Here is a 72,089-nt window from a genome sequence, read left to right on the forward strand (position 1 = left end):
CATTTTGTATATATATAAAATAAAACTTTACGAGCTGTTTTAGATAGATAGACTTTATGTACACTACTTTTATTTACGTTTAACAGCTCTTTTTATAAGTAACTGTATTGACACACAATAATCGTTATTTACAGACGCACAGCAGTTTTTTATAGATACACAGCAGCTTTTATATCTTTTTATATAAGATATGTAATAATTTACATAGATGCATAATGATTCTTTTTAAACTCGCATTTTTTAATAGAAACGTATAAAAATATATATATTATTATATATTATACATATGTTATGTATATTTTATATATATAAATTATTATATATTTAATTTTATAACAATAAAATATATTATAAAATTCAATAATAACGAATTCATTTTCTATTTGGACATCTAATAAATCCAAATACAATATTTCTAATTGAGTGCCTAAGGCAAGCCAATATTCAGCGCTAATGCAGCTAATATATTTTCAGCGCTTTCGGCAGCTTTTATGCAGCGCCAGAGCAGCCAATTAATTTTTATAATCTTTTGGATCTGTAAAAAATGAAAAGATTATAAATAATGACATAAAAATACTATTTAAATTTTATTTAATTTAATCAGTTCTTTACCTTTATGATTGTTGTTATATTATTCAACAGTATATTTAAGAAACGCCGTCAATATTTTTTAAATTTCTTGTTTTATAGTAAAATAAACTAATCTAACTATTCAAGCAATAAAAATTATGCCAAACGAAGTAATAAATCTCGTAATAGCATGGTTTGTAAACCTTATGATTCATTTATTTATAAAAGTTGAGGTCGAATACAAGAAGAAATCATAGTTGATAACATGGCGGAAAACGGTCAACATGATGAACGCGATGTAAGTATTTTAATAAGGATAATTATAAAATTAAACAACAATTTTTAAAATTTTATTTTTTTTCTAGATGTCGATGGAAGATGTCATGTTGGAGCTTGACTCGGTGGTGGGAACACCGGTTGATGTGTTGGCGTGTAGCGCGCAAATTTTTATGCAAGTTGACGCGCAGACTTGCACGCAAGTTGACGCGCAAGCTGGAGCACGGGTCGGCGCCTCAGCCGACACATCAAATAACACACCAGTCGTCGCATCAGCCGGCGCGCAAGTTCCCGCTTTTAGATGGCGCGGACCAAAGGCTGGATCTAACACAGCGTCCCCAGCTGTGCAAGAGCAGGACCTGCCCAGCAGAGGCCTGGGCCTAGACATGTCCAAGCAGAAGGAACTGCTGTTGTATAACAGGAGCATAATTTAAGTAAGTAATTGTCCTTCTTTTTATTATTGTATTACATGCAGAGCACAATATAATCAAGTACAGTGCATGTGAAAAAAGTATTTATAGAATGAAGCGAAGAAACATAAAACACTTCTCATTGCATTTGATTATATCTGATAATTATGACATTATGACATTTTATTGTAATTCAACATTGCGATCATAGATACAATCATCATGGTCAATGAGAAGACTATTTATGTTTCTTCACTTTATTCTATAAATGTTTTTCTCACATGTGTGCAGCACTCTCACTCTGCATGCTTATGATCGCAATGTTGAATTACAATAGAATGTCATAATGTCATAATTATCCGATATAATCAAATGCAACGAGAAAAGTATTTATGTTTCTTTGTTTCATTATATAAATAAGTACTTTTGTCACATGCGTTACACTTGATGATTATAATCTGGCTCTGCATATAGCATAGTAATATTGTAAATATATAATTTTAATTCAACGTTGTGATCACAGATATAACCAAGCATCGTGTATGAGAAAAGTATTTATTTATATAATGCAGAGTATAAGTGCTGCACACATGTGAGAAAAACATTTATAGAATAAAGAAACATAAATAGTCTTCTCATTAGGTCTGATGATTGTATCTATGATCGCAATGTTGAATTATAATAGAATGTCATAATTATCAGATATAATCAAATGCAACGAGAAAAGTATTTATGTTTCTTTGCTTTATTATATAAATAAATACTTTTCTCTCACATGCGCTGCGCTTGATTATATTTGGTTCTATTTATTATGTAATTATGACATTATGCGATGCACTTGATTATATTTATGATCACAACGTTGAATTAAAATTATATATTCACAATATTACTGTTCTATATGCAGATACAATTAAGTACAACATAAGGAAAATGTTTATAGAATAAAATGGATTGCATCTGTGATCGCAACATTAAATTAAAGTTATGTATTCAAAATATTACTGTACTATACGTAGAGCCAGATATAATCAAGTGCAGCGCATGTGAGAAAAGTATTTATAGAATGGAGCGAAGATTCATAAATATTTTTCTCTATGAGATATTTATATTCTATATGAGATCACAATATTAAAATTACAATAAAATAAATCTACTACAATGCTATTGTGCTATATATAGAAAGTAAACTAAAATAAAATTTTTTATTATTACAGACTGGAGACCAAGAGGAAGGCAATCGGGCCGCTGCCAAAGGGAGCAGCAGTTTCTAAATTTTTTGTATAAACTGTCTGCTCTTAGTTTTTATTGGGGAGAGAGGAGAAGAGGAAGAGGAAGGGGAAGAGGAAGAGGAAGAGGACAATAAAAAGTACGTTGTCAGAAATTATATATTTTATATATTTTTTGCTTGTTCATTTAATTCAATATTATATGAATAGCGAGTGATAAATGTTTTTATTAATTTAATTAAATTTTATTTATATAATTCTTTTAATTTTAGAAGAAGAATAGAAAAAACACAAAAGTGAAGAGAAAAGATGAAAAAGTGAGAGAAAAAATATGAAGAAAAAAAAAATAAAAATAAAATTATATTTCTAATGAAAAAATATTTTAACCAAATATATATATTATCAAAATTTTATTGCTCGCTTTCCCTTCTCCTTTTCCTTCTTATCTTTTAAAATCTCTAATAAATTATTTATCTCTAATATATTATAAAAAATTTAAATTAATAATAAAAATATAATTTATTTAACATTATTTAATTATAAAATAGATAGATAGATAGATAGAGATAGATAGATAGATAGATAGATAGATAGAGATAGATAGATAGATACAGATAGATAGATAGACAGATAGAGAGAGAGAGAGAGAGAAAGAGAGACAGCAAACAGACAATTGTCACCAATCAGGTTTGCAAATTATAAGACGATTTATTTCATATAGAATAAAAATTGTCTGTACCAAAGCAGAATAACCAAATCAATATACTCAATAGAAAAACAATGGCCATTCTATAATTAAATATTAAAAAATTAAAAAGTTTTAATTTTTATTATATAGTTTATATTTTTTATAATATCGTATATTATTATCTTAGAATATTATATTAAATATAGTTATATTATTATTATTTGAGTTAACTTTTTTTTATTCTTTAATTTAAGAATTTATAAAAAAATACAAGTTGTTCGTAATTTTCTTATTTAAATAAATATATAAATTTATAAAAGTACAAGCTGTTCGTAATTTTTTTATTTAAATAAATATAAATTGTATGTAATTTTCTTATTTCATTTCTTTTTAAATTATTGTTTTCCCTGACAATTTCTATTGGTTCTGCCATGTTTTTCTAAACTTTGTTTCCAATAAAAAGGAACATCCACTATGGTCAGATTCAATTCAGCCTTGTACACAAATGTAAGCCTTTAATTTAGATATGGTTACCATATTAATTTTTCAATCAATCTAATTGCTAATTGCAGAGCGTTGCTAATATAACTCAGAATAACGCACAATCTTTCGTCGAAAGCAACAAATGGACATTTTATATTATACTATATATATACATATTTGTCGATGACGACGTGGACGTTTCTTAAAATTTTCACATATGGAACTTTGCATCATAATATCTCTGATTTTAGATCAAGTACAGCAAAAATAAAAACATTTTCCGTATATAATTAAGACCCAAGCTATCCATTAAGTCTATTAAAAATTCGATCGGTCCAGCCATTACTGAGAACCGTTATTATGAGGTACTTGCAACTAACCGACTCGCCGTATAAATATACGGTGTGCCTCGCTATACTTGGCGCGAAATACTACCGTGTCTCTTGATTTATGCCGTTAAAGTTATCCAGTTCGATTTTACTACCGCTCGCACTGTATTTCTCTCTCTCTCTCTCGCGCTCACGTCGGGCTTCTCATTCTACGATCCTCTGTTTTCGCACCTCATTTAGATTATTTTTTTTTATTATGAAATTTATTGTTTTAAGTTTTATTATTATTATTGATTTAGTTTTAGAACTTTATATAAAGAACTGCTTATAAAGAATCAAAGATTTGAATTATTGATTTAGTTGATCGATTAAAACATGTTGCAATTCTTTCAATATGTTATTATGTATAAAGAATCAAAGGGAATTATTGATTTATTTGATCGATTATGATATCTTAAAATAAGTTATATCTTAAAAAAAGTATACACGATATATTTATGTACATATAATACTAGTATAATACTAGTAATAAATATTTTTACACTTTAAAATTATATACATATATATTGTTACGTATAAAGAATTAAAGCGAATTATTGATTTAGTTGATTGATTAAAACATTTTACAATTTTCTCAATATATTAATACTTACAAAGAATCAAAGAAAGTTATTAATTTAGTTGATCGATTAAGACATTTTACAATTTTCTCAATATATTATTACATATAAAGAAACAAAGAGAGTTATTGATTTAATTGATCGATTAAGATTTGATATATTTATATACATATAATATTTTTACACTTTGAAATTATATACGCATATATACTTTTACGTATAAATAATTAAAAAGAATTATTGGTTAATCAAGTAAAACATGTTATATTAATTTTATAACTTTGTTTTAAATATAAAGAATCAAAGAGAATTATTAATTTAGTTGATCGATTAAGACATGTTGCTATTCATTCAATATATTATTATATATAAAGAATAAAAAGAGAATTATTTATTTATTTGATCGATTATATGTTATATCTTAAAAAAAGTTTACATGACATATTTATGTACATATAATACTAATTATAAATATTAATAGAAAGAATTAGGCAAGGGAAACCAGCATTGTATGGGATGCAAAATATGTTTATTAGATCATAAGGCTTTGCGAACGTTTTAGTCTCTTCTTTGGACCATCCTCAGCGCAGACAAAAAAAATAAATAAGCAAATAAACCGGCCCTACACGGAACAAAAATCTCTAATGGATGTCTAGTAGACATCTATCATGGAGAATTCTTCGAAACCTCTATTAGACGCCTACGTAATCTATAGATATCTATTAGACATCCACAGTTTCGTATTTTTTACTTCCATTCAACATCCATTAGATGTATTTATAGATATCATACGGATGTGACATGGATGTCGCATGGTATAATCATAGATATTTTAAGAAGTTTTAATAGATAAATCTCCTAATATTATTTTTATTGAGAAATCTTTACAAAAAAATATTATATTGACGAAAATTGATTAAACGCTATTGGTTTTCAATAGCTTTCAATAATTTTTTCACTAATAATTAAATAATTCAAATTTTTTTTTCTTTATATATATATATATATATATATATATATATATATATATATATATATATATATATATATATATATATACAGGGTGTCCGATAATTCGCGGATTTCCTTTTAAGGGAAAGTAGAGGGTGTTTTTCTGAATAAAAAAGTCCTGTACCATTTTGTGATTTTCTCAATATTTAATGAAATATTAATTTTAAAAGATCAGCCAACGAAGTGCCGCGAAAAGCTCGCGGCGCGAAGATGCCTCCCACTGTCAATTGATACTCGGTCCGCGGCGAAGCAATGGGAGGAGCGGTTTGCGAGCGTGCTTCGCTATGGCAACCGAAATAATTATACACATAATATGCGCTCCGTTTTATGTATGTGATCTTTTCAGTTGTCAGTATGTACGAGCGTAGAGAAATTTTAAAAATAAATAATAAATATTAAATAAAAATAAAATAATGAATATGACATGGAGAGAATTTTCTCTTAGAATTTATCGTGAAAAATATGATAATCATGAGACAATATGATATAAAACATGAGATAAAAAAATTTTTCTGATTGGTATTTATCTCAATAAAAATAATATCTATTACAATTAAAATATAAAATATGTTTGATTAATATATTACTATGCCGAAAGAATCGTGATATACAAATTTTAATTCGATTATAAGGGGCTCTTAATAAAAGTACAAGAGTTTAAGATCCCTTTATATTTAAATTTGTATATCAGGATCCTTTCGATTTTATTGTTATAAAATAATTAATTTTATTCCTAGCACTCAATATTTATTTCCAGTTTTTTCTATCGTTCTCTAAATCTAAGAGTAAGAATCTTGTGCATTAATTATTACTCTCTCTCTCTCTTTCTCTCTTTCTCATACACACACACACACATACACACACACACACACACACAACAGAAAATGTGCTATCGTTTCCGCACCACCTTGCAGTAGATAGCATGGCGCATTTTTTTTAAAGTGGTATCCCCAATAGGTCTAATTCACTCTCATATTTTAATGCAAAAATTGTTCGAAGTGTCTTCCTCGTTCTTGTAGACAGAGTTCGGCCTTTCGAATAATATTGCGCGTCGCGCGATACGCCATTTCCGGCGTGATAGTATTGAAAACTGCGAGAATTGCTTCTCGCATTTCTGCTTCTGTACCATCACGCCTTTGTTCTATTAAATTTTTTATGTGCCCCCATACAAAATAATCCAAAACATTAAGGTCCGGTGATCGCGCCGGCCAGATGATTGGACCACCTCGACCCATCCACTTATCCGGATAATGCGCGCTTGAAATGTTGCGAAAATCCGCAAAATAGTGTGCGCCATTTAGCTGAGACACTTGGTTTCTCGCGATATTTAGTGCATCGTACTTTGCGCCAAAATGGATTGCATCCATATCATTTCCAACGTGTCCAGCAACTTTTGCCGAGAGACCAGGAACCACGCATCAATTTTTGCGTAGCTATTTTTATTCATTTATTTAATATATTTTTGTGTTATTTTTAACAAATGTTAATAATTGGTGAAACATGCACAGGATTTCTTGCACAATGTCGGCGGGATGATTCTTTTCCCGAACGCATATTATGGACCGACGAAGCAACGTTTACGCCCAACGGTATTTTTAATAGCCATAATTATTTACTATGGGCCGAAGAAAATCCGCGCGCTATTCGGCAACACGCTTTCCAATATCGTTGGACGATAAATGTATGGGCAGGAATAACTGCGAACAGAATTGTCAGTAATAAATTTACTAATTGTAAATAATTTAAATAATTTTATTTTGCAGTTTCGATAATCTCTTATTTCGGCAATTTTCAGATCGATCCTTATTTCCTACCGCCCCGCTTAACTGGTAAAGTTCATACAAATTTTTTGGAACATCAGTTACCAGAATTGTTAGAAGATATTCCCATCCGCGAAAGACAACAATTGATTTTTCAACATGAGAGGGCGCCTGCACATTTTTCGCGACAAGCTCAACATTTTAAGTATATATATATATATATATATATATAAAATTTTACATCTTTAATAAAAAATAAAAGATGATTTTAACTTTTTCATTTATCTGCCCAATTTCTAAGAAAAAATCAGTCCAATATCTGAATTCTCTATTATTGGGATTATACCAGAAATTAGACTGATAGTTCCATTTTTAATAGTTTCCATTAAAAATCATATTAAAGTTACATTTTTAATCTTATTCCAGTTCTTTGCAAGCTTTATATAATTCTCATGACTGAATTTCAAATGCGAGATAGATGCATCGCGCGTCGCATAGCGATAAACAAACGAACTAGCGGTTGAATACTATACAGCAGAAAGCCGTCTCGTTACTCCGAACCCCGATGTCCCTCCTTTGTTTTCCGTTGTAGACAGGCGCTGATTGATTAACTTTAATATCATATAACAACAAAAAGAAAGCTCAGATAAAAAAATGGTAAAGGATTTTTCTGTTCAGTTTACTGTGCTCTATCCACTCACGACCGTTGGCACAATCTTTGCAGGACACCCTGTATATTGTAAGTTTTTGGAATATTGCGCACAATAACATTTCTTGTAAAAAATTAAATAAATAATAATTTTAAATATATGAAAACATCAAATTCAATTATATATAATTAATGTTAAACAATTTTTTATAGTTTTGTAATATTTTTAGCATACGCGAAAAGTGAAATAATTGCGTGTAATATTACTAAATATTAAAATAAAGTTTCATTAATCTTCCGACAATATTATAAAGTAAAATTTTATTATAAAGTAGTATATAACAGTATATTATATATGATCAGTTATATATGATCATTAAAATGTGTAAGTTTGTAATTTCCGTATAATCTCTTACTACAATGTTCGATTCTGTGAAGGAGACATTCCTCAAATAAATGTTCGAAAAAGTTTAATCATCCGTTAATAAATCATCCGTTATTAAAAATGAATATATATATATATATATATATATATATATATATATTATATTTTCAAAAATACACTATTAAAAAACTCGTTTTATTTGATCTTAAGGATTTTTTATGAGATTCCATATATATTAAGAAAAAAAGTTTGAATTATTCAATTATTGAATATAATAAAAAAACGATTGAAAGTTATTGAACCAATAGTGTTTAATCGATTTTTGTTAATATAATATTATTTTGTAAAGGTTCCTTAACAAAAATAATATAAATATTTAAAGGTTCCAAATGATTAACAAAATTAAAAAAAAGAATTAGGCGAGGCAACCAGCACGATATTCTGTGCAAAATATGTTTATTAGAACTTAGACTATTCGCGAACATTTCGATCCTTTCATTGGATCATCTTCAGCGCAGACAAAAATAAATAAACAAATAATAAACTAACATAATCTATGTAAAACGGTTAGAATAAAATGACGGTCTACAAACGCACGGAAACGCTTTAAAAAATATAAAAAATAAACGGTAATAAACATAATATAAACTTAGGACATGTCAATTATATTAAAAAATTAATAAATTAAATGAATGGTCCAATGAAAGGACCAAAACGTTCGCAAATATTCTAAGATCTAATAAACACATTTTGCACAGAATACCGTCCTGGTTTCCTCGTCTAATTCTTTTTATTAATTTTATTAATAAAAATAATATTAGTTCCTTAAAATAATATTAGATCCTTAATAAAAATAATATTATTTGTTGCATTATAGAAATATTAATACAATGCTACGCGTAAGGTTTTTAGAATGTTAATGTAATGAGTTTGGACGACGTTTGTACGTTTTCGCTGAGAGGTTAATGGTTTCATCAATTTTATAATTAAATTTGCACTTGGCGTGCCCGTAAAATAAAAATTTGCAAGATTATTATTATCAGTTTATTATATCAATATATGTGTATTACTATATCATTATCAGTATATTAATATGACATATAATTCGATGAGCACGCCAAGTATTTGTATGTCGCTTTAATCTTCATGCTTTTCGTTTCGGACTTATGGTAAAGCTTATGATTAATGTATTTGGCTAGTTAACTAATGATTTCATATTTAGTTTTGATTTTTTATTTTTTAAGAGAAAATTATTTTTCAAGAAAAAATTTTTTTTAAAGTTATTTTTTAGAGAAAAATATTGAAATTTTTGTTAGTAATTTTTTGCGTACAAGTTAAAATTTTTTTTATGTACTTGGCGTGTTTATTTTACTTTTGTAAGGTTCTTTTTAGAGGTATCTCATTTCTTTTTGTAATAACTGTTTATTATAAAAATTTATATTTTTTGCAAATAACTGTTTTTTATAAAAATTTATATTTTTTCTGCAAAATTTAAAAATTATTTTTTAGGGATAAATATTAAAATTTTTGTTAGTAATTTTTTGCGTACAAATTAGAATTTTTTTATGTACTTGGCGTATCTTTTTTATCTTTATGTGTATATATATATATATATATATATATATATATATATATGTGTGTGTGTGTATATGTAATATTTATGTTTCTCAAAGTAGATCTAATTACAACAAAATTTTAATTTATTAATATTATAGTAACATGTTATGTAATAAGTGACATATATTTATAGTTTTTTTTATAAAATAACGTAATTAGTTATACATATTCAAAGAAAGCCAAAGTATATATTATCTATATTGACAAATTGATAAATTGAAACGATTAAAATTTTGTTGCAATAAGATCTTTGGGAATGATAAATATGTATATATATTTTGACTTTCTTTGCATATGTATAACTAATATTGTAATAGCATGTTGGGCATGTGAGATATATATTTATATTTTTTTTGCATAATAACATATTATTATACGTAAGTAAGGAAAGCATACGTATGCATAATTAATATTGAAATAGCATGTTGTGCGATGCGAGATATATCTATTCATAAGTTTTTTGTTGTTTTATATAATAACGTATTATCAGTACATATGCAAACAAAGTATATATACTACGTATAGTGACAAATAGATTAATAAATTAAAGCGATTAAAATTTTGTTGTAATAAGATTCATTTTGGAATTAATAAAATAAATACTACGTATGTATACTTTGGCTTTCTTTGCATACGTGTAATTAATATTATCTTGTACAATGCGAGATGTATGTCCACCACTTTTTTTTTCTATAATAATATATTTTGTTGCAATAAGATTCATTTTGAGAATAATAAAATAAATACTATGTATGTATACTTTGACTTTTTTGCATACGTACAATTAATATTATGTTGTGCAATGCGAAATATATGTCCACCACTTTTTTTTTCTATAATAATATATTTTGTAGCAATAAGATCCATTTTGAGAATAATAAAATAAATACTACGTATGTATACTTTAACTTTTTTTGCATATGTATAACTAATATTGTAATAACATGTTGTGTATGTGAGATATACATTTATTGATAATTTTTTTTTTGCATAATGACATATTACTATACGTAAGTAAGGAAAGCATACATAATTAATATTGAAATAGCATGATGCGAGATATATAACATGTTATTATTAAATAAAAATTTGATATATGTATAATATAATTGTCCTTTATTTTAATATTATTACAATAATAAATACAAATCACACTTATAATCTTTTTTTATTTTTTAAATATATAAATTTTTAAATATATATATTGTAAGACGTCGTACGCTGAAGGAGACTATGGTGTGAAGAATACTGAAGAGTACACCATTTATTGTTGAAGACTGCCTCACCCGCGGTTTTTGAGCCATGGTTTTCCCGACGGATCTTAGAGCGAATGCCGAGGCAGGGGCTTGGGGAGTCCTCTTTGAGGATGTCGGGTCCACAGTGGATATCCCCCCCTTGTCCGAAGATTTCCATGAAGCGACATGATGAACCTACCACAAGCAAAGCGAGGCGCAGAGGACACGGAAAAAGAAGAAGGTCCGACGGTTTTCTTCACGTTCCTGAAAGACGTATGATTGGAACCGGTGATGGTGCTCCTAACCTGTTGCAGTAGCACAGAGTAGAGCAAGGAGCCATTGAGGTATCCTGGAATCTACGTTTGGAAGAAGAGAAGAATGATCAACCCTTGAGCCTATTTTATAGATTGTCGGGACGACAATCTTATAGAAGAGGAGGGGGCAGTGATACGTCCGCCTTCTGTTTATCCGTCCCTGTCGCCTATGCTGGTGTGCTGTACTGTTTTCGGAAGATGATTCCTTGACGCGTCGCTAAGGGAGATGTTTATAACAAAGGCTGACATTTGGATGTTTTAAGCCATCTTAGTCTCGCGGCGGATTTGATTTGGTGCGGACGTTTCCGCGATTGATCCCGTTCTCTTTTTGTAACGGGTTTATCTGTTCTTTTTTATGTATTCTGTGTTCTGTTCTAATATTAAAGTTTCTTTACTTATTTAATAATAAGTGTTATTATTTGCGACGCGGAGTGAGTGTGCGGATTGTGATGTGCGTTTAGATAAAACTCGAAGTTGACGCGTGGACGTAACAATATTTTAAAAATTGCAGTAAATAGATATAGGCAACGGATAACATTTGTAAAGCCGTTATTAGAATATGAACTTTTTTATAAAAAAAAGTCCTTTCTTTATCCTGCTAATAAACATTACATATACAAAATAATAGCACTATAATAATAATAGCACTATAATAATAGAACACAGTAAACTGAACAGAAAAGTCCTTTACCATTTTATTCTGTGACTTTTAATAAAAAAGTTATTATTAAGTAAAGTCTGACCAATTTTAGCGCCGACTTTTAGCCGCACGCACATCAGTGAGCCGCGCGCCGCTGTAATGGTGGAGCGCCCACGCAGTCAATCTCTCTCTTTCTTTTTCTCTGCTTGTTCTTTATTGTATTCATTGCTATTATTACATTCTTCTATTTGTTTTATTTTTATACCTTGTATTTTTGTTTTCCTACATGATAATAAAATAATTTATTTATATATTATATATTATATTTATCTATATATTATATTTATAATTTTATCTTCATTTTATAGAGCATAAATGAAACATTGTGTATTTTATAAATAAAAAGAGTATTATAAATGTGTGTGTTTTTGTGTATACATTTGTTGTATATAACTATAATAAAATAAAAAATGAAAATAACTTGTATTGTATATATCATTTATGTTGTATAAAATAAAAATACATTGTTCGAGATCACATTAAAACATCTTCAATAAATTATTCATTTTAATTATAAGAAAGATTTGCGACATGGTCTTAAAATAATTATATTTTATTCGGCTAACATCTCGTATTATTTATTTCTTATATCATTTCAAAGTCGAAAAATAGTCAAACTCTCAACTTTTTCTGCCGCTAACAAAGCCCATATCGCAAACAAGTTTAATAACAAATCGCGCAAACAACTTCCATGATTAGGCGCACGATAAAGTAAGCGGTTCGCGCGATACCGTGACGTATGCGATGACGTAAGAGCCACCGGCCAATCGTGCTCGCTAATTTTTGCCTTGCGCCAGCACTTCACGTGGCAGCCAATAAAATTCGGCGCCTTTTCGGATTTTAAACCGATTGAAATTACTGGCAGCGGCAAAAGATACATTATAAAAGGGCTCTCGAGGAGCGGGCGCACTCGCTTCTTACGCGCAGTTACACCGCATAGTTAAACCGCACTCCGATACAATGCATTATATGATCCCTTTTCTTTATTTTAAAACCGTTTACGACGACCGCTTTTCTTTTTGTACATTCGATTATATCACGACCGCTTATCTTTCTTTTCGGACTACGCTTTTCTTAACTATTTGAACTGTGTAAATTAATTGTGATAATTATTTATTATAATTAAAGGTATTTTTGTAACTATACGTGCGTGACTTTTTTTCCGTGTTCTGTCTTTCTTGTATTTGTTACGTGTATCGTCGCGTTCAACATCTCGTGTCATTCCGTACAATATCTATATACACAACTCGTTTTTTCTCTGATTAATAATAAAAGAATCTTTTACATAGTATATACTACATAGTATATAATATATATAATATGGAAATATTCTATATCTTTCAAATAATGATTTACAATATATTTATAAAACATTATAGTTAGGAAGAATACCAGCAGACTATCTTTTAGTAGGTGGACACAAAGGACTTATGTTAGATATTGCATGGTGTCCTCATAACGATAATATCATAACTTTTGATTCTGAAGATTGTGTTGTCAAAGTATGGCACCTGATGGAGGTATTTCTAGGATACTAATTGAATCAATAATAGACCTGCAACTGTACCAACGCAGAGTCAGTTTAGTGCTAAAGCATCTATTCGCATTAAATGTGTTGACAGCTGGTTTGGACAATCTTGTTATTATCTGGAATATTAGTACAGAAGAAGCCTTAATATGCATTGATTATCATCCAGATGTGGTTTATTCCGCATGTTGGAACTGGAATGGATCTTGATTAGTTATTATATGTAATGATAAAAAAATGTAATGATAAATAAATTAGAATTTTGAACCCAATGTCAGGTAAAATATTAGAAGAATATTAGAAGAAGTCATAGCTTATTTAGCAGTTTAGAAGGAAGTAAAGCAACTTGTGCCATCTTTTTAAGGTATATGCTCCATACAAATGCTAAATTTCAAGGTCGAATATCTCGAACTAAATGAAATCGAGATCCGTTTTTTTTTAGATTGTATTGCTTCGAGGTGGACAAATTTTGATAAAAGTATTTGATTTTGGATGGACTTTGGATTTATCATATCAATTTCCAATCATTTCGAAAGACTGACTTAAGAAACATTTTTATATGAAAAGTGTTGCTGTACAACCCAAACTATTAGTTTATTTATTCCAATTTGACAATGAGGAACATTTTATTTGCTGATGGATGAAACTAAGGTATATTGTTTAAAATTATTGCTTTAAAATTTTTAATCATTTTTTGTCTTATAATTTGAAATTATTTTATGTGCAGGTACGTAACTAATTAAACATTACTGCGCCATTTCTACACTATGTATACGCAAAGTGAAATGTTGGTTTGGAATAGAAGCAATTTTACATCAAGGTCATTGATTAGTAAAGTTATTGAAGTTTTTTGATGTCTATATCAACTGCGATGATGATTTTTGCCACTTCAAGATCTTTAAAAATTAAGTAAGTTTTTTAATATTGTAGAAAATTTATCATTTTGGCACGGTTGACGATTCAGATTAAATTAATAAATCAATAGGTTATTCTGATAATTAAGATATAGTGCTTTTATTTTGCTTCCATCCGTGATATTTTGAAATTATAGTAATGAGTATAAAAAAGAAATGAAAGGATGATCACTGCAAATTTCATATTACATTGCAATACGTTTTTTATAATTTTGTTTATAATAATGGGTGCTGCAATATCTAATTCTGAAATTATAAAAACTTTAAAATATTTTGAAATTTGTGACAATCAAACCGGCAAATCTAAATTTCATTCAGTGTGGAGAGACATATGCGTAACATGGGACAATCAAATGAAATCTTTTAATTTATACTTTAATGTTCATCAAAAGCAGCATAACGTTTTCGAAACATATAAAAAAATGAAAAATGTGATTAATTTTAATAACGTTACGGAAAAAAAATAAACTTTAAGTGAAATGACATTGATGTTTCTGATTTGTGTAATGATAATAATAGCAGTAGCTTTGATAGTTTGAATGGAATATTCAACATACATGTAATGATAAAGAAATTCAACTCAAAATTGCTTTATCAAAAAAACAATAGTTAAATATCAAGCCAGAAGAGAAAAGCAATAATAGGGGAGAAATTATTATTCTTTGAAGAATGAGTGGACACATTTTTTCTGAATTAATTTTTGTACAAGAAAAATTACCATGTGCGTATTCTCTCAAGAACCAAAAAATAATACACGGAAACTGTTATGCTACAGATTATATTGTAAAAATAATGGATTCTGCAGTGATCACAATTGTAAGGCTCAAATTTATGGGCAAGGATTATTTCAGTTTAGCAATGATGATGATGTATCGCTTGAATTCATTACCTTAAATACTGAAAGTTTATCACATTCCAAAAAAAGATGTGTCCGGAATTCGAAAAACGTCATTTAAGAAGCATAAAAATTTTTGAAATATAAAAAAGCCGATGTATTTAGAAGTGAATTAATCAGAAAATATAAATACAGTGATCAAATTGGTCCTTTGGTATCAAAATTTAATAACAATGTTATTAATGCAGTACGTTTCGAGGCTAAAAATAAAGAATTTGGTGTTAAAGATACTATATGGAAATCGCTTGAACATTTAAAAAGTTACGGTTGAATTTAATCGTGCCATTTAAATAGGCTTTGATAAATTTTTTTTATGTATTGAACACCGGAACAAATTCACGTTTATAATGACGTGATAAAACTTGGTTCAATTGTTTCTATTGACGCGACAGGAAGTGTTGTTCGTAAAATAACACGTTTGGAAAATAATTCTAGTAATCACATTTTTTTATATCAAATAATTACTCATGTTCAAAATATTATAATACCATCTGGTCAACTTCTCTCGGAACGAGGGAATAAGACACTCAAATCGTTGAATTCTGGTTACGAGAATGGATTTCATCTGGCGCACATGTTCCTTTAGAAGTAGTCACTGATATGTCAATTACACTTCAAAATGAGATTACTTTAGCAACTAATGAAATATTTTATAAAAAGTATTTGTCAATTTGTTATGATTTTTTAATTGGAAAAACTCAGTTTGTAGCATGGCTATTTGTTCAAATTAATATTGCTCATATATTGCTGATATATTGTGTTGCTAGACTGTTTATCTCGTGCAAAACCAGCAATAAAATATTTTTATTTACGGTGTATAGGATTTATGACTATAATTGAAAAGTTTGAAGACTTAGAAAAATTTATGAAATCAGTTTTGATTGTCAGTCAAAACGAAAATAAATGTTATGCAAAAATTCAATGGAATTAAAAAGAATTGAAACTTTCAAATTTGATGATTCCATTGATTGTAAACAGATAAGACAATATATCACATCAGTGTTTGTGAAAATGGCAATAATTGTACAGAACACATTTCTTGTAATAATGGAATTGATGCTATGACAGTAGATCATAATTGTAATTACAATGTTGATAATCTTTCGCTTTATATCGATCAAATAGTAAAGCAAACATATTCAGAGCAAAATTCAAATATGTCAATTAATTTTAAAGATATGAATATGTATTATTTTCCACAAATTATCAATGATTTAAAACGATTATTTAAACAATTTCCCTCGTGGACTAATGTTATGTTAAACTATTTTAATTCAAAAAATATTGTCGCAACATCTGCTCGATCTGAAAATTATTTTCGTTATATTAAGGAAAATCTCTTAGAAGAACGTCAATCATGCCGATTTGATAAATTTTTTATAAAACACGTACAAACAATTAATACCAAAGTTATCGAAGGAAAAGCAGCTTATGATGCATTAAAGAAAAATAAAGTTATTATTAATCAAAATAGTGAGGAAAAGCTACAGAAGGAAAAATAATATTACAAACGAAAGAAAATTGGAAAAATAAAGTAGTGAATGATACATGTGATTTTTCTAATGAAAATGATAAAGATAATTTTTCCTTTCTTAATACTGAGGAGTATAAGTATAATTAGAATTCTTTTAAAAATATAATTAAAAGAAGTTGTTAATTTAAAAGATATTGAGGATTATTTAATTAAAAAAAATTCAGAAAACAATTTTTCTATTGTGAGTAGTATAGGGGCCACTATAGCGAGACAGGAATGTCCCCCCTTTTCCCCCTTGGCGCCAGCCCCCCGCTGTGATCCCTTCCCCCCCTGTCCCCCTAGGCAGGTACCTGAGAAAAAAAGAGTGGGGACTCGTGGACGTCCACGAGGCGATTTTTTAATTTTAAAATTTTTTTAAGAGTGGGGGGGAGTCGTGGACGTGCACGAGGCAGTTTTTTTTATTTTTTATTCTTTCCTGGGCTGGAAATACTCGGGCTGGAACCTGGGTCTTCTGCTTTTCTGGTCGGGGTCCTAGTGCGGTGGGCTAACTGAAATCTTACAAGAGTGAGAGTTAGATGTGGCATTTAAGCGAAGAGTAGCTCTCTCCGGCCCCGGGGACCGAGCGCTCCGATTGGTTTGTCCTATAGTGGCCGGCTGTTTGATTGGTTCCGACGAGCTGGAAAAACGAGAGAGAAAATAGAGTGAGAGAGAGAGAAAGTGGACAAGATGTCCGAGGTGTCAGAAGCCGGTAAAATATCGGCCGCCGAAGACAGCAGAGATGACCCATTGCATTCCCCTCCTCCTCCTCCTCCTCCTCCTTCTCCCCCAGCCCTGTGGAAAATCGAAAAATATCGCATGACATACGGTATCTCTCGCCTTCGAGCGTCCTTACGGAAGAACTTCGAACTGCAGCGAGCGCGTCGCCCGCGTCTCTCCTTCTTGCTGAAAAAAGAAAAATCACCTAGTGCGGAATTATCAGTTATCAAGATATACAAACGTAATACGAAGTGTTCATGATCGGACATGATTGTCCACGCCGGTCGAGTCATGCAACGCAGGTAGACGCGATGTCGTCATCGGAGGCGATACGCTATCGGAGATTGAAAGAGCTATGGCGCCGCAGAGTCTAGGACGGAAAGAAGGAAGGAGAGAAAAGGAAAAAATTGAACGTTTTCAGGTAATATTTAAAATTAATATTTTAACATTTACATTAAATTTAACATTTTTATTTACGCTACAGAAATGTTTTGTACAATTTTCTTACATTTAAATATAATATTTATAACATTTACAAAAAGATGTTAACTCTTAATGGATGGAAAATATGGGAATTCGTTGTTTTTTCAATTATTTAGCTGCATATTTTCCCCCTCTTTTCCTTATATTTCAGTATATAAGTAAGGCGAGAAAACGCGGAACTTTATTCATTTGAGTTTGCTCGAAATCTTCATTTCGGCTTCGGTACAAGTATTCGTCGTTGTTGTGACCAGTGTTCAACTAGTTCTCGGTAAAAAAGTGATAAAAATGGCCGCCGCAAAAAGTATCCAGTGAACGGAAAAGCTAACCGATTTTGTTAAATCTACTCACGTTTGTGATATTAACAAATCGGGCCTCAAGACCGACTTCGATAGAAGAAACGATCAGCGATATTTATTATTATCGACGACGTACGGGCTTAACGCATCGTATACTAAGAAGATTCATGTGGGATTGCAGGCGACGAGTGAAAATTGCTTTGTACCGATTGTAAAATTAACAGGCAATTATGCAGATGGAATATGTCTCGACACCGACACCTGGCAGCAATTTCAAATCAGCATGGAGCAGATGAAGCAGTATTTGTGCGAGAATCAAAAATCCAAACCAAGTCCGATTATTATCAACAATATTTCCATCGGCTTCACAACCGCTTACGGAACAAGGGCAGTGATAGTGAGTTATAAGGAAAATGCGGGACAACCGGCGAATAATAACGAGACGGAGGAGCAGCCCCGTTGAAGAAGCAAAAACGTACAGCGTCGCCATTGTGATGCAGAAAACTACTTTTGTCGGCCTGGAAGATATCGCAAGATGTGTGGACGCTCATTTGGCACGGTTAATTCCCATTACCGACACCGTCAACGAGTGCTCCAAATACCTGATTAACGAAATAGAATTAAAACTTCCCTCGTCTTACGTAGATTGTGAAATTATAAAACTTACAATTAGAGGTAATTTTGAAGAAATCGAGCGTGATGTACGAACACAAATAAATAATTTACCATTTTTAGACGTATATTTTAATATTGTATTCGAAGAATTGCTTTCGCTAGGTTTTAATGAAATTGTACGTATAATTTTACTAAAGCGCAATTGTTAGTTTTATAAAAAGAAAAATTTTATTTTCAATAAATAGAATGTTTTAACCTTAAAAACTTAAATATATTTTTTTACCCTACTTCTTTCCTATTAATCACCTCTCCCCTCTTCCTCCCCTCTTCTTTACTATTAACATAAAAAATTTTATCGCCTAGTAATATTGCGCGATAGCCGCGCGTTAGACGAACATCTTATTTTTAGCATAAGCATGCATAGAGCACCGCGTACAAGCTCGTAAGCAGCGGTGCTCAAAAACGCTGACGCGAGCTCACCTCCGCGAATACGCTTACTCGCGTCGATTCCGCGGCTGCTTATCAGCTAATTGGCCGCGGTACTTTTCGCTCGTTCGCCGACCGGAAACGCTAGCGCGAGCATGCGGCCGCCGCGGTGGGCCCCGGAGCGCGGATAAGCTTATTATTCCTCGCATACACGAGCAATATTAAAGTCAACAAGATGTCCGAGGTGTCAGCAGCTGGTAAAATATCGGGCGCCGAAGACAGCAGAGATGTCCCATTGCATTCCCTCCTCCTCCTCCTCCTTCTCCCCAGCCCTGTGGAAAATCGAAAAATATCGCATGACATACGGTATCTCTCGCCTTCGAGCGTCCTTACGGAAAAACTTCGAACTGCAGCGAGCGCGTCGCCCGCGTCTCTCCTTCTTGCTGAAAAAGAAAAATCACCTAGTGCGGAATTATCAGTTATCAAGATATACAAACGTAATACGAAGCGTTCATGATCGGACATGATTGTCCGCGCCGGTCGAGTCATGCAACGCAGGTAGACGCGATGTCGTCATCGGAGGCGATACGCTATCGGAGATTGAAAGAGCTATGGCGCCGCAGAGTCTAGGAAGGAAAGAAGGAAGAAGAGAAAAGGAAAAAATTGAACGTTTTCAGGTAATATTTAAGATAAATAACATTTTTATTTACGCTACAGAAATGTTTTGTACAATTTTCTTACAGCTAAATATAATATTTATAGTATTTACAAAAAGATGTTAACTCTTAATGGACGGAAAATATGGGAATTCGCAAGTTATTATATACATCGATAAAAGTGTGAGAATCGAGAAGAATCGAATATGAGAAATTATTCATCTATTATATATCCGTATGGCAGTGAACACCGACTATTAATAAATCTACGTTTTAATAATACAGGCTCACATACTTTGGTTTCATCCCGCGTTACCAACTCGTGGAACGCGGTACGTCGTATTGCTCTGAAGCGTAAATTTATCGAAGTTTCGGCTTTTTCATCGTTCTCCTCATTTTCTGTCTCTTTAGCTAATAATAAATCCCTAATACTATTGAAATTAACAAGCTGTGAGTTTTCATAATTTAAAGTAATACCTTTAACTTTACACGCTTCGTGCGTTCGTCCGTCTGGCGTACGTACGATATAAGCATAAAATTTCGGACCGCCGGATACGAACGCTTCGATATAACTGCCGCTACCATAGCTCTCGAGCTCGTCGGTCATATCGCCTAAAAAATTTCCTGTACGTGGCTCATATTCGTTCGGATCGCCGCTGCTTACGTAGATACATGAATCTGTATCATAATACAAAACACGACGTTCTAATCGCTCTAAATAAGAGTATAATGTTAAACGAGCTTGTGCTGTCGTATATGCCGCTATCGCGACGTTAGTCAATGGGGAGGAAACAACTGCTTCTTGTCGCAGTCGCCATGAAACATATATTACTTCGTCGTTCACGGGTAATATATCGGATATTTCATGCTCGGCGCTCGTCAGCAAAGTTATAAAACGTTGCGGCGATCTCACGACTTCCGTATTAGTCAAATTGGAACGTTGACCGAATTTCCCCAAAAGAATTTAAGCATAGCTTCGCGACAGAACGTAAGCCGGGATTTCGCGCGATGTTACGCTTATCGAGAACAATACCTTCGGTCTTTTCATATTCCCGCAAATATTGTTCTTTAGCATCATCGTCGTTTTCCCCGCATTCGCTCGGCCATCCGCTGGCCTCTTGCTTAAGTTGCAAGAATGTATTTATATATCCGGCGAATAGTCCTCCTTGACGCGTCGTGTGATCGAATCGACTGACTTTGTATTGCCAAATCTCGCTTACCGCCGTCACGAGATAACCTTTTCAACGGCCTTGCGTAATTCGCAGGACACCCATGTACCTTCGAATTCGCGCTCATCTGCATTGTCGTGTGTGCAAGTCGTTTGCGAAAAGGTTTCACAGCAACTGCGACACAATGCAAAAGTAATTTTCCCTTCACGCGATATGGGAGTATGGGATGAAATAGATTACGCGGAGCGAGTACTCTACAACGTATGAACCCTCCAATGTATTAAAATTATAATTCGGTGCCTTCCCGATTAATGCGGAACATTCATCGCCGACATAAATATCGGGATGACCGATCGGGAAAGCGCCAGTTTTCAAAACATAAGGGTACAAGGAACATACGTCCACGTAACGTATTTTTCCATACCTGTAACTTCATATCGCGTCACAATATTACCCGTGCGTCCACCGAAAAACGCATCGCGCGGATCGAGCGGAGATGTTTCCACCAGCGGGTGATTGTCGAGATATTCGCGCATTTCACGATTATCTCGCATATCACGATCGAAAGAGCATTCCCACTTTTCCATTACAGAGTATTTCCGTTGACGCAGTCTCCACGAGATAGCGAGAGTTCGCTCATAACGTGAGTCGATTGTATCCTTACAGTCCGATGATGAAATCGGTCTGTCGCGATTCAAAGGAAAGCAAGACGGGCATCCGTGCCAAAACATCCGTGAAATTGCAGTACATGCCTTTGCGTCGTTCCTGTCGTATCAGACGTTTCATAATATCCATCGACGAGCGTACCGTCGATTGTACGATATTCACGCGAGCGCCCTGCGTGATTTATAGAATGTCCGAGCTCGCGCTCCATCCATATCAACCACTGTAGAGCTTTACGCGAATGATTATTTGCTTTTCTGTATCCACCTGCCGGAATGACGCCTATCGTATTCGAGTGCAAAAGTTTTTCGAAAAACAGTCATGCATGTCGAAGCAATAGTTGTGCATTCCTCGAACGGACACACATTTCCACGTTCGATAAAAATTTTTCTAAACGCCATGCATGCTTGTCGAAGAATATCGACGTCGGTACGACAATAGCGAATGATTTCGCGTTGGAAATCAAACACGATGTTTTTGTCGCATATCGGCATGCCATGCAAGAAAGTGTTCGCGCTCTTTTGTTTTCATCGATTCCGGAGAATAATAATGTAAGTCCGGTAAGGGTCCGACATACGATTGGTTTTCGACAGTATTAAATAAATGTGGAAAATGCCTTTATCCGCCGTATTCTGCAATCCGAAAGCTTTCGGTAAATCGGATAAACGCATCGGCATATAATTTACACTGTCGATGAATTTCGTATGTCCTACCGTTAATACGACGATCTTTGTGCCGCTTAATATTAATTTAGGCTCTAGGTTATTACGATTTTCGACAATATACTTTAAAATAAATTGTGCGTCGAACGCTTTTGCATTATGCGCTATACAGATGATTTGCTTAAAATATTTCGTCGTTCGCGTTGCAAAATCGACAAACTGTTTTACCGGATCGTGACAAAATACGAACTCTCGCACCCCGCACCAACGACACCGCACGGATAAATTATTTTTTCGCGCACGCCTCGCAAATTTGCTGCGCTACGCAAAGAGTGGGGATGTGCTTCTTTACGGTAGTTGTACCTTCGAGCGTCTCATCCTGCCGTGTTTCAAAATCATAAAACACGAATGCTACGCGTTCCTTCTTGTACGGTAACGTTGCCGTTGTCGATGACGAAGTTGACGGTTCGTTAGAGGAATCATCAATGTGTCGAAGAGGCTGCATGTAGCATAAGTGATTCTCCGGCTTTGGCGACTGGCATAATTTGCAGTAAGAAACTCCACATTCGTGTTTCATGCTAAATTTAACGATACGTCCACATTCATCGCAAAATCGTACGGCATTGCAAATACTAACGGATGATTTACCGTCGTATGATTTTACGCTACGATGACGTTCGAAGCACTCCTTACCGAAAAATGCACGTTTACATGCGTTGCATTTTATAATTTCCACGTCTGACTGTTTACACGATGGCAGAATGAAACATCGCGGACATTTACTCGGACAACGATGACCCGTTTTATCGTTCCGATAACCTATATTGCATGGTTCGCAATAATTTCGACAACCCGCGGCGGCATTTAAATTTACAATGGGATTATAATGTCGTAAACGCTCGTAATACATTACATTTAGACGTAGCGCGGGTTCACGTTCGAGTGAAGCGAGTGTCGCGATACCGTCGTACATAGGTTTCGCACCACGAGCAAAAGTGGCGAAATTGTAAACTACAATCGCGATGTTATCAACTGCAAGATAGCGTTGAAAGCGTTCGATTTCTACAATTCCGCAACCCTCATTAGTTATTGTAACACCGGCATTCCTAGTTAATTGCATTGCTAGCTCACGCTGAAGCGGAGAATGAAGATGTCTTATATTATTCCATTTTTCATGCAATTTGCCCGTTCGTAAATTACCACGTTCACAATAAACTCGAGCTACTACGAGTGAACGTGGAAAACACAAATTGTCCACATTATTAATTGTTACTATCGAGCGCTTTGCAACGTCCTCGCGAGTTAATTTAACGCGACCACGACCCGAAGGAACCGAGACATTGAAAACGCGAATATCGAAACGTTCCGCGATATCGAGACCTCCGGCACTCTGCGCTACCGAACTTACGACTCTCCAAATATCCTCGTATGTTAAGTCACGCGCAGGGCGAAACGATATACCCGCGGGTCCATGAGTTAAATTTGACGAATGAAAGGACAGCCCCACATAATCGTCTGGTTGACATGTATTTAGCACATACGCGTGAATTTCACGAAATGCATTTTCTAATGCTCTGTAAATATTTGTATCGTCATGTAACGGACGTATTGCGAAACTCGCTTCTCTCCCCATTATTCCGAATCTCCTAAATTGTCTCGTATTTTCCGCTAATAAATTAATGTAACTAAAATTATTGCCAACCGGTTGTTGCTGTTGTCGTTGCGGTATCTCTGCTTCTTCCTCCTCTTCAATCTCCGCCGCTGAGGGATTAGCGACACGATTTTCTGATTCGTTTTCTTCGCTTCTTTCCTCATTATTTCGAGTCTGCGTCACATGTTCTGCGGCCGGTATTTTTTTCTTTCTACTACCACCGCCTCTCTGCACTGTCGAAGCAAAAGAAATAATTAATTATAAATAAAATAAAAATTATACCTAAATTATTTTTATTTTTCTTTAAATTTTGTGATTATTCTTGTTAAAACGCCTTTGAAAATTAATATTTTATTTTTTAAATAACTTACACGAAGACTCCGCTTCAAGCTCTTCTTCGGCCTTACGTTTCTGCATCCTAGCGGGAGTCTCTTGCACGCTTGTACTCGCTTGAGTGTTCCGTCCTATAAGTTATGATAAATTTGAAAATTTTATCATCATCTTATATATTCGTTTACGTTACAATTGTACTATAGTAAATAATAAAACATATTGCTCACCTGTTAAACGATTTCCACGATGTTGCGCTAACAGGAAGCTTATAAGCCCTCCTGCATCCTCCTCCTCATGATTAAACGCCTCGCGCATTTCCACTATTTCACCCGCGATATGTAACAGTTCGTCGAAATCGTTAAAATAACCTAACTTGTACAATGCTGCTAGTACAGTGTCCGAGCAGGCACACGCGAAAGATCGGAAAACCGCGTAATTAATTTCCGGCGATTCGTCCGACAATGAGGATAAATATCGTTCACTGTTTATCGAGGGTGACAAATTCGCTCCTATAATTATACACTTGCGTAATATATTTTTAAGCTCCGCCATTTTTAGAATCGTATTCTTGCAATATATATATATTTTCACGAATAATATACAATGACGCTTTTTACACGGTAGTACACGCAGATTCAAACGCTGGAGGACTTGGAAATAATTTTTCTAGCCTGTCTCGAAGAATTTATTTAAACGCATATCCCCTCTTTTCGAAAAAAGAAACGCCCATGAATAGTCACTTCTGAAAGACCTCTCTGTTTCTCTCATAGAAGAGCTTTCAGAAAAATCAAAAAGCGTTGAAAAATCGCACTTTCTTTGAAACAATTATATGAACAAAGAGATAATTTTTAATTACGTTATTTACAGGTGTTATTTTTTATTTTAATTTTATTGTACAGGCATTTTTGTTATGCTGCTGCTTCAGTAATGATTTTGTCACAAAAATTTTTATATTTTCGTAGAAGAAACAAAGTTATGTAAAATAAAATTTTATAATAAAAATTTTTACTATATAAAAACTTATTCTACGGGTGATAAATTTTTATTTACGCTTTATAACTTATTACAACTGTATTTACGTCCTGTAGAAAAATTTTTCCTTGTATCCTATCTAATCTTTTCTAGAAGTTTCTAGATATTTTTTCGTGTGATTACTTAACAAATAGTTTTAGATTACTGAACAAGTTTGAACTTGTATTATTTATTAATCTTAAATATTAACTGAAAACGTTCAATTTTTCCTTTTCTCTCCTTCCTTCTTTCCATCCTAAACTCTGCGGCGCCATAGCTCTTGGTGTTCACTGCCATACGGATATATAATAGATAAATAATTTCTCATATTCGATTCTTCTCGATTCTCACACTTTTATCGATGTATATAATAACTTGCGAATTCTCATATTTTCCGTCCATTAAGAGTTAACATCTTTTTGTAAATACTATAAATATTATATTTAGCTGTAAGAAAATTGTACAAAACATTTCTGTAGCGTAAATAAAAATGTTATTTATCTTAAATATTACCTGAAAACGTTCAATTTTTTCCTTTTCTCTTCTTCCTTCTTTCCTTCCTAGACTCTGCGGCGCCATAGCTCTTTCAATCTCCGATAGCGTATCGCCTCCGATGACGACATCGCGTCTACCTGCGTTGCATGACTCGACCGGCGCGGACAATCATGTCCGATCATGAACGCTTCGTATTACGTTTGTATATCTTGATAACTGATAATTCCGCACTAGGTGATTTTTCTTTTTCAGCAAGAAGGAGAGACGCGGGCGACGCGCTCGCTGCAGTTCGAAGTTTTTCCGTAAGGACGCTCGAAGGCGAGAGATACCGTATGTCATGCGATATTTTTCGATTTTCCACAGGGCTGGGGAGAAGGAGGAGGAGGAGGAGGGAATGCAATGGGACATCTCTGCTGTCTTCGGCGCCCGATATTTTACCAGCTGCTGACACCTCGGACATCTTGTTGACTTTAATATTGCTCGTGTATGCGAGGAATAATAAGCTTATCCGCGCTCCGGGGCCCACCGCGGCGGCCGCATGCTCGCGCTAGCGTTTCCGGTCGGCGAACGAGCGAAAAGTACCGCGGCCAATTAGCTGATAAGCAGCCGCGGAATCGACGCGAGTAAGCGTATTCGCGGAGGTGAGCTCGCGTCAGCGTTTTTGAGCACCGCTGCTTACGAGCTTGTACGCGGTGCTCTATGCATGCTTATGCTAAAAATAAGATGTTCGTCTAACGCGCGGCTATCGCGCAATATTACTAGGCGATAAAATTTTTTATGTTAATAGTAAAGAAGAGGGGAGGAAGAGGGGAGAGGTGATTAATAGGAAAGAAGTAGGGTAAAAAAATATATTTAAGTTTTTAAGGTTAAAACATTCTATTTATTGAAAATAAAATTTTTCTTTTTATAAAACTAACAATTGCGCTTTAGTAAAATTATACGTACAATTTCATTAAAACCTAGCGAAAGCAATTCTTCGAATACAATATTAAAATATACGTCTAAAAATGGTAAATTATTTATTTGTGTTCGTACATCACGCTCGATTTCTTCAAAATTACCTCTAATTGTAAGTTTTATAATTTCACAATCTACGTAAGACGAGGGAAGTTTTAATTCTATTTCGTTAATCAGGTATTTGGAGCACTCGTTGACGGTGTCGGTAATGGGAATTAACCGTGCCAAATGAGCGTCCACACATCTTGCGATATCTTCCAGGCCGACAAAGTAGTTTTCTGCATCACAATGGCGACGCTGTACGTTTTTGCTTCTTCAACGGGGCTGCTCCTCCGTCTCGTTATTATTCGCCGGTTGTCCCGCATTTTCCTTATAACTCACTATCACTGCCCTTGTTCCGTAAGCGGTTGTGAAGCCGATGGAAATATTGTTGATAATAATCGGACTTGGTTTGGATTTTTGATTCTCGCACAAATACTGCTTCATCTGCTCCATGCTGATTTGAAATTGCTGCCAGGTGTCGGTGTCGAGACATATTCCATCTGCATAATTGCCTGTTAATTTTACAATCGGTACAAAGCAATTTTCACTCGTCGCCTGCAATCCCACGTGAATCTTCTTAGTATACGATGCGTTAAGCCCGTACGTCGTCGATAATAATAAATATCGCTGATCGTTTCTTCTATCGAAGTCGGTCTTGAGGCCCGATTTGTTAATATCACAAACGTGAGTAGATTTAACAAAATCGGTTAGCTTTTCCGTTCACTGGATACTTTTTTTGCGGCGGCCATTTTTATCACTTTTTTACCGAGAACTAGTTGAACACTGGTCACAACAACGACGAATACTTGTACCGAAGCCGAAATGAAGATTTCGAGCAAACTCAAATGAATAAAGTTCCGCGTTTTCTCGCCTTACTTATATACTGAAATATAAGGAAAAGAGGGGAAAATATGCAGCTAAATAATTGAAAAACAACGAATTCCCATATTTTCCATCCATTAAGAGTTAACATCTTTTTGTAAATGTTATAAATATTATATTTAAATGTAAGAAAATTGTACAAAACATTTCTGTAGCGTAAATAAAAATGTTAAATTTAATGTAAATGTTAAAATATTAATTTTAAATATTACCTGAAAACGTTCAATTTTTTCCTTTTCTCTCCTTCCTTCTTTCCTTCCTAGACTCTGCGGCGCCATAGCTCTTTCAATCTCCGATAGCGTATCGCCTCCGATGACGACATCGCGTCTACCTGCGTTGCATGACTCGACCGGCGTGGACAATCATGTCCGATCATGAACACTTCGTATTACGTTTGTATATCTTGATAACTGATAATTCCGCACTAGGTGATTTTTCTTTTTTCAGCAAGAAGGAGAGACGCGGGCGACGCGCTCGCTGCAGTTCGAAGTTTTTCCGTAAGGACGCTCGAAGGCGAGAGATACCGTATGTCATGCGATATTTTTCGATTTTCCACAGGGCTGGGGGAGAAGGAGGAGGAGGAGGAGGAGGGGAATGCAATGGGACATCTCTGCTGTCTTCGGCGGCCGATATTTTACCGGCTTCTGACACCTCGGACATCTTGTCCACTTTCTCTCTCTCTCACTCTATTTTCTCTCTCGTTTTTCCAGCTCGTCGGAACCAATCAAACAGCCGGCCACTATAGGACAAACCAATCGGAGCGCTCGGTCCCCGGGGCCGGAGAGAGCTACTCTTCGCTTAAATGCCACATCTAACTCTCACTCTTGTAAGATTTCAGTTAGCCCACCGCACTAGGACCCCGACCAGAAAAGCAGAAGACCCAGGTTCCAGCCCGAGTATTTCCAGCCCAGGAAAAATAAAAATAAAAAAACTGCCTCGTGCACGTCCACGACTCCCCCCACTCTTAAAAAAATTTTAAAATTAAAAAATCGCCTCGTGGACGTCCACGAGTCCCCACTCTTTTTTTCTCAGGTACCTGCCTAGGGGGACAGGGGGGGAAGGGATCACAGCGGGGGGCTGGCGCCAAGGGGGAAAAGGGGGAACATTCCTGTCTCGCTATAGTGGCCCCTATACTACTATTGTGTTAGACGTTGAAAAAAAAATAATTGAACCGATAATTAAAGTAAATCAAAATTCTGAAAATGACAAGAATTTATTGAACAAACGCGGAATGTATGTTACTCCATGTCCTAATGTAAAGGTAATCCACCAAAAACTTGCTCAAAAAAACTTTAAAAAAAATTTTATTAAAAATGGTAATAGATTACCTTCACGTATGATTAATAATAACAAAATTTATCTTTTTAGCACTTGTCCGTTCGATTCAATAACTGAAATTGTATTTGCTGCTTGTTGCAATTCCAGAAACTTTGAGAATTTTGTCACTTCACAAATAAGAAAAGAAACTATTTGTTTTTTTTTACATGTGTATGTAATTATACTGAACACGGAGCTACAGCATCGTTTTACAAATTAAGAGCAAAATTGTTATATTCATTATTTCCGTCCGCTAATAACAATATAACTTGTGAAAACAATGTTTGCGATTTATTTAGTAAACTAATGAGTACGTATGATACAAATATTGAAATATTAAGGTGTCAAAATTCTCAATGTTGTGCAGTTGTTTCGCAGAAAATATCAGTTTTAAATTTAAGCGCGAAAATAGTATGGGAAAAAGGTATACGATATTTGAATGAGAATGTAGATGAGTTGATAAACGCAAAAATTAGCTTCTGTCAAAGCTGTCACAAAAACTCCGCATGTAAAATTATCCAAATTCGTGATTTATGTTTAAATATTGAACATTTTTATAAACCATTGATTCGTTTTCCTGATAAGACTTTTCCGAGTATTAATTTAAACGGTATTCCAATGACAATAAGAGTACAAGAAAAATCTTTTGTTTTGTGTGGCGTAACTCAATTTATAGCTTCTACTATTACTAATGGTATTGGACATTATGTTGCGTACGTTAGGTCACTCACCAACAAATGGGCAGAAATTAATGAACTTTTTAAAGAACCAACAAATATTTCTAATTTACCAGCGATTAGAATATCGTTATTACTTTAGTTTAATTAAGTTATTAGTTTAATATAACTTTAATAATTTTGCTCACTTTTTTTTTATTATTTCCTTTTGTAATACACTTTTTCCAAACTATAAGGGTATCTATACATATATATAATTTGTGTTAGATCAATATTATATTTAAACATTATATATATAAAATTTGTGTTATATCAATATTTCTTTTGTGCATAGATATTCATATCAAAATTTATGTTGCGTTCATTTAAAAGAAAAAGAGAAAAGATATATATATATATATATATATATATATAATTTATGTTATATTAATTTTTTTTTTGCGTATAGATATTTTATTAAATTTATGTTGCATTTTGTTCAGAGCGACGCGAGACGTAGAGCGCGACATCACACGGAACATTCACAAGGAAGACAGAACACGAAAAAAAGTACGCACGTATAATTACAAAAACACCTTTAATTATGATAAATAATTATCACAATTAATTTAGACAGTTCAATTAGTTGAGCAAAGAGTAGTGCGAAAAGAAAAAGTGGTCGTGTTATAATCGAATGTACAGAGAGAAAGCGGTCGTCGTAAGCGGTTTTAAAATAAAAAAAAGGTCGTATAATGCGGTTTATCGGAGTGCGATTTAACTGCGCGTAAGAAGCGAGTGCGGCCGCTCCTCGATAGCGGGCCCTTTTATAATGGGTCTTTTCTCGCTCGCTTCCAATAATTTCAATCGGTTTAAAATCTGAAAAGGCGCCGAATTTTATTGGCTGCCACGCAAAGTGCTGACGCGAGGCAAAAATTAACATGCAGGATAGGCCGGTGGCCCTTACATCATCGCATCGCGCGTGTCGTTTGCCTTATCGTGCGACTAACCGTCCAAATTGTTTGCGCGGTTTGTTATTAAACTTGTTTGCGATATAAGCTTTGTTAGCGGCAGAAAAAGGTGAGATATATATAATAAGATATATAATAAGATAATAATATTTGTTACAATTTGACTATTTTTCGACTTTGAAGAAATAAATAATGCGAGATGGTAACCGAATAAAATATAATGATTTTAAACCCATATCGCAAATCTTCCTTAAAATTAAATGAATTGTTTAACAAATATGTTCAAGCATAATCTCAAACACATTTATTTCAAAGAAAAAGAGAAAGCAAAGGATAAAAAAAGTTAAAAAAAGAAAGAAAAGAAACCTTTAATTATGAATTTAATATCTAAATATAAGTCTAGTTGTTGATTTATCTTTTATAGTTTATTTCTATTTATATTTTGACATTTAATTCAATTTAGGTTATTTTTAACTTACAATATAAGTTATTTTCTTCTTCTCTGTGCAATACTAAGTATTAATTTTTATTGGTATTCGAATAATTTTTGGTTTCTTAGAAACTAAAATTATTTAAAGAAATCACAAATTTATAAGAAAAATTATTCGAATACCAATAAAAATTAATACTAGTAGTGGTTAGTTGCTGCGAGATTTAAAATGGACATGCGAGCGAGCGTGCTGCGAAAGATTCGGGCGCGTAATGAGCCGGGCGACGGATTGACGAGAGCGCGATTATTGTAACGCACTTAATTCTCGGACGAACAGTATACAGGGTGTCCGATAATTCACGGATTACCCTTTAAGGGAAGGTAGAGGGTGTTATTCTGAATAGAAAAGTCCTGTATCATTTTGTGATTTTCTCAATATTTAAGAAAATATTAATTTTAAAAGATCAGCCAACGAAGTGCCGCGAAAAGCTCGCGGCGCGAAGATGCCTCCCACTGTCAATTGATATTCGAGCCGCGGCGAAGCAATGGGAGGAGCAGTTTGCGAGCATGCTTCGCTATGGCAACCGAAAAAAATACACATATAATGCGCGTTTTATGTGATCTTTTCATTATGTGTGTATTTTTTTCGGTTGCCATAGCGAAGCATGCTCGCAAACTGCTCCTCCCATTGATTCGCCGCGGACTGAGTATCAATTGACAGTGGGAAGCATCTTCGCACCGCGAACTTTTCGCGGCACTTCGTTGGCTGATCTTTTAAAATTAATATTTTCTTAAATATTGAGAAAATGGTACAGGACTTTTCTATTCAGAATAACACCCTCTACCTTCCCTTAAAGGGTAATCCGCGAATTATCGGACACCCTGTATACACCGGTATATATACAAAACGATGAGAACGAAATCGTACCCCACAAGCGGCGGATAAATCGTCTGTCTCGGATTATATCCGGTAATCACACAAAGGTATTGATACAAATCAGTTTCACACGGCGAATTGTCGAAATATCGCAAATACGCAAACACGGTACACGCGTCGATTGCTCTGTGCGGACTGCGCCGAGCTCGGTCATCGGCTCGCTTTTATAACGTCGCTTCCTTCTCGTAGGATCCCGAATATTCCCGAATTTTGCGAACTTCCGCCGCCAGTTTTTATCCAACTTGTTTGTCGCGATTTCGATCTTGGATCCTTCGAGAAGGGCGACGGCGTTTGTTTGGATCACGCCTTTTCGCTCGATCGCGAAAAGGCCGCCCCTTGGGCGCCAGTGACGACGGCTCGCAACGATGCGATAGGTGCGCAATGACATGTCGATCGTCTCGCATCGCGCGCGCGGCGACGACATGTCGCGCGGCAACTGCAAGCCGAGTTTAAGAATTCTGATCATTGCGCATGCGAATCATTCTCAAACAGTTACATATATTATATTATATTAAATTGTAAGCTCTCAAAAGACATACAAAGATTAGTATTCAAATATAAATTTTCTTATAAATTTGTAATTTCTTTAAATAATTTTAGTTTCTAAGAGTTGTGTTTAGTTACATATATTACATATATTAAATTATATTAAATTATATTAAATTGTAAGCTCTCAAAGGATGATACATTTCTGCCAACCTATATATTACAAATAACCGAGCTATTTTCAGCTTAATACTTTGTATTATATTTGTGTATCATCCGGCTGGATGGATACCTAGGCTATTATTTTTATCCAAATAAAAAAATATCATATATTTATAATGATAATATATCTACTATTAATAAATAAAATAACGCAGATATATAGTGATTTTAAATAATTTTTCCCTTTCATATTATAATTATGTTAAAATAAGAATATACATGTTCACATTTCATCTTTCATTTATTGATATATAAAATATGATTTGCTACATACATATTTATTGTACATGTTTATACATTTTATTAAAATGCATTTACATACTATTAAATACTACGTTATGATTATATAATGTCTGAGTAATATTATCGGTGATGGTTTTCCTATATGTATATGTACCTTATATTACACTTATATTAATTTACATTGACTTGCATTACCATTTCAATATTGAAGAGAACTTTTAAATCATGTTGTGCCAAAAACTCTCAAAATGCCAAAATTAACCTCTAATTATTATCTCATAAAAAGACAAATAATATAATATATAAATTATAATCTAACTTATATAAATAAAACTATATAAATTGTGTGATAAAAAATATAATAATGGATTCTTCCTAATATACTTTATATACATTTTTATATAAGACATTTTTGATTATATCTTAAAGGTGATGAAATCCCTCATCAATGTTCTCAAAATCTTTGCATGTACAAAAAAGATTTAGTAATTTCTTGCTAAGAAATTTTGCATCCAGATGTCAATTTAGTATATTATGCCAGGTCAGTCTATCAAGAGACTTTATTCCATTGTGAAGTTGCACAAAGAATTTCTTATATAAAATATATTTTTTTAAATATATATTTAAATATTTTTAAAAATATATATCTAAAGTACAAAAAAAGAAAAACTTAATATAAAAATTATTATATCTGATATCGTGTGTAATAGCGGAGCAAGTTGAATTTATATATATTAAGATATAATGCACAGAATATGACACAAAAAATACGATTTTTTTTTTTCATTTCCCCCTTTAATTAAATGTCTTCAACCTAAAATCGGTTATTTAATAGAAAATCTCTAATCTTGGATATAATGTTAAAACCTGCTAAATAATTCTATTAAATTTTAATAACGAATCGATAAATCCCTAAATCTCTTAAAGCCCGTATCAGACTACGCATTGAAGATTGAAATTAAAGATTCAAGATTGAATTTTGATCAATCAGAACAAAGAAATTTTAGTTTCTTTTGTTCTGATTAGTCAAATACCAATCTTCAATCTTCAATCTTCAATTTTCAATGAGTAATCTGATATAGGCATAAGGCTTATACCTATTGTAGATTCGGCCTTAATCGTAAGTAACCTAAGGTCATAAGCAAATTGACCAATCACATTCAAGCATTCTAACAACGTAATAAGAAAGTTTGATTGTAACGTGTTGAAACATGTTTGGATCTGTCTAAGGACGGCAACGAACAACACGTAAGTCCGAGTCTACAATAGGTATAGTTTTAAGCCGTGAAAAGTTAACAAATTATATTCGAGCATTCTTCGCAAATTTAACTGTGATTGGTGTAATTGGTTAATTTCTTACGGCTTAAAGTTTATTACACCTATTGTAGATCCAAGTTAACGAAGACATATGCGTCTACACTACAAAAAGTCTAATCTTTAACCGTAAAAAATTAACCAATCATATTCAATTATTTTTCTTACATTCAATTGATTGATTAATTTCTTACGCTTAAAGCTTACTATTGTAGACAACGCATAAGACTACACTCAAAACGGTCTTAAATATAAAGCAATTAAGGAGCAATCATTTTATGTTGAATATACTTGCAATAGACTACAAAAAATATGTTTTTTCAAGAAAATAATTGGTTTTTTGCTAATATATCATAAAAAATTAATTATACAAGTGAAAAAATTTTGAATATTAAAATAGAGCAAGCCAGGAGCAATTATTCTACCAAAAAATCAACATGAAATATTGATTAAACTTTTTGAGATGTTTGAATATTCTCGCCGTTGGCTGCTGAATCATGTAGTTGAGATAGACAGCCGATAGATGGCAGCGGCGTCGCTTGGGAAATGATTAACTTGTAAATTTTTGATAAAAAATGCAATAAATCATAAAAATAATGATAGAGCAATATAGAGCAATTAAGGAGCAATCGTTTTATGCTGCATATAGTTGCAAAAAACTATTGAAAATATACTTTTGTGTAAAAATAATTTATTTTGTTTTTTGTAAATATTTAAAAAAATATTAATTTTAAAATGGGAGCAATTGTGGATTTTGACGGAGCAATTAAAGAACAATCGTTTGAATTATTAATTATTAAAAAATATGAACCTCCAGCGCTAACTTATTTCCGGTCAAAAATCGCATCGTTAATACGACAGTAATGCTTTCCATTTAATCAAAAGCATTAAAAATTATTTACATTAAAATTTTTGTCTTTCTTCAACATTCACGTGTAAGTGGAAAGCAACAAGGAATATGAGTTTTATGTTTTAGAAAAGTTTGGAAAACAGCTTTTTTAATAATTAATTATTTTATTTATAATTTAATAATAAACAAATATAATACAATTATGCAATATAATTATGCAAAAAAACATTGATATATATATATATATATATATATATATATATATATATATATTCTTATATATATTCATATATATATATTCATATATATATATATATATATATATATATATATATATATATAATTATATACATATATATATATAGATATTAATTTTTACTTTTATGTGTAAAATAAACTTAAAAAAATAATATATAAAATAAAAATTAATATATCTGTTTATGGAACAGATTTTGTACGATAAAATTTTCAAATCATGTTTATAATAATACCTCATAAAACGTGGGAAATGTTCATCAAAAGACGTATCGATATTGAGCGATTCCTGCAGTCGAATACTTCGTCGCTAAGAATTGAATATCTAGTAATGGAACATGTTAAAATACATGATACAAGTGTTGTTAAACTTACAGTAGACGATTCTTGCTTATACATGAAACCAGCAACTATATTATTTTTATTTGAACTTGAACATTGCATAAATCACGAATATTTAAAATTATATGAGAATATAGAAGACGTAAATGCGAGCTTTGATCAATTTGTTCGGTGTTTGCAAAGTAATATGCCTAGTGTCATGAGAGAAGATCAAAATTTTGCGGGACGTTTGTGATAAAACATCTATTATAGATTGCGAATTAGTAGCTTATGCTGTGGATGAACTTTTGTGTGAAACCTTGAAACGAGGTGATGTATGGTAATATAAATAAATAAATGTGCTAAAAGAAAATAAAAAAAAAATGATTATCTATTTCTTTCGCTTCCCTTCCTTACATGTAAGATAGATAAGATAGGTAACTGTGGCGCGATCGGTGGACGAAGAATAGCGCGATGTGGTTTTTCGTGGACGTAAGAGAGAGATAGCATACATAGTGGGATAGGGATAGGGCATCTATAATGTGTAGGAAAAGAATAGACGTTTACGTGGACGAGAAGGATAGAGCTAATAAGATTCTCAATATGTGAGAGAAGGATAGCGTGAAGCGTTCGTAAAGCGATGCGTTAGAGAGAGAGAGAGAGATAGCGTTCAAGTGGGAGAAAGATAGCGCGTTCGTAAGACGGTGCGATAGAGAGGGATAGCGCTAATGGTTGCATGCACGTGAAAAATTGTATTAATATTAAAAAGTATTAATTATTTCTACATCTCTTTCTTTCCTTTTCTCGTCTTTTGTTCATACCTGCGCCGATAGACGGTTCTTCCTAGAAAAAATTCTCAACGTTCAGACCGCACGTGCAATATACGCTATTTGTTTATAATGTTTATAAAGCAGCCGGACATCGGCGCTCGCCTTTGTATTGTTACGTCTCAGCGACGCTCTTTTTCTCTCTATACCTCAGTTAGTGAGAAAAAGATTGCTCTCTACTTTTATAGGGCAACCTGTTTCCACCGGCTATACCCCGTCTATATTCCATAATTCACTGCCAGCGCTATAAACATGATATCATTGCAGCGCGCTGATACAGATGTTCCGTTTTCAAAAATGCACAAACGGAACGGAGATTGAGTACTGTACAGTTTGACAATAAAAATATGAACATATATCGGTTGCGTATAAAAAATAAAATATGGAAAATGCTATAATAACTATTACTAATAATATTGTACAGATTATCGTGAAAACAAGTACCTCCAGTGAATCTGACAGTGATTCAGATGGATTAGAGGAACTTGTGGCAATATTAAAAGGATAAAGAACAAATTATGTGCCAAGAATTCGATGTAAGAAATACGTAGAAGACTGTATCTCAATACACAGATATGGATTTCAAAAATTATTTTCGGTAAATTTTAATAATCTTTTAGTCTTTATAAATATAATAATGTTTATAATACTAATAATACGTAATTAATACATAATAATACATTTTTAGGTTACGTCGAAGTACATTTTATTTTATATTAGAATTAATAACGCTCTTACTAGAAAGAAATGGAAAATTTGGTAGATTTTTAATCTTTCCTGAAAAGCAATTATTATTTGCTCTTTGGGTGATAGGTACGCCTAATTCTTATAGGTAAGAATTGACGTACGTTAACAATAATCATAATCTATTTAAGAGCTTTTTGTTATAAAATACCACAAAATATTATTGTATTATTAAAGAAGATTACAAAATATTATATTATTAAAGGTTATAGGTTATGCATAAATGATCGCTTTGATATTGATAAAGCAACAGCATGGAGAGCTGTTTGAAGAGTTGTCAATGCTCTCTATTCATTTCTTTATACGTTTATTAAGTGGCCGACAAGAGAAGAAGCAGAACAAACATGGAATATTGTAAAAGACAAATGTGGTTTCCCAAAGGTAATTGGAGCTATCAATGAAACACATATACGTATCGCAGCACCCAAGATTCATCCTGAAGCATACATCAATAGAAAGGGCTATCACTCAATTCAATTACAGGTATTATTGTTGTTTTAATTGCACTAAAAGTTATGCTTTTTAGATACATACAATATAATTTTTATGATATATGTATGCATGATTTCAGGTTATATGTGATTCTGACCTAAAATTTATGCATTGTTATACTGGGTAAGTGGAATCGGTGCATGATGCCAGAGTTTTTAAATTATCAGAAGTTTACGATTTATGTACTGAAAACTACATTTATGATAACCGTCATATATTAGGTGATGCAGCATATACAATTGATTATTGCGTTCCTTTTAAAGATAATGGAACTGTGTGTAGCGGGTAGATACGCCTCTACGATCCCGGTGGGGGACAGATCTACCTCAGGGAAGCGACCTTGCACACGCGAGCTTCTTTTCCTACATACTCTAGCCCGGAGCGAAGAATGTCCCAATCTCATAATCCTACCTACTACTCCTCACTCCCACCCTATACTCCACTTCACTACGCAGAAGGAAACGGGGCCCCACTGCGTACTACCTCGCCTCAAGAATCATGAGGTACGAATATGAGTAATGATGTGATGAGTGCGCTTGGCGATCCAACTAGCAATTGGCGCTGCCTGCGGTCCGGGCCTGGCAGTGTGAAATGGGTGACCGGCCATAAAGATGTAGGAAACCAGACATCCCATGGAAAATCAACTACTGGAATGAATCTATGGAACATTCAAAAGACAGGCACATGGAATGTTCGAGGATTGCGAGAGGCCGGGAAGCTGGCAATTGTGGAAAGAGAAGCAACCTCTTATTCCATAGTGGGACTATTCGAAACCCGCTGGGCCGGGCGTGAACATTTTACGTCTAGCAATAGCAACATCTATTTTTCCGGCCATGAAAATATGTCGAGGAATGGAGTTGCGATAATGGTTAATAAACAGCATAGAAATGCTGTCAAGGAATATCGAGCAATCAGCGATCGCATTATAGTGATAAGCTTTGAAGCTAAACCTGTGAACATAAATATAGTGCAAATATATGCGCCAACTAGCGAGACGGATGACACAGAAATAGAAACTTTCTACGTGGAACTGGTGAATACTTTGGGAGATCTGTCAAATCAGGAAATAACTATCATAATGGGGGACTTCAATGCTAAAATTGGAGAAATTACTGAGGATGATGATCTACGCACCGTTGTTGGCAGATATTGTTTAGGAGAAAGAAACGAGAGAGGGGAACGTCTCCTACTACATTTTTGCACAGACAACAACCTGTTCATAACTAATACAGGTTTCAAGCATCACCCTAGACGTCTCTACACTTGAAGATCACCAGGAGAGAGATATAGAAATCAGATTGATTATATACTAATCAAGTCTCGCTGGAGAACAGTGATAAAAGATGTTAAAACCTATCCCGGGAATGGATTGTAACAGTGACCATCAGTTTCTGGAAGCCGAACTTAGGATGAAACTGCGGCTGGTACGGCAACAGAAATATAAGCAACCTAAATGGTATCTAAAACATAACCGTATTTCAAATCACAGCAAAACAAGAATTGGAGAAACTTAGAAAATAGCAGGAGGATTCGGCGAATGACCTGTGAATGAAGACGAAGGCCGCTCTTCACGATGCGGCTAGACAGGTGAGGGACATAAGAGAAAAACGCAGAAAGATATGAATCACTGACCATACTTGGACTAAGATACAAGAACGCAAAAACCTTAATCAAGGGAATTAAGTAATCAAAGCGAGGTAGACAAATACAGAGACCTAAATGTAGACATCAAAGGATCGTGTAGGAAAGACAAAAACCAATATTTAAATGAGATGTGTCAGGAAAGTGAACAACACAAGTATAAAAATGAAACTCGTGACATGTTTAAAAAAATCAAGCAGTTAACTCGTGCTTTTGTGCCAAAATATATTGATATAAAGACAGAGGACGGAGTCTTATTAACGAAGGAAGAAGACGTTCTGAAGCGTTGGAAGACATACTGTGAGCAACAAATGACGCACGAAGGAACGCAGGAAGAGAATCATGCAGTACAGATAACTCTGCACATAGATAATGAGCCCGAGATAATGAGAGAGGAAATTGTGGCAGCAATAAAGAAATAAAAATGTTACAAATCAACAGGAATCGATGATGTAACAATCGAAATGATACTGGCCATAGAGAAAATAGGAATTGAGATTGTCCACAAAATATGTCAGAAAATATGAAATACCTGTATCTAACCTGAGGACTGGACAACGTCTGTATATATACCTCTGCACAAGAAAGGGCCGAAGGATATCTGCGAAAACTACCGTACTATTGCTCTGCTATCATACCCAAGTAAAGTCATGCTGCGAATAATTCTCGAACGCCTAAAGCCATACCTTTTACCAGAAATTCCTCAAAAACAAGCAGGTTTTTTCTCGGGTCGCGGAACGCGTGAACAGATTTTGAATGTTCGACAGATAATTAAGAAATCAAGAGAATATAACATCACAACGTATATTTACTTTATAGACTACAGCAAAGCCTTTGACTGCGTTCGATAGGAAAAGATGTGGCAGTTCCTGTTTGAAATGAGAACTCCATCACACCTCATTACTCTAATAATGAATCTTTATGAGAATAACACCGCACGAGTAAAGATGGACGGACAACTGACAGAATGCTAGCAATTTCATGTTAGCAAGGGTGTGAGGCAGGGTTGTGTCCTCAGCCTCATACTTTTTAACATCTATGGTGAATATATCATAAGGAAAGCAACCGAGGAGTGGGACGGTGGCAAGAAAATCAGCAATCTGAGGTATGCTGACGACACCACTCTCTTTGCCTGTTCGAAAGAGAAGCTGACAACATTCCTGCAAAGAGTCGAGCAAGCGAGTCTTGAAGCTGGCCTAGGAATAAACAGAAGCAAAATCAAAATAATGATTGTGGACAGGCCGAATAATAATCGTACAGAGCTCAAACAAATAAACAATATAGATGTTGTTCAAAGGTTTGTGTATCTCAGATCACTGGTCACAAATACTGGTGGATGTATTGAAGAAATTAAAAGAAGGATAGCTATTGTCAAAAATGCCAATCTAGCAAATCTAACAAAAATTTGGAAGAGCCAAGATATTACAATCTCAACCAAAATAAGACTTATAAGGAGTCTCGTCTTTCCGGTTTTCTTATACGGAGCGGAATGTTGGGCACTAAAAGAGACTGACAAACGTGCCATAGATGCTTTCGAGATGCATTGCTGAAGGAGGATGCTGCGTATACCGTGGATCGCCAAAAGAACAAATCAGTCCTAGATCAACTACACATAAAACTATACATACATAAAACACTACACATAAAAAAACGACTACGATGTCTTGTTTTGGAAAGAATTACAACCTTTTTCGGGCACGTAATCCGCAAAGACGGTCTTGAAAAGCTGACAATTCAGAGTAAGGTCGAGGGTTCCAGAGGTTGAAGAAGGTCACCGACCAGATACACTGATCACATTGTCAATATAACAGATCTGTCCTTCGGTCGGTGTGTTAGAATGGCCGCGGATCGAGAAGGACGGAAGGAGATATCATGCAAAGCCTCATGATGTCACGATACCCGAAACGGGTAAACGACTAAGAAGAAGAAGAAGAAAAATAATGGGCATCTAACTGAATCTCAAGTAAAATATAATATGTGTCATGCACAAGATCGAATAATGATAGAGAGAGTATTTGGTTTACTCAAAGGTAGATTCCGCAGCATATTAGATAAGTTACCTATGATCAAAACAGATTTGATAGCAAAATACATAATTGTGTGTTGCATTTTGCACAATATTTGTATATTACAAAAAGATTTCATCGAAATTCCATTTATAGTTAATGAACCACAATTTATTTTACATAATGATATTGACAACATTGAAAGAAAAAATCAAGGAATAGAGAAACGAAATACAATTATGTACTCATTAATGCATGGAAATATATAAACTATAATAAAAATGTAAATAATAAATGTAAATAGTATATATAATATTTATAAAATAATAAAATATTTTTGTATAATAAATTTTATCTTTATTTCAAATAGTTACAGCCTTTATCTTTTTTCAGTTTTAACTTTTTACATCTTTCTTTATACACAACAAAACTATATACTTTCCTAAACTATATATTATTTGAACCTTTTCTTTTTTAAACAAATTATTTTTTATCTCTTAAATTAAACTTTAGTAACATTTATTTAGCTAAATGAACATATTCTTTGTTAATAATTTTTGGTAATCTTTTGTTAATAATCTTGGAATATAAATAAAAAAAATATTTTAGTTAAACAACAAAACTAAACTAATAATCACACTTTTAGCAGTCTTAAATGTACAATCACAGTTTTAACAGTCTTAAATGTATAATCAGTTTCCAGTAATATCAATTTTGATCGTTAACTATCTTTTGCAACAAATTTTCCATCTGATTCAAAATTTGCATTTTTTCTGAATGTCTCTTTTCTGCAGCTTCACGTTCCAATTTTTTTTCATTAAGGTAATTTTTGATATATTCTTCTAAAATATGATTAATCATTCTCTTTGAATCTAAAAAAAACATAATAACGTCTATAGTTTATTCAAACACAATTAAAAATAGTTTATTGGAACACAATTAAAAACAAAAAGCTTTCCTACTTGTTTTTTCTTTTCTATTTTCCTTTTCATCTTCAGACATTTCAGACATTTCAATATTTGAGTCTACTACAGCCAATGGATCCATCCATGGTTTGCTTTTACACATTTCATCCATAACCTATAAAGTGCAAAAAAAGTTAGAAAAATGATTTTATTAAAACAATAATAAGTATATATATAATGTATATTTTATAAATTTAAAAAAAACACACTTTATAATTCCCATGTTTTTCTTGAATTACCAGATTTACGATTATGATCATTTATCATATGGTAGGTTCGTTTTAACGTTTGATATTTTGTGCAACATTTTTGAGCATTAATATTTATACCTTTTGCCTGCATCATTTGTGCAACTTTATTCCAATACTGTTTTTGTGTTTCTGTTTCACTTTTCTTGATGTAAAATCACTTTCCATTTCTTTATAAATGGAATTCTTTAAAATTAATAAAAGTGTTTCTGCACAATTCCAGTTGTGTGATCCTAAACCACATTCACTATTTTCACCGCTATTTTCTATAAATAATTTTTGTATAAATATTAATATTTTTACCTAATAAAACTTTTTAGTAATAATGTTTTCTTATGGTTTTTATTTAATTGACTGAATCCAAGATTATTGGCATCTTCATTGTCTTCTGTAAAAATATTATTGATTATTTCTCAGTAGCGTTCACAAATTTTTCAAAAACAATCGTTATTATTAATGCATGATTAAATTCTTTCCAAGATTAAGTTCTTTCCAAGTTTTTAATAAAATCTACAATATAAGAAAGTAAAAAAGAATACCTTTTGTTTGTTTTGGTATTGATTCCCGTTGAGCATATCTTTTTACTTGTAAAAGTAAAGTTTGTGCAAATACCATATCTGCAACAATTTTATTTCTCTACACATTAATGCAAGTATAATATACATAATTAATATAAGTATTAAAAAAACCTTACTCTTGCCTCTTGACACTTTCTCTGCATCTTCTTCATTTATTATTATTTCATATGAAATATTAGTCTCCGCATCAATCAATGTTATTTTTTTTATCTTTTGCCATTCTTCGCGTAGCTATTGATAAAAGGTTAATGATCCTTTCCAATTCTGCCAATTGCTTCGTCATATTGTACTGTAACTACTGCATCTATCCAGCAGCCACAGCAGGAAGTGACGACAAAACTTATGACGTCATTTTTCTTTTACAGCGCTGTCACAATGCGCTGTAGTGAATTTTGGAACGACTTTCACAGCGCTGCCAGTACTGGCAGTGAATTACGGAACGCAGCGCCCCAGGCACGTCGAGAGCTAGGACTAACTTAATAGATCTAGGAGAATGACATAGGCGCGAAACTAGTTGGTTACTAAGAGGTTTCATTAGGTAATTTAGGGATATAAGCGCAACTATGTATATGTAATTCGAAGGTTAATGAGGTTTAAAGAATAGAATTTAAAGAATTAAGATTTGAAAAGGAATATTATAATAAAAATTAAGAATACTAAATTTGTGGAGACTAAATAATGGAATGTTAGTTAGATCGAATTAATTCATTATGAGAATTGTGTAAGAAATAAAGTCTTTTATTTAATATCAACACTTGATCATATTATGACTCTAAATTTCTGATAGAGAAGATTTAGAAAAGAGGTCGAATGTCGCCAAAGAGCACCATAAACGTTCGACAACGATGGATTTTCGGGGAAAAGAACAAAATGTTGCAAGATTAAGTCAGGTTTAAATAAACAGTAGTGTATATTTTGCATGGGATTTATAAATCTTACTTAATATTGATATTATGGGGGTGTTTCAAATAATAGTAGGATAATAGATTAAAGTTGACTGACTGGAAACTATCAGCACCCACACAGCACAATTTATCCTGAAGATATCCCAAATTGTCCCAGATTTTCAAATGCAATCCCAGAGATGACTCAGTAAGAAGCATCCAGTATATTCCAATAAGATATCTTATGCAAAATCAAGGGATATGACAAGATATCTTTCGTAGATCACACATTATTATATATATATCTATAACAAAATAAGCATGTTGAAAAGACGTCTAGAGGACATCCAGAGGATGTTAAAATTTTTAATATTTTAAATAGCCTTTTATTTACAAAAAAGGTTGCACACACAGTGAATGATTTGGAATTAAAGAGTGCAACAAGATTAGAATGAAATTAGGGTTTTGCAAATATCTTGGACTTTTTAACATATAAGTTTATGTCAATTTAGATACTCAAACATTTCCAATATTCACGTTTTCAAACAACATAAAAATTTAAAACATTATGTGAGAAATATCTAAGCATCTGATGGACGTCTTTACGATGTGTTTTAGATATTTGTATTATCAGAATTATATTAATTTTCAGAGCGAAAGAAAGGGAGGGGAGAGGGAGAGAGGGAGAGAGAAGGGGGTAAGTACAAGAAAAATGCAATATAAATTACAAAGATTTCTATTTATTTAATAATTTTCATTATGTAGTAATGAAACGATAACATATTTGTCATTTTATCATATGGCATTTTAAAAAATTTTTGTTTGATTTCAGACAATAACCACATTCTGTTTTCCGATAACGCTGATTCTAAAACAATATAAGTGTCTAGCAAATTAGATGCGCAAGAAATATTATAAACATTCATTTTTCGTAGAAACTTCTTTCCTATTATGTTCGAAACTGTCATTCCATCTCGAACTCAGCATGGAGTTGCCGCGCGACCGCGTCGTCGCCGCGCGCGTGATGCGAGGCGGCGTTTTTGTGACCGAGCGAAAACGCGCGGCATCAATAAACACTGTCGCCCTTCTCGAAGGATCCAAGATGAAATTGTGACAAACAAGTCGCATAAAAACGGTCGGCGGAAATGAACAAATTTCGGGAGCCTTCTGGATCCTTCGAGAAGGCGGCGACTTCATAAAAGTGAGCCGACGGCCGAACTCGGCGCAGTCCGCTAAGAACAATCGACGTGTGCACGCTATCCTAGTGATAACAGAAATTTGGGTTCGTGGAGAAATATTCATATATTTCAGTGCCGTTGTATGACCGGAGTTATTCCGAGACAGACGATATATCGCTGTTCATCCGCCGCGTGCGAATTACGATTACAGTCGTGTGACACGCGTAATCTGTCGTGTGACTAGTACATACTTAGTGTGCATTGTTCAAGACTTAATCGCGTTGCGATACTCGCGGGTGTGTCCGTCCGTTGTCCGTCTCACTTCGCACTTAACTTTCCGTGGCACGCTCACTCGCGCGTCCACATCATATTCGCGCACATATTATCACAAAATTATTGAATTATATATGCCACACTATTTCCTGAACGATTACAATACTACCATCTTTTAAACCGCAGCTATTATTAGCACATTCATTAATTGAAAGTGTAAAATTATTACAAACTATTTTCTTGTATAAAGGACTTTTACATCCATCTGTTACAACATTATTGTAAGCAGAAGTTTCTAAAGGTATTAATTTATCAAAAATTCTGATATTTTGCTCCTTATCATTGTTGTTGTGTTTAATTTCATTGCAACGATTAAAAAGCTGTTGTAACGGTTTTTCGCTTTTGCGAATCAATTTTTTTATAAAGTACATAAAGTTTTTAAACCGAAATTCACTAAAATATAAATTACATTAATAGTATCAATAAAAATCGTTTGTTACAATAAAAAATTATCTTACTTTCATAATTGACTTTGTCCATTATGTTCGTCACAGCATTGTCAACACGCCGACGAAATTATCATCTTGAGATTTCAGCCACAGCTTTTAATTTTCTTTTATTCATTTCCAAATCAGTGATGTCTTTTAAAAATAAAAGAAGATTTGTTTAAGTGCTATAGGCGTGCTATATAAGTATTTTTATACATAAAATATATACAGAAATAATTTTAAAAAATAATCATGTTTACACATTTTTTTACATATTATATTTTCAAGTAAGGTTAGTTTAATATGTCACTAATTCATATTTTGTGAAAAAGAAAAGATATTATGTGTTCTACATCTTTAAAGTCAGGTTGCACGTGATAAACACTCACTTTTTATAAATAAAAAAATATCAATATTAGACCATCAATTATACAAGTCTTGCCTAGGTTACAATTAGACTAATGTGCTCAACAATACTACTACGCTTCTAACAGAGAACTCTCTCTGTTGGGATTTGTTTGATATGATATTTTCAAGGTAATTGAATATATTAGACGGTTTAATACGTTACTCATTGTCAGGTTAGGAGGATCCCGATTGGCCATGTTGCCCACAGCCAATCTCGATTGCTCAATCACACTATGAATATTACGATTGACCAATCAGAGGATGCTGTGGTCAATCGCTACATGGTCAATCGGGATCCTTCTAGCCTGACAATGAGTAACGTACTAAACCGAGTAAACTGTCTAATATATTCGATCGCCTTATAAAAATATCATCAATTATGTAACGAATATATCAAGGTATTGTGTTTTAATAGTAAAGCTAGACCTTATAAAGATTTTCACTCATATACGAATCTTTAAGCGGGGAGCACACACTTTTGCATAACTATAAGCAGAAGGAAATTGATTGGTTCATTTCCTTATGCATATATTTGTGGGCCAATCAATTTTTTTATGTTTATGGTTATGTGCTTATGCAAAAGTGTGTGCTCCTCGCTTTATACTTATTACCGGTATCGATTGCACATTTGTTTGTCCAACTTCGGACTTTCGCTCGGACTACCGTAGTGATATCATCGCGTGCTTAGTTGATAGTCAGTTTCGAGTTAACTTTTGCAATATCTATTGCTTTCTTACATCAGTTCTTCTCAGAGCTTTTATATTCTTTCCAAAGTGTTTCATCATACTCAAGTTTCAATGCGTCGACCAAGTTATTCCCTCAAACACGGCGTTCTACGCCTTGAGCCTTTGTTCGGCGTCCAGCCATATTGCATTACCTCATATTCTCGCCACTTTTGTAATTTTACATTCCTACATTACATTATTCTTGACGGCAAGACCTTAATGCCATCATGCCTCCCCCTCCGGACCCTGGAGAAACAAAAGGGCACCCCTGCAAGCCAGCTAACCTCAATGCCACCGACGCGGAAACCCAGGAGGCGGTGTTGAATCTCATTTCAAGCAATTTTTCTCCTCTACCCGAAAATCCCAATGAGAGCGACAATTAAATGGACACGGACCCTGTAATTGAAATCTCCTCAAAGCAGCTACCTAAGCCAGATCAACTGCCAAAAAGCCATCCCTCGATCACCGCTGAGGCTAAAATACCTAGTTCCAAGACCCTCAAAAGACAGAAAAGACAACAAGATGAAGACGAAGACACATCCTCAAACAAAAAAGTCAACACGTCTAAACTACTTCCTGACGAGGCTCTAAAAAACAGATACTCAATCAACTGCCACGGACCATTCGAAATCATTATCATATCCTCAGGAGAGGTCAACACCTCCCTACATCCCTTAATAGTGGGCCGCCTCCTCAGTATCACCTTAAAAAAAGATATTATAGAAATCAGGAAGCTTGGTTTCTCTAAAATTTCAGTCCTTAATTCTCGTGAAGCAGCCAATAACTTAATTATCAATCCTATCCTAAAATCCAAAAATCTAATAGTTTACATTCCCTCTTACAGAGTTTCGAGACAAGGAGTGATTAGAAACGTCACACTCGAACTGACTGAAAATAATATTAAGAAAGGAATTGACTGCCCTCTTCGGATTTCCTCTGTGCGGAGGCTCAACAGGAAAATTATTGATCCATCATCGAAAGTAGTGAGTTACTCTCCATCCAAATCTATTTCAATTACTTTCAAGGGTCAAAAAATACAGCATCTCTACTTATTCATGGTCAGATATGAAGTTACCCCGCTAATTTCTAAACCTTCACTTTGCTACTCCTGCTATCGCTATGGTCACATTAAATCTCAGTGCAGAGGCCGTCCCCGCTATTCCCTTTGCGGTGACAAATCTCACGACACTGACACTCCTTGCCCTAAAAGCAACCAACCTCCCTCATGCATCAACTGCAAGGGTCTCCATAAGACAAACGATCCATCCTGTCTCGAATGGTTCACCCAAAAGAAAATCCTAGAACTAGCTGCACACAAAAACATCCCTATTATCGAAGCTAGGAAAATCGTACGTGGTAGCAATAACATTCCAACCAATTCTTACCTTGATCTCTCACAGTTTCCTGAACTCAACAACTCTCCCACCCCCGACATGCTCTTCCCAGCTCAGCCTTCTCCTAGGACCAACCCTATCCCTCTCTCCTCACACCCCCTTCTTATGCAGAGGCTACCAACTCCACCCATAAAAAGACGTCTTTCCCCAATCCCAACCACAGTCACCCAAATAGATCCACCCTCCTCTCGACTTCCTTCCCTCATCTTCATTCTAACACCTACACTCCCTTACCATCCCCATCTCCTCCTTATTCCACCCACTCTTATTCAAATATCAACCCCAACCGACATTTCTCCCCCAGTTCTCTTCTAATAGCTCCCAACGGACGATATCCTCCTTCTTCATCTTCTCCCTATGATACATCTCTGAATTCCTCCTTCGTTCCTTCCCTATCCCCTCCCCACGACCCTTCTTCCCCCACCCCTTCCCCCTCTTTCTTCCAATTTCGTACCTCCTCTCCCGACCATCAGATATCGCTTACCTCTCTCATCCCTCTCATAAAACTGATCATGGAAAAAATTTCTCCGCTCCTAAAAAAGCTTTCAGCCTCTATGATGACGTCATGAAAATCCTCCACGACCTAATCAATCCTAGTTCTCCCACACCCGATCTTGCCAATCAACATACCTTCACCTAGTAAGTCTCCAACCTCGAATCCTTCCTCCATTAGATTACTACAATGGAACTGTCACTCGATCTCAAACAAAGTCGATTCTCTTCGCTCAATAAGGTAACTACGATATCATCGCGCTGTCCGAAACCTGGCTCAACCCAAACTCTACTCTTTCTTATCTAAATTTTTACATCTTTAGAAAAGATATCCTCTCTCGCAATTCTGGAGGGCTTGCTTTAGCCATCAGACGTGATATCCCCTTCAAAATCCTAGACAGAAGCCCACAATTTCCAAACTCGAAAGTCAATCGGTTACCATTCAAATGGACAACCAACTCCTCCAGATTACATCCATCAACAAATTTCCCCACTCCTCTCTCCGCTCTCTGGAATGGGAAGAATTACTTAACTTCTGCAACTCTTTCTCCTCCTCTCTTTTAATTGGCGATTTCAATAGTCACCACACGGAATGGGGCTTTGACCGTATCGACAGTAGCGGGGCGGCTCTACACTCCTCTTCCCTCAATCACTCATTTACTTGTCTTAACGACGGCTCCCCCACCTTCCTATCCCGTCCCAATCAATCCAAGTCCGTCATCGACTTAGCTTTCGCCTCTCCCCCTCTCTATAGCCTGTGTGAAATGAGAATCCTCCCTGACCTCTTTTTCAGTGACCACTTTCCTATCTCCATCTCTATCAACTGCTCACTCAAAAGGCGTACTTTCTTCTCTCACAAGATCAAAATGAACAAGGAAGACCAAAAACAATTTATCTCGAACCTCCATCTCAACTTTTCCTCACTCTCAGAAACCTTATCCAACTCCCACTCCACTTTAGAAAAATATAACATTTTCACCTCTCATATCACTAACCAACTCCCTATGCATCTCTCCCGTCCACATAATTCCAATCCTAATCTGCACAAACCTCTTTCAAAGCGATCCACTCTGCCTGCCCCTTGGTGGGACGATGAATGCGAAACAGCCTCTTACAACCGAAAAAATGCTCTATCCGCATACAGATCGTATCCCTTTATATCTAACTTCATCAACCTAAAAAGATTAGAAGCAATCGCAAAACGTACCCTAAGAGCAGCCAAAAGAAGAGGATGGAAAAACTTCTGCCTTTTTCTCAACGAACATACTCCCATACAACACCTATGGAAAATGATCAGACGTTTCAAATCTAGGCATCTTAATATGCCATCCTTCCAAAACCCATCCAATTATGAAACCCCAGATGGCATCAAATCCCTAATTTCATCTCTTTGTCCTCCTTCTGTCCTCTTCAAGAAATAGCTCGCGCTTACAGACTTCCCCGAATCCACTTCCTGTAACATATTTGGCAATCTCTTTTCATTTACAGAACTCACCAACCATATCAAACATCTCAAAACCAAATCCTCTCCAGGAATTGATAGCATCAATTACAAAATAATGACCCTCTTACCATCTCAATATCTAACCACTCTCTTATCCTTATTCAATAACATCTTCGAGGAGGGAGCCTTCCCCGAATCATGGCAGCATTCTATCGTCTTCCTACTGCCGAAAAACTCACCCAACAAATTCAGACCAATCTCTCTCACCTCCTGCCTCCTCAAACTTATGGAAAAACTTATTAAATCTCGCCTTAAATGGTGGATTGAAAAAAATAAACTTCTTCCTTCGAGACAATTCGGCTTCAGAAAAAGAAAATCCTGTCATGATAACTTAGGTATTCTTCTATCGGACATCTATATCGGCTTTGCTCTCAACAAACCAACAGCTTGCCTATTTCTCGACGACAATGGGGCATTTGATAATGTGCTCCCTAATATTCTCATTGACGACCTTATAGAACTCGGTCTCCCCCCCAAACTATGCCAATTCATATACAACCTTATCCACCTAAGAAAGCTGCAATTCATAATTAATGGGAAAATCTCAGATACTCTATTTTCTTATAGAGGCGTCCCCCAAGGCTCGATTTTAAGTCCCCTTCTCTTCAACTCTTTTTACATCTCAAAATGCCAAAAGATTCTTAACAACAAATGCGACATTCTGCAATTTGCTGACGACATTGTCTTGTACTCCAGATCTCAGAATATCGATTAATCACTCAAGTCCCTAGAATAGTCAGCAAACAAACTAGCCTCTTATCTCGAAGCTAAAGGACTTTCGATATCTTCCTCCAAGTTGGCTTTGATAGTTTTCTCTAGAAGAAGAAAAAGCCCTCTCTCCTACTCCCTCAACCTGTAAAACTCCGTTATCACTTCATCCACATCTCACAGATTTCTGGGAATAACTCTCGACTCTAAACTGCATGGAAACTCACACATCGACTCACTTTCCAATAAATGCTCCAAACTCCTCAACATCCTCAAATCCCTTTGCGGAATCTGGTGGGGAGCCAATCCCAATCTCCTCTTAAGCATTTACCAATCTCTTATTCGAGGATCGATGGAATACAGCTTTCCATATATCCGAATTAACAACTGCACCCAACTAGAAAAATTAGAAAAAATCCAGAGAAGGCTCTTCGTCTATGTTTGGGTCTACGGCAATCGACTCCTGCTAATGTCACTCTCGCAGAATCAGGTATCGGACCCCTCAAATTCAGATTCATTTACCTTGCGTCCAAATTTATCATCAAAAGTTTTGCTAATAGCGACAACTTAATTATAGACAAACTCTACGACTTGCAAATCAGCCTCCTAAACAACAAACAATTTGACATCTCGACCAACTTCGTCCTCTACAACGCTTTCCACAAATTTAAACCCTACAAATCCAAAATCGCCTCTTTCGACTTGTTGCCAGTGTATATACACAACTTCGACATTTCCCCCACAGCAGTCGACTTATACTTTACACCTCCCGACATCGTCAATGATATCAAGAAATGCCCCTGTTCCACAAATTATCTTCATGGCCACTTACTACCAATTTATCCATGGAAGTCAATGCTTCTACACTGACGCCTCTAAAACGGACTCTAGCGACTACGTCGAACTCACCTTCTACTCTCCTATCTCCCACACCCAATTCTTATACAAGATCGATGGCGACGCCTCAGTTTTCACAGGCGAAACTTTAGCTCTTCTCAAATATCTTGACTTTATCTTCTCAAATCAATTCCCTAACTCCACCATTTTCACTGATTCTCGCCATCAACAAAATTATCTCATACTCGACATTAAAAGAAAACTAAAATTAGTCAACCTGTCGACTCTCACCATCTCTATTATCTGGATTCCTAGCCACTCGCATTCTAGGGAACGAAACAGCTGACCTTCTAGCTAAAAGATCCGCACAGGGAAACCACTAACAGAGCCCATACTTCTCAGTGACTTCTTTTCACTAGCTCTCACTCGTTATATTTCATCATCGAATTGTACCTTAATCGCTCAGGCAAATCTCAAAGGGAAAAAATATTTCAGCCTGCACCCCTCCTCTTCTCCTCATCCTTGGTTCAAAAACCTAGGACTCGAGCGCGAAAAAATTACTACCGCTTGCCGCATAAGGAGCAACCACTACAACCTTCAAGCCAGTCTCTATCGCTGCAACATCACTTCTTCTCCCGCCTGTGAGTGCGGCCATCCTCTTCAAGACATCGACCACATCCTCTGGACCTGCACCAATTTTCGGCTCCACAGACCTCACCTACTTCAGCAGCTCGAGAAAAAAACCAAGAAACCTCTTCCTCCAGATATCTTTAAGATTCTCTCCAACCCATCTCCAGCAATCATCTCATGTCTGGCCTCTTTCTTCAAAAGAAATAATCTAAACATCTAACTCCTAGATCGCTACTAGTTCTATCCAAATTACTCCTCTACTACTCATCGACTTGGCCGTGTGGATCAGCGTGCGCAAGCCCGGAGCCAACAAACAAAAAAATAAGAAGTTCGTTCAACTTCATTGACTAGCTATGATATGCGTTAAAAAAGAAACATGAATGCACAGGACGCGACAAGTTTTATTCCTGAAATCAATAATCAGATAATAATCAGTACTACTTTGCTTTTATAAAATCAATACATTGAAAATATATAAAATAATTTATAATCAAAACCAATTATTTTATTAAAATGTATATTTAATGTAAACTTTAAATATGAGACAAATAAAACTTAAACTCTTTTCTTTTGTCAATATAGATGAGTCGAATTGCTTCTGTTCTCAATTAATTTTTTTACTTATGTAGGATATGCATAGATTTTGATTTCTTAAAACACCTTTAACTATTACAATAATTATCATGTCGTAATACATATACTTTGTTTGTTTTATTTGTAACTACGCCAGAAATAAAATAATTATTATATCTTGGAATTTAAAGATGGTTTGCAAACGATTCCAAAAAATTGGTTAATAAGCAACGAACAATCATTCTGGCTTCCATTCAATAATTGGAAAAAATATTATAATGCCGTAAAAAGTATGTATGAATCTGCTCAAGATTGGAAGGTATCTACCATTGTAAAAATCATAGGCTCTGTAAGTAAAACATTTATTAAAATATTTATAGTTTAATATTAGATGAAAATATGAAAATCATTGAAATATGAAACTTTCATTTGTTTTAATAGCAATCGATATATATGTTTGTAACATTTCAATATAAAATTATACATACAGAATTTCAATACTTGGAATTCTGTATGTATAACCATAATTATAAATAATGTCTTTTCTGTTTAGACTAATTATGAAACTTATGAATGTTGCAGATACTTTTTCCAGAGCAATGAAAAAATTATTCATAGCAGAGAATACATCAGATATTTCTACTGATAGCGACCCAAATGTAGCAAAGTTGAAACGTCGCAGACATGCCCGAAAGATTCTAAGTGATGACGAAGAAAAAAGTAGTGGAAATGATATGTGTGATAAAGTTTGTGCTAAAAAATATTTACCTCCTTTTCCCATGCCACCACAAGTAAGATATAACATCAGAAAGAAAAATTCTGTATCAAATAGTGGTTTGTCTTTAAAACATGTGAGACACATTCGAATACTACTGGCACACGACAGACGCAAAAAATCACAGCTGAAAAAAATGAATCATTGGAAAAGTTTGTTGGAAATATTGCTGGATTCCAAGTAAATGTTATTGAAAATATAAATGATTCAGATGTAACAATTATCAGTACAGATCAGAAAGTGATAGTGAAAACACATCACAAATTATGCAACCTATTCGACATTATTCAAAAGCTCTTATAGAACAAAATAGACAGGAAAATATTGATTTTTCTTCTTACGCTAATAAACATCTGAAAATAGACACAGTTTCTAAGAAACATTGCAACTCGTATAAAGGTAAAGAGATTAAATTATTTATTAGTTATACATTTCTATTAATTCTATTGTTTGCTATTAATTCTAATTCTGATATTTTATATGTAATATAACATGTGACAAATGATGAAGATATTTACGTTATTTAATTCATGAGATGTTTGAAAATTATTTGACTTAATTGTATAATAATAAAATTATACATTATAATAACACAGCAATAGTTTATTTTTTCAATATTCTTTTTTACATTGCATTATTGAAAAATGAATGATTATCGTCTCATTCTAACCACTATACTCTAAACTAATAATATACATTTTCCTTAATGTTCATGCATAATATTTTTTTCAAATGGATCTCATTTTGATTACAGCGAAATTTAGTATTACCATATTAGTTAAATATATAGTGTGACGTTGCCGTCCCGCGCACGTTCGCCGGATCCCTCTCCGATCGCTGAGCGCGGAAAACGCATCCGCGCCAGTCTCAAAACATTAGAGCCGTACCGAAATCTCCAGAGGGGCGTTATTTGTCGGATTTATTTCATCTTTTAATTATGTTATTATTTCCTTATTTCGATACGACACGGGAGCCTTACCGGAGGAACGAATTCGGCCGCAACAAAAACCCAGATAACAACAACTCGGAAGAGGACCTTCGGGAGGACGAAAGAAAAACAGCAAAGGAATTATCAACCATCGAATTCAGCAGCGTGGCGAGAAGCGCGCCAAGGAGGATTCTCGCGCCTCGACGCAGGACCGTGCGAAGACGAGCCCCGAAGGATCCCGAAGGAGTTTCATCGCCGCGAGACACGACGGGAAAAAGAGGAGGTCGGCGAGGGACACCATTGCGTTCTTCGTTTCCAAGATCCCGGCGGAACTCCCCAAGGCCCTCTCCGAAGGGCCCCGTGGAAAATATATTGATCGCGATCTCGGGGGTGCGCGCGCCTCCGGTACGATAATGAGCGTGCCGCCAGGCAGCGGCCTCGCGTGTTATCGCGTGATTGGCTGTGATAACACGCACCCCGGCTGCGCATCCCCGGCTGGCCCGGCGTTACCGATTCTAGATCGCGGTGCTCCCGGGTCAGACTGGCGCGAGCGTGAGAAAGCGTTAGACGTATCGTGGCGAGAACAAAAGTCGAGAGCGATTTTGTGAAGCGTGAGCGAGAGCGAGGAGTGATCCCGGCTGAGAGCACCGAGGTTGAGGAAGGATTGCGGCTGGATCTCGGGAGGCCGAACGGGAGGAAGCTGCCGAGCCCCCGGATTCCCGAGGGAAGAGCGTCGTTACCGATGAGGTTATCCCGCTATAAAGTAGCCACGCGCGATCGCGTTCGGAATCCTTCGTTCTGCCGTCGTGGCCGCGATTTCGCGTTATTTGTGCGTTCGAGCTCGGCTCGAAATTATTGGTGTTTATCGCGTTAGCATTAGCGAAATTGCGATTGTGACACGGCCACGTCTGCAAGCGAAGCGAGCCCCGAAGCGTCTGGATCATTGGTTTCGCGGATTCGATTTATATCGTGCAGTAGAGTCAGCGTAAATTGTCTCTCTGGAGATCGCGGTTCGATAATACGGCGTAATCTGATAGTCGCGAAATCTGTCGCCCGTCTAGCGTCTAAGTCCGGTATGTGTGAGTAGTCTGTCGTGCCGTGTGAGTGTGTTTCGCGATCATGTATGTCGTCGGTTAGTCGTCGAGTGTGAGTGTGTTTCGCGCGAAATTAATTCGGTTTATGGATGTCGAATGCCTCGTTCGAAGTGGATTAGCGATCGAGTGAATTCGCGATTAATGCGTAATAGTGTATGGAGCGACGTCTGCGCGGTGCATGTTAGAGGTGCACCGGATGCATGTGGTCCTTGGATAGCATATCCGAACAGCGAGCGGAGTATTATCGATCCACGAGAGGTCCGATAATCGACCTGGTATAATTGCGCTCGGGCCCCGGCCCGACCGATTATGATTTAACGGCGTCTTAATTTCGGTGGCGCTAAGTCGTTTCGAACACCCAGTCTCGCTTCTGCAAAATTATCGACATCGGGCATAACTCCGTTTATCTTTGTTTATCATTTGGACGTACCGTTTCTAAATTAATAAAGCTGTTATTTATTTGTTACGCTTGACGAGTTTAGTTTCGTTTTCACGTGTTTGTCGCTCTATCTGTGTGGCCTCTTGCTTCCATATCGCGTAAGTTCAACATCCGCCCTGCCCCTCTACCGTTAGGTGAGCTAGTCCGCCCGTGACGAAATCGACTACTTTCTTCGCGTCTTTTTCGCACTTATTTCGCGTATTCGACGAAAATTGATACGTGCAAGACCGTATCTGGTGCCCAATTGCAATTCTCGCGAGTATTAAAGCTTCGTCACGGCACGCGCGGAACCCCTTCCATCCCGTTCCTTCCCGGCGTGTAACCATTCCTCGATTTCCTTGTGTTTTTGACGACGAGCGACCTTTTCCCGTATCTCCCGACCGACGAATCGTACTCCCGTTCGCCGGCGCAACCAAACATCCGCGCGACGAAGAGATCGCGACGGCGGACGCGCTCCGAGCCCGCGAAGAGAAAAGCCGTCGCAATGTATATGTTAATATAGTTCATGTCATGTAAGAAATAGTAATTCGTAAAATAAATGTAAAACCTTAATTTCAATATTGCTATAGAATATTATTATTTTATTGTATAAGATTGTATGTAATATTTGAATCTAAAACAATTATGTTTTATATTATGTTTTATTAATTATATTTATAAACAATTATATTAATAATAATGCTCACTTAAAAATGTCATAATATCAACTAGAAAATTCATAACATTATATGAACATAATAATCAGTTTACTACATATGTTGCAAGTCTGCCAAATCTTCATCAACAACAAGTATTACAACTTTTAGTTGAAAATAATTTAAGAGCAAAGAAATGCGAGAAAATGCTGCAAAATATAACAGAAAAAACATTAACGAACAGAAACATGACAACATCAATATCAGACATAAATGTGGACACTGATGGTTTTTATCCCAAGTATCTTCCTGCACAAACACTTGCAGATTTTCATGCGGCTGAAGATAAATGGAAGATAGATAAAGGGTACAGAAAAAATGTAGTATGTAATATTTAATTTTTTTATATTGTTAAGTCAACTTTATCTACTCGTAGTGCATTATATTGGGAAATACGCAAAAAATTGTTACGAAAATCTTACTAAAGATAATATATTTTTTTTTGTATACTGTTAGAATATTAGTATACGAAAATTCTACAATAATTTTATTGTTATTTTGTCTTTTTTACATTAATGCTTTTATTAAAATATAATTTGTGAAATGTTTACACTATTGTTTATATATGCTTGTATATGCTATTTTATTATCTACGTGCATCTTCCTATCTTCAAAAAAAATTATTTTTTTAAAGATAGAAACAAAAAAGATTGATACCGCAGTTTGTCCAAGCATTAATAAACAATAATGTAGAATTAGTGTAGAATTAAAATTAAATTATTATTGCATCAAACTTTAAAATATCTTTTGTGAATTCTTTAATGAAAAATACAAAAGACATTCACTTGCTCATACATTTATCTTTAAGTTCATCATTTTTAAATTGCAGTTGGAACTATTTGTAAAATGTAAAGGTAATGACATAAAAAACTACGTATACCATCATGGGAAAATTAATGTCGGATAGTGTAGCTATGCTATGTAGTTCGACTGGAGCAAAACAGAATAAAGAAAAACTTGAGGAGTCATCAATTCACAAAGTTCTAGAAAGTAAGTTCATTATAATTTATAATATATGATATAATATAATTGATGATATCATTTAATTTTTAATATTTATAAAATAATGATATATATTACTTCATTTCTCAGGAATTATAATGCAATTGCATAACGATGCAACGCTATATGGAATAAAAAAGTGTATAACTGATTGGCTAAGACATGCTAAGGAAAGACATGGAAACCTTCAAATGATAATGACCAAGCGTGACTTATCAATAATATTACTTTAAGCGTTGTTATATTTAAGAAATACTTTTAAGAGATACGTTTTTTAAAGCTATTTACAATTATGTTATTTTTAAGAAACACTTTTGAGAGTTATGTTTTTAGAGCGGCTATTTACAGTTGTGTTATTTTTAAAAAGTACCTTTGAGAGTTATGTTTTTAGAGCGGCTATTTACAGTTGTGTTATTTTTAAGAAGTACTTTTGAGAGTTATGTTTTTAAAGTGACTAACTTACAAAATGTACTTCGAATTGTCTTTGTAGCGGTATGAATTTGCATTTATAAAATATGAAAAAAAATTAGTAGTGAAAGAGTAATAAGCCAAAAGTAGTGGAACAAATTAATGAGCGGACTGAAACTGATTTTTAATAAATAATTTATTTTGCAATTTAGATTTTGTTTTTTAAATATAATCATCTGTCCCATTTCTTCCCCCGAACCACGATTTTTCCTGTATAAAAATATCTATAGAATATCGAGTGTTATAATAACATATCTTGATATTTCTTGAGCTCACTCGAATATCGTCAGGATATCACCTAAAATATTCATAAGATATCACATAAGGGGAGACTTGTGCATATTCTGTATATCCACCGAATAGACTATCTGGGCATGTTGAATAGTTATTGCGATATCCCAAAATGATGTCTGCAGGACATCATCCTTGAATAAAGTGTGCTGTGTGGACAACTTGCTAATACTTGACAGGGGATTTATTATTTAGAGGATGAAAAGGTAATTGAATGATATTAGGGGTTGTCAGTCAATTGAAATAATTTCTAATATTTAGAGAAAGACGGCGGTTTATACCCATACAGAAATTAATGTATATATTAGATATCTACTGCATGTTCTCAATGTGCATGAGGGATATCCATGAATATGTAGGAAACAGCTATTAGACATGCTTTAAATATCCAAATGTCCGCAATACGAGATCTCATAAATATCCACAGGATATGTAGGCCAATATCCATTGGACATCCATATTAGTATTCAGTGGATATTTATATAGATATATTGTGTATATATATATATATATATATATATATATATATATATATAGCGCACAGGCGTTATACGAATATTCGTCAGTGTCACATCAGCGATTGCATATGATAATTGTTGCTTCGATGTAAAAATTATGCTTCTGGCAACTGGTTATTGCTGAAACAATGAAATACACCACATTCTTTTTAGTTTGGAGTTTAATGTCTGTCGACAGAGAAACTGCGCAATATCTTTGAAATACCCAGTACACATAATCATAAAAATATATGAAATAGTGACAGATAGTTATTTATTAGCAAATATATTTAACATAAATTCTTACCTGCGTCGAATTATTTTGCCGCCGTTTTTCATTCTCGAATCTGTGTTTCGCGTGTCAAAACCAATCTTTACATTTTGTTTCAAAATCTTTCTCTGTGACATTAGGGAATATCTTCCTGACGACTTCTACAAACAGTTTATTAATGTTTTATTTTCTGTATTTTTATACTATTTCTATGTAATGCTTTTTCATGTCTTCGCGATATCATAACATTACAGTAAGCAAAAAAAATGTTTTTAAAAAATTTAATTATTAGAATTGTTAAAACGTTGAATAAATAAACTGATTTGTTGAAACTGATATGTGGAAATTTTAACATGCAATAGTATTTTAATATCCGAAAGATGTGTTTAATAAAAATTATTTTTTACTTACTTTTTACTTACTAAACATTAATTTCATTATCTTTAAATGATGAAGTTTTCGTTTTCCTTTTCCTCCCACCCAACTGTACAAACTAGCTACTTCATTCGTAAAAATATATATAAGCATTCTTTTAGCCATTTCTTTGTATGTACTTCCACCAATAACTGCCAATATGCTGAACTGAAATATTTTAAAAGCATACCTAAAACAAATGTATATTAGTATTGTTATGTCTCAGCGACGCTCTTTTTCTCTCTATACCTCAGTTAGTGAGAAAAAGATTGCTCTTGTTACGTCTCAGCGACGCTCTTTCTCTCTCTATACCTCAGTTAGTGAGAAAAAGATTGCTCTCTACTTTTATAGGGCAACCTGCTTCCACCGGCTATACCCCAGGGACGCCGAGAGCTAGGACTAATCTAGTGGATCTAGGGGAATGATGTAGGCGCGGAACTATTTGGTTACTAGGAAGTTTCACTAGGTATTCTAGGGATATGGACGCAACTAGGTATACGTAATTCGAAGGTTAATCAGATTTAAAGAATAGACCTTTAATATTATAATAAAAGAAAGATATCGATTATGGTTGCGTTTTAGCGGCAAGTCCGCTTGTATTGCGGGTGCGCCATATGCAAGGGGCTTATTACTTAAGATATAATAATAATTAGAAACGGTACAAGAGTTATAGAATTAAGATTCGGAAAAGAATATTATAATAGAAATTAAGAGTAATTAATAAATCGTGGACATTAAATAATAGAGAGTTAGTTAGATCGAATTAATTTATTATGAGAATTGTCTAAAGGATAAGGTTTTTTATTTAATATCAATACTTGATTATATTATGACTCTAAATTTCTGATAGAAAGGGAAGGTTTAGAAAAGAGATCGAATGTCGCCAGGGGCACCGTAATAAGCGCTCGGCAACGATGGAATTTTAGGGAGAATGTGTAATGTCGCCAGGGCACCGTAATTAGCGCTCGGCAACTAGGTTCAAGGATTGGGTTGTGTTCAGAAAATTAGATAATAAATTTGATTTTAATTTAATCTCCTGTTGTCATTTCTTGTGGGAGATTTTTAAATTGATAGGAAACGCCGCCAGGGCACCTCGATCAGCGCTCGGCAACTAGGTTTAAGGGTTATATAAAGAATTCAAGAAGAAAGGAGGAAGTCGCCAGGGCACCATAAGCGCTCGGCAACGAGGTCAAAATTTAGGAAAAAGGGAGTCGCCAGGGGCACCATAAGCGCTCGGCAACGAGGTCAAAATTTAGGAAAAAGGGAGTCGCCAGGGGCACCATAAGCGCTCGGCAACGAGGTTTAAGGATTATATTCAGAATTTAGGAAGAAAGGAGGGAGTCGCCAGGGGCACCATAAGCGCTCGGCAACGATGGAATCTTAGGAAGAATAGGTAATGTCGCCAGGGCACCGTAATCAGCGCTCGGCGACTAGGTTCAAAGATTGGGTTGTGTTCAGAAAATTAGATAATAAATTTGATTTCAATTTAATCTCCTGTTGTCATTTCTTGTGGGAGGTTTTTAAATCGATAAGAAACGCCGCCAGGACACTTTGATCAGCGCTCGGCAACTAGGTTTAAGGGTTATATAAAGAATTCAAAAAGAAAGGAGAAGGTTGCCAGGGCACCGTAAGCGCTCGGCAACGAGATTTAAGGATTATATTCAAAATTTAAGAAGAAAAGAGGGAGTCGCCAGGGGCACCATAAGCGCTCGGCAACAATGGATTTCCGGGAAATAGAACAAAATGTTGCAAGATTAAGTCGGGTTTAAATGACAACAGTAGTGTATATTTTGCATGGAATTTATAAATTTTACTTAGTATTGATATTATGGGGATGTTTTAAATAATAGTAGGATAATAGATTAAAATTGACTGGAAACTGTCAGCAACTTTCTAATGCTTGACAGGGGATTTTTTATTATTTAGAGGATGAAAAGGTAATTGAATGATATTAGGGGTTGTCAGTCAATTCAAATAAAGTTTCTAATATTTATGGAAAGACGGGGATTTATAATAATTGTAAGTACTTACCGTGATGTGGCAGGAAAAACCTTCCTTCTGCTCAAGTTCTGATCGTACTTTGTTAGGCCCTTCTCTCGTCCTTTAAGACCTCGGTCGTGGATGAGGTAGGCCGGATAAAAGTACACAGACGTATGCACAAAGTTTTTTTGTTATTTCCTTAGTTTTACACAACTTAACACTGACTCGACAGTAATAACAATTAATATGGTAATCGAAATTGTATAGCGAATAGTACGCGAACAATGACCAGGTGCAGAGCGGATGAATGATTCGAAAATGAGTTCGTGAGTGAATGAATGAACGAATAATACGGAGCGAATACTTGTACGAAATAGTAATGAAATAATAATGAATAATGCTGACTAAAAATGAATGCTTGAAGACTTTTCAATTGAATAACTCGAATGCTTGAATGTAAGAATTGAATAACTCAAATGCTTGAAGACCTTTTAATTGAATGACCCGAATGCTTGAAGACCTTTTAATTGAATGCTTCTGAGGTTCGAAATAGCCGGCTTATATACTGTCGAAACAAAGGGTTTTCGGGCCGTGTGCAGATCACGCGTTGCGCTCTGGAATGTTCTTAGGATGATTCAGTGGAGGACTTCCGAGAAGAAAGATTTATAACAACAATTTTTCTGAGAATTGTCGATCGATATGTATTTGCCTATTAAGTTTCGGCGCTCGTGGTCGTAGCCGTCGCGAGTCCGTTCGACTTATCGCTCGCAATATCAGGTTTCACTGCTATGAGGCCTCTTATGCGCATTCTTTTCAGCTTAATTAATATTTTATAATATAAAATCCTTAATAATATGGTTAATATTTATGCTTATTAATTTATGGAATCATTTGTTCTATTTATTTCAGTTCTGATAATAAGTTGACAATTTATATAAAGTTATGGCATTCTATAATTTAGAAAATAGATATTTTAGATAATATATATGTAATGTATATAATTTATGATTCCATAGAATATAAGCCTCTTAAATTTATATTTATGGTTGCTTGATCGATACTACAATAAAGCATATTAATTTTATTAAGATCATTTATGGAAGCATTCGCGCATTATATAATAACCTGTTTTAATTAATATAATTTTAATTATTTATAAAGATAAATTGTATTGAATATAGTATTGAAAGTTTTGTATGTGATGTTTTGGATAAAATAATTATAAATATTTTCAACAAATTATTATTATTATATATGTTTTATGATTCCATAAAGTACGGCGCATTTACTCCTCAATTTAAGAGTGAGTTATTTTTATATATATTTGTCTGTGTGATTAAATATTAAAATCTTAAAAGCTAAGTATTAGTATTGATATTATCGAGTGTGAAATTCGCTCGCAAGTCCGTTTTTAAAGTCTTAAATCTTAAATCAGCAGATTAGTTCTAGAAAGTCACTGCTGTACAGTTAGCTAATTCTAAATAATGCTTTCTGATTCGTCGATCTAAGGAATTCTCAATTCTTTGCGCCATCTATTATTAATACTAAAAGGATTAAAATATATTCGGTTTTTAGGCTAAATAACCATATGGAACTAAAAAGATAAGTGATTAATGAAATTAGTTATCAATTAAAATAAAAGCAAATGGATTACATAATTATTCCATAGATATTTTGCAGGGATAAAAGCGGTACTTAAATTACTAGCTAAAATATAGTTTTTAAAATTGGCAGGACGTTACAGTATGTTAGTTAATGAATGCTAGTATATTTGTATATATGTTACTTTGCATAACTCACCATACGCTCTTTTAATCCTTCTTCATTTGAAAAAAGCTTGCATTGTAAACATTCTAGTTCTTCTACAGTTTTCAGAGGGAAAGACAATTTGCTTAATTCGTCATTTGGCAAAGGGCTATGACATTCTCGCTTCAGATTGAAACCATTATTTTAATTCATTTTAGTTAATATAAGTTGATATTGCTCAATGAGATGATTTATGTCAAATTTTATATCTGCTAACGTTCTATCCATACGATAAAGATAATTTAAAAATAACACAAATATATATAATATAAATAAGCTACATTGTGACTCGTTTTCGGTAAAGCATAATTTTTGAACTACTATTCTCGGTTAAATGAACAGTAAACAAATATTTCATTTCCATTGACATTTTAGAAAATATTAGCATTCAAGATAAAAAATATATTTTTCAAGATATATTTTTCGATATAAACTTTTATATTTACTAAATTTAAAAAAAAAGTAAAATATTTTTGTCTTAAACAGAATAGCGTTCATTAATCTAAAATTAATCTAAGCTAAAAAATTGCTAATTGACATCTTGTCTGAAAATGTATAATATCGAATTATGTTCTACTTACTTTTAATTGTAATATATTCTTCATTTCCCTTTTGTGTATGGTTATCTCCTTTGGGTATCTCCCTATGGGAGATGGGAGATCCTTGGGTATCTCCTTTGTACATATTTGAAAGAGTATATAAAATTGTATTATCAGTGCATGTACATATATTTAAAAGATCTTACAATACAGATTATTTAAAATAAAAAATAGTCAGTTAAAAAGAATTGCTAATTGACATCTTGACTGAAAATGTACGATATCGAATTGACCTACTTATTTTAATATATTCTTTAGTTCTTTTTTGGGTATGTTTGCGTGCATCTCCTTTGTACGTATCTGAAAAAATATATAAAATTGTATATATGAGTGTACATACATATATATCTATAAGATCTTATAATACAGAAGATTATTTAAAATATAAGAGACGATATTATCGTGATATTATTAACGGTTTATCAGAATTCTAAATATTCTTTAAATATGTCACTGCTCGACTATAAAGTCAGATTTAAATGTTTTTATTTTTCAGACTTTTTCAATGAATATTCAATGGCCTCAAACGTATACGAATATTTCAAAACACACGCTTAATAAAAACAATTTTAATATTAATTACTCGTATAAACAACTATAGGCGCTTTCTGATATGATGGTAGGCGGAGCGGATCACTATCATGATCATTATCTGTTTCATCATCGCTTTCATCATCACCAGTATCAATCTGTTTTCTGACTTTGATTTTTCTTTGTGCTTTATCGTCGGTATCAGTATTAATATCGGAATTCATTTCTGTTTTTTTTAATTTATTGCGTGCTTCACAATAGAAGTCTATAAAAATATAACATATCTATAATAATCTTTATCAACAATAGTTTTTCGCAATTCTTTGCAAATTATACATAGACAGCAAATTAAGAATCCTTGTGATACGTTCACTTACCATATAGATAGATAGATATATAAATTTATTGAATCCCTTTGGGGTTACAATCTCTTACATAATACTTACAGCTATCTTAACACTAGCTTACAACTAACTTAATTCTAACTTATCTTCTAACTATCTCTAAACTACCTACACACACACACTACGCTATTTGCCCTACTCTAGCTTGGGACCTCCGCGACCGACTTATATCATGTTTCCAATCTCTCTCTCTCTCTCTCTCTCTCTCTCTCTCTCTCTCTCTCTCATCTCATATCTTCTATCATTCTCCATCTCCATCTTCACTCCCTACCATTCTCTCCCATTCCTATCTTTCCATTTCCATGCTCCATGTTACCTCCTTCCTTCACATTTCTCTCCACATCCTTCCATTCCAGATCCGCTCCATTCCATTCCCATCCTGTACGTTCCATTCCATTTCTCATCTACTTTCCTCCCAATCACTCTTCAGATACTCTGGTATTCCACTCCCCTTGATTTTTTCGTAGCACCTGTTGTATCTTGACCCTTCTATCCTTTCCCAACGTTCCTTCTTATCCATCTCTATATCCTTTTTCACAATAGTCGAACGACTCCTTGACTCTGACCTCCACCATGCCCATATCTCTGTCTTCAAAGAACCCACATCTTTCTACTTCGACAGATCCTTCTTCTTCTTACTCTTCTCGTTCAACTCTTCTCAACACCTCCTCGCGATCCCACTCCTCCTACCTTCCTTCAACCTTTTGTCGAATACCCACGCTCTCTGGTTCTACCTCTGACTTCTCCTCTGCAATTCTCCCTTATCAGCCTGGTTTCCCCATTCCACTCTAACACCCATCTTAAATACCTTTCCTGAAGCTTCTCCAACTCCTTCCTCTCTCTCCATCCCCAAATTTCCATCCCATACCCCATCACCGTCCACACCAGTTTATCGAAGAGCCATAATCTTCTTCCCCAATCGTTCTTAAATTTTCTTTTTCCCATTCCCAAACCTGACCCATTACAGCAGCACCCTTCCTTAACCTATCTCTTATCTGTGCTTCCTGTCCTCCATTCCTCTGTATTACATAACTCAAATAAGAGAATTCTTTTACCTCCTCTATCACCTTTCCTTTCCACCAGCTTAACTTCCTTTCTCCCTCCTCCTTTCCTAAATCTTAATAGTTTCGACTTTCCTACATTTAACTCCAACCCCTTCTTTTCCAAATAGCCCTCTAACCTCTCAATCATACTCCTCATCCCATCCTCCTCCTCCGCAATCAAAACCACATCCGCGTATGCCAAGATATAAATCTTCGTCCCCCAACTTAACCCCTCCCCATCCTCCTCTACTCATTATCTCCTCCATATCCGCCGTTACCAAATTGAATAAGTGAGGGCTCAATGGCACCCCTGCCTTACTCCCCTTCCTGTCCAAAATCCTGTTCCCAAATCCTCTCCCTTCCTCATCCTGTTTTTAGTCTCCCTCAAGATATCCTCGCTCCTTCTGACCAGCCCTTCCCTCACCGCCCTCTCACTCATCGCTTCCACCAATTTCCTTCTATCAACTGAATCAAAAGTTGCTTTAGGGTCTATAAAAAATGCCACTAATTTTCCTTTCTTCTTGCTCAATTGCCTATTCACTAAATAATTCAGCACAAATATGTTATCCATTGTCCCTAATCCCTTCCTGAAACCCGTCTGATTCTGCGGCACCAATCCTTTTTTCTCCACCTCTTCGCTCAGTCTATCTGCCAGCACCGAGGCGTACACATTATAAAGCGTCGGAGTCAGCGACACCTCCCTATACTCTTCTGCCCTCTTCCCCTCCCCCTTCTTTAATATTGGCACAATCACCCCCTCATTTCACTCATCTATCCATCCCTCTCCCTTACAAACCCTATTACATATTCTCCACATCCATTCCTCCACGTTCTCCTCCGTGTCCTCCACCTCCGCTGGATTCCATCCATCCCTACTGCTATCTTATCCACTGTCATTCCCAATCACTGACCATTTTATCTCATTCTTTGCGTTTCTCCTTCGCATCCATTCTATACCGATCCTTAGACCTATCACATTCACATCCTGATATTCCCTACGCGAATATCTATCCTATTTCCTGACGATGCCGACAGTCTTTCGATCTGACCGAGCGCGATTTGACTTTTCTTCGATTTCGTTTGATCGTTTTGCGAAAGCCTGATCCTTCGCCGACTTTGATCCGCGATGATGCCGTAGACTTTAGTATCCGGACGATCTCGCAAAAGCGATTCTTTGAGCATCCATCGCACCTCTGACGGATCTTGATGCTTTACCCTGATCCACGACGATTTTTCGAGTTTTCCCGGACTTTCGTCGTGATCGATGCATTTGTCCTCGCGATCCTGATCTCTTTATCCAATCGATTGATCGAGTTCGACCACATTCTTGCGACGGTGACGATCTCGCGATTTTGTCCCTTAACATTATAATCGACGCTCGGATTTTCTCTCGATCTACTCTCGAGAGATCCTATTCGACCATTGTCGTTAATTTGCGCGATCCATTCTTACACTTCCTTCCTGAGCATTTTGATTTGACTTCTCCTGTCTTCTGATGTTAGATTCTTCCTTAATGTAAAGTCCTCGACCATTATAGCATCGATGCCGACCGTCCGAGATCTAGCCTCGATATCTCGTCGATTACTCCGACACTCGATTTCTCGACGGATCGATCGATGATCGATTCTTTCGATGACGACGCGATTTCTCGTGACGATTTATTCTCCGATGTTCTTCCATGCCTTTTCTTGCGACGATTTTCCGACGACGCGATGATCTTCTGCCGTGATCGTCGGAATCTAACGAAAGCTGATGCTTAACATCTATTATCCGATTTGCCAGCGCGCGATCCTTGCACTGAATTAACGTGTCGATCTTTGCTTTATCTTGGAAGCTGACTTCGATCTCGACGCTTTTTATCCGATTTCTGACGATCTTTATCGACGATGCCGATGGACTTATCCACGACTCCTGAGATTCTGACCTGACGGATGCGCCGATGAACGATCTGACGAAAAGCGGATGAAAAGCGATCGACGGACCTTGATGCGATCCGGATGATTGCCTTCTATCTCGATGCGACTTTGATCTTCTGATGGATTTTATTGTCGACGCGACGATTATTCTGGATTTTGATTGCCGAAGCGCCGATCGTGATCCGATTTCGACGGATTTTGATGATCCAGTTCGCCCTTTATTGATGCACGATTTCGATCTCGGATGATGGATCGCGCCGATGATGCCATGCGATGTTGACGCGACTTTGATTTTGATTTTCCGGATCTTCGATGCGATGCCGCCGACTTTATTTCGATCGACGATCTTTGATTTTCGATTTTCGAGATCTCGATCATCTCTTCGATCGATCTGATCGATCTGATGCCTGATGCTTTTGATTTCGACCTGCAATGAGATTTCGCAGCGCCTGACCGATGGACCAGGTTTCGATTTACTTCGCCTCTATCCGCTAATCCACTCTCTGCTATCTATACCCTATGGCCTAACTGTCACTATCCCGCACCTTCCTTTACAACCTTATATTCGCCCCTACACCTTGCCTCCACTTTTAAGCGGGGAGCACACATTTTTGCATAAGCGCATAACCATAAACATAAAGAAATTGATTGGTCCACAAATGTATGCATAAGAAAATGAACCAATCAATTTCCTTATGCTTATTGTTATGCGCTTATGCAAAAGTGTGCTCCCCGCTTCACCCTTCATCTATCTACACTCTCTCACACTCACGCTTCCACACTATCACACTCATTCCTCTTCCACTCCTCACTTTATCCCTCAATGCCTGCAAAACACACACGACAATCCACCTCTAAGCACACTACCCGACAACGGAAACGGAAGTTTACGTTCACTTACCATATATACCAAATACTCTTTTAATTGGATACATCAACCAATTATCTTGAGGCGTTTGTCGTTTTTTTTATTGCTTTAATGATATGTTGATCTGTTTTATAATTGGGATACCAACATTTGTTGATATCTTTTTGTACCCAATTATTAGATATTACTTGTATTCCTCAAATTCTAGTAAATGCAATAGATCGTTCGGAAGAGCCATCTTGCAAATGAAATATATTAAACCTAAAATATACATACAATGTACACAACGTACATATCAACGGGACATATAAAGAACCGATATACGTACATTATGCAGCAATGGTAGAAGTACGAATGTATTACAAAAATTGAATTTTACATATTTTATTGTAACAAAAGTTAAAGACCAGATTGATAAATTTTCACATTCTGTTACCTTATATATTCCCAATAAGGAGAATGTACATGGTTCAGTATACAGGTCATTCAAATTGATGAATTTTCGACCAATAATACAAAGATCATTAGCAGCATTAGTGACAATATTCTCAATATGATAATAATTGAACCATCATTTAAACCACAGCAGTTATTTGAATCATGAATAGATAGAGTGAAATCTACTCTTGAAAATGTTGAATATTGAGGATCATTTATTCCAGGTAAAATTGGAACCGTATTGTGTGTTCCATGTACACCCATTTTTCTATGTTCTTTCTCAAACGATGAGCAATATTCCATTTCTAAATGATTGTGAATTTGTTGTAAGAGACGTTCAGCTTTTCTGAGAAACTGTTTTATTGTTTTTTAATAATTTTTATATAGAAAAGCGCTGAATGTATCTAAAGATCCAAATTTTCTAACATCATCTGCTAAATGAATTAGTGCATGTATAATGTAAGATGTATGCTGTGACTCATATAAGATTATGAATGACTGCACAAAGTGTTGTAATAAAGGTTCCGCATAAGTAATATGTAAAAGATTTGGAAAACACAATAGCCGAATAGCTACATGCAATGTTAAAAAATTCCTGTAGATATTTTTCTTAATATAATTCTTCAAAATAATGGGGCCAATATATAAAAGAAAAAGTATCAACTCTGTGGCTTTTCATAAACTCAAGAAATGTAATTCCCGTGGCTTACGAACAAATTCTACTATCGATGGCCGCATTTCAATTAACAATTTCGAAATGCTGCTTACTGATCGTGTCGGCAATCGAACATTTAACAGCATTTATATATATATATATATATATATATATATATATATATATATATATTTGCTATACAAAGTTATTTAACACGAAACCCTTTTGGCACATCAGACATACGATAGCACGAAGGAATAAAAAAGACATGCATTTCATGTAAAAATGATCGTATTAAGTAATGTGAATACACCCAAGTTTGAAATAATAAAGGACTATAGAAAACAGAACAAAATTAAAGCAAGCACTTCAAAACTCAAAACACTAAACAACTCTGTTCGGAGCGACGCGAGACGTAGAGCGCGACGACACACGGAACACGTACAAGGGAGACAGCACACGAAAAATAAAGTCACGCACGTATAGTTATAATAATAAACCTTTAATTGGCTGTGTGATGTTGGCACCCCTATGTTACGATACCATAGTTCTGTTTAGAGTTCTGAATTATTTAGAACAAAGGAAAGAGTTCTTGATAATTTTTATAAAGAGTTCTGTTCATTATAACAATAAAAGCAGAATTTGAAAAATAGGGGTGCCAACTTCGCGTTTTTAGACATATCAAAATTAAATAGTTCTGAGCATAGTTTTGATGTTTTTTTGAATAGTTATATAGTTCCTAATACTTTTTTGCAAAAGTTCTGCAATTTTTAGTTTTAAAAATTGACTTCAAACATCAGAGATATATTTTCGAAATTTCGAGTTCTGATCAAAAATATCGAAGTTCTGAATTATATTCGATAAAACAAATATAATCGCGAAAACCGCATGATCTTAGCTATTATAGTTACCGAAATATCGATTTTTTAAAATTAATATACTTTTGTAAAAAAATTTTGGAAATCTCGAGTTCCGATTGAAAACAGCAGAGTTTTAAATTACATTCGATAAGACAAGTATAATCACAAAAACCACATGCTCCTAACTATCATAGTTACCAAAATAATGATTTTTTAAAATTAATTACTTTTATAAAAAAATTTGAAAATTACGAGTTCTGATCAGAAACGTCGGAGTTCTAAATTACATTCGATAAGACAAGTATAATCGCGAAAACCACATGACCTTAACAATTAG

General features: G+C 34.7%; 2 protein-coding genes, 2 long non-coding RNA genes and 1 pseudogene across 5 annotated transcripts; 3 read left to right on the plus strand and 2 right to left on the minus strand.

Annotated features, from left to right (window-relative positions):
- The first annotated feature begins 1,058 nt into the window (after positions 1–1,058).
- Positions 1,059–2,886, plus strand: LOC126854684 (uncharacterized). Its single transcript, XR_007688139.1, has 3 exons — positions 1,059–1,280; positions 2,474–2,625; positions 2,758–2,886. It is a non-coding gene; the product is annotated as an uncharacterized LOC126854684 (long non-coding RNA).
- Positions 2,887–22,789: 19,903 nt separating this feature from the next.
- LOC126854496 (uncharacterized) lies at positions 22,790–25,405 on the minus strand. The gene is made up of 3 exons (XM_050601312.1): positions 25,025–25,405; positions 24,836–24,928; positions 22,790–24,697 (listed from the first exon to the last, which is right to left on the minus strand). Exons 1-3 carry the CDS (start codon positions 25,347–25,349, stop codon positions 23,100–23,102), a joined length of 2,016 nt encoding a protein of 671 aa, XP_050457269.1. The 5' UTR covers positions 25,350–25,405; the 3' UTR covers positions 22,790–23,099.
- A 12,579-nt stretch (positions 25,406–37,984) lies between these two features.
- On the plus strand, positions 37,985–41,923 carry LOC126854579 (craniofacial development protein 2-like). Of its 2 annotated transcripts, none has more exons than XM_050601472.1 (3): positions 37,985–38,237; positions 38,326–38,369; positions 38,468–41,923. In XM_050601472.1, the coding sequence occupies exon 3, from the start codon at positions 38,758–38,760 to the stop codon at positions 39,511–39,513; it is 756 nt and encodes a 251-aa protein (XP_050457429.1). In that variant the 5' UTR covers positions 37,985–38,237; positions 38,326–38,369; positions 38,468–38,757; the 3' UTR covers positions 39,514–41,923. The 2 variants fall into 2 exon arrangements, with proteins under 2 accessions (XP_050457429.1, XP_050457439.1); XM_050601482.1 differs by having other exon boundaries at positions 38,510–41,923.
- A 678-nt stretch (positions 41,924–42,601) lies between these two features.
- LOC126853380 (uncharacterized) lies at positions 42,602–43,945 on the minus strand (annotated as a pseudogene).
- A 13,799-nt stretch (positions 43,946–57,744) lies between these two features.
- Positions 57,745–59,207, plus strand: LOC126854696 (uncharacterized). The gene is made up of 3 exons (XR_007688142.1): positions 57,745–58,032; positions 58,539–58,699; positions 58,802–59,207. It is a non-coding gene; the product is annotated as an uncharacterized LOC126854696 (long non-coding RNA).
- The last annotated feature ends 12,882 nt before the right edge of the window (positions 59,208–72,089 follow it).

The sequence above is a fragment of the Cataglyphis hispanica genome, chromosome 1, assembly GCF_021464435.1.
Source record: "Cataglyphis hispanica isolate Lineage 1 chromosome 1, ULB_Chis1_1.0, whole genome shotgun sequence".
In the NCBI taxonomy this organism is placed as follows: Eukaryota; Metazoa; Arthropoda; class Insecta; order Hymenoptera; family Formicidae; genus Cataglyphis; species Cataglyphis hispanica.

What these genes read in the sequence shown, in the direction of transcription:
- LOC126854496 (XM_050601312.1), bottom strand. Translation starts at nt 25,349, where the DNA reads ATGGCGGAGCTTAAAAATATATTACGCAAGTGTATAATTATAGGAGCG. An exon ending in TCGTGGAAATCGTTTAACAG is followed by an intron (nt 24,929 to 25,024) that starts GTGAGCAATATG and finishes CATAACTTATAG; the next exon opens with GACGGAACACTCAAGCGAGT. An exon ending in GCTTGAAGCGGAGTCTTCGT is followed by an intron (nt 24,698 to 24,835) that starts GTAAGTTATTTA and finishes TTGCTTCGACAG; the next exon opens with TGCAGAGAGGCGGTGGTAGT.
- LOC126854579 (XM_050601472.1), top strand. Translation starts at nt 38,758, where the DNA reads ATGAGTAATGATGTGATGAGTGCGCTTGGCGATCCAACTAGCAATTGG.